The following is a 68247-nucleotide window of genomic DNA, read 5'->3' on the forward strand; positions in this document are numbered from 1 at the left end:
CCTTGAAGCAAAAATAATGTGTTTTTTTTTCTTTTTTTACGGAAGCTTGCACGTTTTAACAGACAAGTATTATTTTTGGGAGAAGAGTCTCACGGCTCACATGCTACGTAGAGCACACGCTCGCGCAGTCGTGAGACCCCACAGCCCGCAGTCATAAAACAGCATACTTAAACCGTATCGGCAATACGTTTTTTTTTTCTACAGATTTGGGGCCCGTTTTGACAACGTAACATGAGTGTGCTTACCACCATCACGTTGAGGGCGTAGAAGTACTTGCGGCACCAGTACGCCGCCTTCGTGACGGTGGGGTCGTTCTTGGACGGGCCGACAATGAAGACCATGGTCCCGTCCACGCAACCGATGACGCCGGGTATCCTGCCGAGCAGCCTGAAGCCCTTCTCCGCGTCGAACCTCTCGCTCGGCGTCTCGGGGAAGTGGATCCAGCCACGCTGGACCCCGAGACGACGCACGATAGCGACGGACACGGCGCGGACCGCAACGCTGACTGTCCTTTGGTCCCGCGCTACGTGTTCGTCGCTCGCCACCATGCCTTGGAAGCTCCCCGTGCCGTAGAAGCGCAGTGCACACAACACTTGAAGCTCCACAGTCATGACCGTCCACGAGGTACGCACTCTACTTACCTCCGGTTCCTCGCGAAGTTCGTCGCACAACCACCGCACCACGATCTTGGGCAGGCGGTATTGCTTCCGAAAGATCTCCTCCGGGAGCTCGAATGCATCGCGGTGTTCCCGATACAGCCTTTCGGGCGAAAAAAAAAAGCTCTATTAAAGAAAAAGTCGAATTGACGAGACGACGACGCCTCGCCGCCGAAAACATGCTGCCAATGACACCCAGTTCCGAGCAAGTACCTTTTGAAACGTACTCGGTACAAAACGAAACGTCATTTTGTTGTCACGTCCGGTAGCCGACTCCGCCCAGTTTTGCCGACTCCGCCCACATTTTTCTAGGGAAATTACGTCACTTTTGTTTCCAACCAATCAGACGTGATGACGTCACTTCCGTGTACTAAAAAAAGGTACATGTACAATGTCGAACCTAGCTATCCAGGTGTACGTACTTCATTTGTCGTTCTTAACACAACGATACATGGTGTCACCAAGGCTGCAAAGACTGTTTTTTCGTTTACTGAAATTTGAATTTGATTTGCAGTTTGTCCCGGGAAAGAAGCTGGTGATCGCGGACACACTTTCTCGCATCTCTTGCGAGTCACAACTCGAAGAAAGCTCCACCGACGTTGAGATACATGCAAATGCGGTCACGGTGCTTTCAACACTGGTGGGCAGCCGGACTTTGGGCAGCCTAAAGACCGCCACATCAAATGATCCGGTTCTGCAGGAAGCGATAAACAGTTTAGAAGCGGGGAAACCAATCCTACGTGAGTTAAAGACCGTCATGACAGGGCTTTCCGTGGTCAACGGAGTCTTGTTGAAAGGAAGCAAAGTAGTAATTCCTACAGCAATGCGCAAAGAAATACTTAAACGAATACATCACGGTCACCTAGGTCTCAACAAGTGCAAAGCAAGGGCAAGAAGCCTTGTTTATTGGCCAGGAATGAATCCGGACATCACTGCGCTAATCAGGCAATGTGAGACTTGCCAAGCCTTCGCACACAGACAGCAAAATGAACCTTTGCATACACGTGAGGTACCGGAAAATCCTTGGGGCCGAGTTGGGGCAGATTTGTTCGAACTGGCTCGAAGACATTACCTAGTTGTTTATGATGCGTACTCCAATTTTCCGGAAGTGGAGGGGCTACAAGACGTAACTGCTTATGGCGTGATAGCCAAACTTTTTGCGATTTTTTCACGTCATGGAATACCGTTAGAGGTCTGCATGCACTGACAGAGGCCCACCGTTTTCTGCGAAAGAATTTAAAGACTTTTCTGCGCGGTATGACTTTATTCATACAGTGTCAAGCCCTCGGTATCCCCGTTCCAACAGCCTAGCGGAGAAGGGCGTCCAGGTGGTCAAGAGGCTGCTCCAAAAGGCGCAGGCTACCAGGGAGGATTTCTGGCTGGGTCTTCTCAGCTACCGTACGGCTCCGCTGGAGGGCGGTCGCTCACCATCAGAGCTTCTTATGGGTCGCGGAATTCGAACACTTGTGCCAGACTTTTCCAGTGAACCAGCACCGCCTGTACCAAAACATGCACAGAACCTTCAAAAAGGACGACACCAAGGACGGTTGCAGCCAGGAGACACTGTGCGGATTCTAAATAACGGAAAATGGGTCACAAAAGCCAGGGTGCAATCATACGTAGCCCCAAGGTCATACAGCGTCATCACAGAAGATGGCAGGACGTTCCGCCGCAACGGTCTACATCTCTTGAACACATGTGAAAAATACGTTCAAGGAACAAATGACGATGACAATGACGACGACTCAGAAGTGGAAGATGAGAGACTATCGGAACCAGCTCGACCAGACAATACAGATAAGTACGAAGCTCGGACGCCGCATGAGTACGTCCAGCAAGCTCAAAGGCTGAATGGGCACACTTCACGTACGTCAGGCAGAACAAGACGACCTCCACGTAGACTAAGCTATGCTGAAACATTCCAGCAGATTGCGTAGTTTCTTTTTTATTTTTTTTATTTTCACTTTTCTTTTGTTTTCTGTTTCCTTCCGTTCTTTCTTCCCTAATGATTTTGTTTGTTTCTTTGTGTCCTCAAAAAAAAAAAAAGAAAGCGGGAGAAAAGAGGATGTATCAATATCAACCTCGTTGATCGATATGAACGATGCACGAGCAACACGAATAAAGACGACGACGACGGCAGTTGATCATCCAGGTGTACGAACTGCTTCATTTGTCGTTCTTAACAGAACCATACACTTTCGTGCACCACTCCCAGTTGAAAATTCCCATTAGATTCCAATTGGAATTTCTCATTGGTACCAGTTAGTTTTTCGGTTAACCAGTTTGTCACTCCTAGGCGAAAATCAGTCCACTTCCAGCTGGATTATGGAACTGGAAATGAGGCGGTCCAGCTGGATTCCAGCTGGGTCCAGCTGTGTCCAGCTGGAATCCAGCTGGACCGCCTCGTTTCCAGTTCAATAATCCAGCTGGAAGTGGACTGATTTTGGGCTGGGATATTTTGCACGTGGGAACCAATGCGAATCAACGGGACCCATTTGAGACCCATTCAGGTTCAAAAATTATTCCAATAGGTGAGATTGATTGGCAAGTGTGCTTACAATTTGAACCCTCTAAAACCAATTGGTTCCAATTAAAAGCAGTTGCAATTTCAATTGTATCTAATGTGAATTTCTAGCTGGGCTCCTTTGGCTGCGGCTGCACACTCGATGCTCACGAGACGTCGAAGCTTTATTGAAAGCCTCACGCTGGGGACAACACAAGGCTCGTCCCTGCCGTGTTCTTCTTGTCTAGAGCCACCTCTGGTACTCGGAAGAGCGTCACACGAGTCCTTAACTGTTACGGCTGGGGTCCTCGCTGACTCAACACGAGCCCCCGTGGAACGCATCACTTGTGTCTGCCACAGGCTGACCCCCTCCGACCGGAAGCTCCGCCTTCGGCGCGAGCTCGCATGCTTACGCAGTGCTCCGGTTGCGCGTGCTTGCGCGTTCACACTTGTGCTAGCAAGGGCAGAGAGCTCGCGCTGAAGGCGGAACTTCTAGTCTCCGCTTAAGGTGGAACAGATTACAATTCCAGCACTACTAACTTGTTGTGCAGGACGTCTTGACCGACTGCAGCGCGAACGCAGCTGTTGGCTTCACTAGATTCATTAACCAGTGTTGAGTAGAGTCCATCTAGAGGGTACTTCAAGTAGAGTACAAAGTAAATTATACGTGATGTACTTCAGGTAAAGTAGTAAGTGGTGGTGGTGGTGGTGGTGGTGTTTGCCTGACGTGAGGTTTTTCTCACTGGCTGTGGAAAAGTTTCACGGGCTTGGGTTATTGCAGTATTGATGAGAATGAATGCAGGGGAAAGGAGGGGGAACAGATGGTGATGAGAAATATAGGGTGATGAAACACAAGTTAACAAATTAAAGTAAAATAAAAAGTCGGCAAAAAATCAGTCAAAAGTGAGAAAATGGGCACATCTAGAACGCGAGCATCACAGAATGCTCACAAAATTCCCGCAGAAAACTTCACGAGAAAAACTATCACTGGCACACAAGCACGAAAAGAGAAGTCGGCGGTCGTATTTTCTCACTCATCACAGCCTTGCCAGAAGCCCACAGGCATCCAAGAAGCTGAACACAGTCTTTCGGAGACGTATGCACGTGGATGATGGACCCTTGGGGAATAGCATATCCACGAGGGTGGGTGAAACACCGAGGCTCTTCAGTGAAGCTAGAAGGACGGTTCTTTCTGTATTGTAGTGTCCACATTCAAAAAATATATGCGTCAGCGTTTCTGGTTGATCGCAGTGCTCGCAGAAGGGGCTGGTTGTTTTTTTGATGCGGTGCAGGTTCACTTGCGTGTACGCGCAGTCTGCTCTTAAGCGGTGGAGAAGAGAAGCGAACTTCCGTGTTAGGCCACGCGTACAAGCTGGAGAAGGAGGTTCATCAGACGCCACACTGGAAACGGGATGCTTGTGTTGTATCCAAGTCTTAATAGCCAATCTTGGGTCAGAGTGGCTGGGGAGATTCAACGTCGCAGTGGGCAGTTTTAGAGCGGTTGAGGCCAGATGGTCAGCCATCTCATTTCCGGGTAAGCCAATGTGCGAAGGTATCCACTGTACTCGCAGGTTAGAACCATGGGAGACAAGTAGATGACCCAGCCTAATTATTTCACAAACCAAATCAGGATTGGCGCCTTTGCTGCTGAGGATATTATGCACCGCACACCGAGAGTCTGTTGACAGAAGCCAGTTATTAGGTGGTTTCGTCGTGATGTGAAGAAGAGCTGCGTGGATTCCACTCAGCTCAGCTGTAGTCGACGACACGGCATGGTCCAACCGTCCTGACCATGAGCAGGGTTCCGATGGGATGTGGTAAGCTGCAGACGCGACATCATGAATGAAGTCGACAGAGCCATCAGTATAAATGGCCGTAAACGAGGAATGCCGAGACGTCATCACCTCCTCTGTCAGGGCTCGACTAACCACACTGGGGTGTCGTGATTTTCCGTGGAAACCCGGGATGTCCTCGTAGATGGTGAACGGGTGCTTGCTCCACGGGGAGTCAACTGGAGGAGAATGGAGGAGAATGGAGGAGAATGGAGGAGAATGGACGTAGTAAGTACACTGGGCTGCAATGTATTTGAAGTAAAGTACGTAAAGTACTATAAATACAATGTACTTTCAAAGTAAAGCACAAGTATTTTAACACAATCGTTCATGATGCCCTTTCATTCCCCTATACAGTGATGTTTTGACTGGTATGCATTGCCCAGGGGTATAATCAGGGCTGCATGACCTATTTTCAAGAACAGCGGCGAATATTTGATAAAGTGGCCACAGAGTACTTATTTACTTATTTTCAGGAATTGAGCCAAATTCCTGAAAATCACTGTATTGTGATTTTCTTGCACTGGATTGTTGCACCCAGGGGGGTTCAATGTACTAGAAGAGAGCATGACGTCAACCCTGTAGCTTCCGCAAGCAATCCTCTCATAGAGGAGTGTCCTCTCCTTAACGAAAAAAAAAAAAAAAAAAACGGTGAGTGTGCAAGCGAGCTTGTGATAATTATTCAAAATGTGACACCTGAGATTGGGTTGCGAAAAAATAAGGGATCTTTCAAGTCGAAGGAAAATAGAAAAGATAATGTCTCATAACATTCTGACGTTCTCCTCTGTTGTCTTTTTCTTCGACTCGAAAGTTTAATTTTTACGTACCACAGTCTCAGGCGCTACATTATGATTCATTTTGCTCGCCTAATATTTTAAACCTCCTCGCTCGCACTGACCGACCGAGAAGTAGCGAGAGTTTAAAAAGCTACGGGAAAGCCGCCCCCACAACAAACGGAGCGATGCGTCGTCTACTTACGTTTCTGGTAAGGAAAAAATAAACCTCCCAGTATTTCTTTCGGGTAAACAAAGCATCATTTTGTGATACTAATTTAACAAAACCACATTTGGGGAATGTGCTTTGAAGTCGGGAATTGTACTTTCCTCGGAAAGTACCAGAAAAAAAAAATACTTTAGAGCGATATGAAGTTGAATAGCCCTCTTCTTGTTTTTGACGCTCCTGTAAGTTTTGGAACAAGCTCTGTTCCAGAAGAGGGCTAGAACGAAAAGTTTCGACCCTAAGCCACGTACCATTTGAGACGTTGAGGGTTAATATATCTTTAGGGAGCCATAAAACAGGCAAGAAACCAGGTAAGGTGTTCACCTTCATATTGCCGCCGGGTGTAAGTACATACTCAGAGAATATACAAACACAAGTTTATTTTAGATTTGTTCGAAAAGTTTACAGCTCAAAGAAATTAATTAAAAATTGAGCGTGCTGGTAAGGTTAAAGTTTACACACGAAAGAATAAACAAACAGGACGGAACACAGAACACGACATCGCTCAACCAGAAACAACAATAATGTTTTTGCGCAGGAATGAGCGCGTAAAAACGCTCCCTGTCGCAATATTTTCAGACGGCTCGTCCGCAAGAAGCGAAATTGTGCAGGTCAGGAAACATAATAATCTCATTATCTAAACCATTGTCTCAGAGTTTAGATTGTGATGTTTCCTAACACGCTCGCCTACACCACTTTCGCTCCTCGCAATCTCTCCGAGTTTAGGTTATGATGAGGTTCGTCCGCGCCCCCGCACGGCGGCGTCGGCTGGTCTCAACCAGGGATCACATGAGCGACAAAAATGGGCGTCGTGCGGTGATTCCCATAGCAACAGCCCAGGACGCTGTGATGTGAACCTATGCCAAGCCGCCACGACACAGCGTCCAGTGCAAGTTGCCATGGAAACTGCCGCGAGGCGTTGACTAAAGACGACTAGAAACAACGCATGATGCTGCGATGCAAAAGTTTACGCCAACCACCCAACTTGCACGTGCCTTCACCGCGGCTTCCTTAATCTTGTTAGAGGTCACGTGATGCCCTCTCTGCTACGCATGCGCGTATTGTTGTAGGCGGGATCCCCGAGATCACCGCTAGACCAGGTGAACCACTGTCATGGCGGTACTAATGAAAATTATTCAATTTCCTTATGCGTGGAAGTGCAAGCCCAATTTCTGGAAAGCGTGAGAAAGGATAAGTTTGAGTCGGATCCTACTGCAATATTTGTAAATTCCCTAGAATAAATGGATCAAAGGTGAGTAGTTCATTTTCCCCCTTCTTTCAGTGTAAAGGCCACAAAGGACGCGGCGCGATTTGATTCAAAACGTGCACTTCGCGCCTTTAGTATTAAGAGAGCATTTTAGTACAGCGTTCCCGCAATGCTGCTTCTGTTGCAGCCTTACCGAAGCCAGGCAGTAAACGTTCCGCCAGGGAAACGTTTCAACCAACAATCATACTAAAAAACAACTTTTTTACTTTTTTTTTACTGGTCGTTGAATGTTACCGTTGACTAAAACGTATTCGCTGTACAGTCTTCGCCAAACTTATCCGGAACACTCTGTGCCTTATTTCATGGAAGCACTATCCAGGTGGCAGCCCGAGACATCCTCAGTGACGTCGCTGTCACTGGAGCAATTCCCGAGCAAGGGAGTCTGCTCGCTCAAGGCCGAAGTCCCAGCGTCTCCTCGCACTGCGATGGACCTTATTCATTGTTAGCGACATTTCTCGGCGGCCACGGGTACTATCAGACGCTCGGCGCCATCTTTGAGGCTTCTCCACCGCCCCGTCGCCCGCCGCCCGCAGCGGTGCGAAGCCCTCTCCCCGCGTAGCGTTGCTTTTAGAGCGCAGTTCTTACGCGCCCGTTTCCGGCTTGAGCGGCGTCGGCGTAACCAAGGTCACGTGACCCCCCAAGGTGGCCCCCAAAGGTCACCCCAAGGTCACGTGACCCGCCCGAGGTCAAGTGAACCCTCCCTAGATCACCTCAAGGTCACTGACTCCCCCAAGGTGACCCCCACTTGACCATCCAGGTCACGTGACCCCCCCCCCCCCAAGGTCACGTGACCACCCTCCCCCCAAAGTCACGTGACACCGCCGAGGTCACGTGACCCCCTTCCCCCGAGGTCAGGTGACCCCCCGGAGCATATTCAAGAATGAGGGGAGGAGAAGGAGGAGGAGGGGTCTACCCTCCCCTCAGTACCCTTCCCTCCTCCTCCTCAAGAGCCGCGCTCCAATTCGGCGTTACAGGGAGTTGTAAACGGCTTTCACTTTTTTATTATTTTTTTTTATTAGTACATCGATTTTGTAAGCCGCTCAAGAATAAGTTACGAATATTAAGCGCAAGTTTATTTTGAGTGGTTTCACTAAAAATCTATTTTTTTTTTATAAAAATGAGCTTCATTCCAGCACCAGAGCAGGCCGACTCACGCACTTGTTTCGTGCGTTAACTTGTCTGACCAGCTGATTATGCCTCTTCACACAAGGAAGATTTGTACGATATATTTAGCAGGGTCGTAAGCCCCCGTGTGAGAGTTTGTTCTTATTTGGCATTCGTGGCCGCGGGTCTAAAGAATGCGAACTGTTCTTCACCCAGTGCGCCTCGACCCGGAGTGTGCAGACCCGAACCGCAGAGTTGTATGATGGGTGCGTTGAACGTTTAATCTTGGTTCCCCGTTGTATGAACCTTAGGTATATTGTAGATATGATTCCACACGCCCACACGTGCACAAAACATGAAATTGAATTTATTAAATATTTTTTTCTGTTTCTTGGGGAGATCACCAAATGGTTGCTCAAAATAACATTATAAGGAGTGCGTGTGATGCAGCACGAATTTTCAACAGCTTTCTTTTAAAATTATAATTGCAAGTAAAAAATTAAAAAAACACGCCGAAGATCTACACTAGCATACTCACACAAACGTATGCGAGGCACACAAGCGCAAAGGAATTGACCGGCGTGTCGCCGCGGTGCAAGTACGCGGAATATAATGTATTAAAAACAAAATCACTATTCTACGGAAAGTAAAACATTTTACTTTTATAATCATAATAATAATAATAACAAATAAATTCACTACTTGTGCGTATAGTCTTGGCCCTCTTAGAGAAAATGCGTACAGTGCGGTTTTAATGTCATGCTTGCTCGCAATAGAATATGACCAGTGTTCATAAAAGTGGTTGTTTGCAGTATTGTCACGGGTGGTGACCAAAAAAATAGGAAATAAATGTGGCGAACTTGTGCCAAAAAAATAAAAGGGGTACAACGATAATAACAGAGCGTCGCGGGCGTCGAAGTCGGCGGAGCAGCACAGTCGAACGCTGGGGCGAAACTGAATTCGCTCGCCTGGCGGAATCCCTTATGTACCCCTCGTGGGTTTCTGGATCGTTCGGCGTAGAAGGTTCGGTGTGTAGAACATTCTAACCTCGAATCAGCAAGACGGTTCTCGAATTCACTAGAACATCAAATTACACTGTCAACAAAAATGTGTAATCGCGCCAGGAATCGAACCCTGGCCTTCTGCGTGGGAGGCAAGCGCGATAACCGTTAGGCCACGCGCATCCTGCCTACTTGTCCAGCTGCGCGCGCGGCATTACTCCCCCCTTTAAAAAGTGCATCGTCCCGATGCAACCCAAAACAAAACAAAGCACATAAAAAGAACGGCAAACTAAAGAGTCACTTGAAACACATAAGATCCACAGTCCTATCGAGCGTAGTACGGCTTCAGGCGCACGACGTGGACGACTTCAGGTCGTGGTGGGCGGCGTGATGATGTTCTTGTTCCGTCGGGCATCACCTCGTAGTTCAGCTCGCCGAGGCGACGAAGTACCTTGTATGGTCCAAAGTACCGTTTCAGTAGTTTCTCACTGAGGCCGCGGCGACGGATGGGCGTCCACACCCACACCCTGTCTCCGGGCTGGAAGTGAACGTCCCTGCGTAGGGGTGTGCGAATACCGAATAGTAGCTTTCGAATCGAATACCGAATCGAATCAAGAAAAAAAAACCGAATATCGAATCGAATATCGAATAGTGATTTTATTCGTAGGAATTTTTCATAGTGCGAATGCGATTATTATATGTGCAGAGTATGCGCCTGGTGCAGGATATACATCTTGTACAAAACAAAAGCCAAAATGTAAAAAAGTTCCGGTGGAAAAAAAAAAAAAAAGCAGTTGCTGTTGAACGTTGGGCACTAAAGATCCAATTTTATGGTGCAAACATAATCTATCTACCCTAAACGTCACCAAAAAAAAAAAAAAGTTACAGCCACGCGTGCCTTTTTTTCCCTTTAAAAACACAACCTAACACCGCAACTTTTTTTTTTTTTTTAATATTTGTATATCTCAGAAAAGGGGTATTTTGCGAGAGTTGGTCTTCATTTTAAGGAAAAAAATGGCACTTGGGATTTGATTTCACATAAATAAATAGACAGGTGTTAAATCTGAGTAAACAGCAACGAGGTAAACTGGCTTAAACAATGTAATCTAAAGTAAGAAAAAAAACGTGGTTAGGTGGCGCAAGTCACCGTCCAACTGCCGCTACGCTTCCATTTTTCCGTTTATCTATCCTGTTTTAGAGAGCCTTGATTTAAAAGAGGGAGCAACCGAAACTGAAACCACAGAGACGGCTCCATCGCAGATTGATCGTGAATGCGCATGTGTTGTGTTGTCGCGTGGAAAGAAGACGAACAAGCAGAAGAGCGACGACGCCTGCCCTGCCTGCCCGAACCCGACCGACGCTTTCGTCTTTTCGGCACCTTCTCGCAGTTCGTAATTCAAACGCGGCTATCGAGCTGTTGGAAACCCTCTCAAATCTAGGCACACTATTTTTCCGTTCCGTTTCTTTCGCGCCAAGCCTAATTCTTTTCACGAGTAAAGCCGATGTAAAACACACTTGACACACTTGCCGCGCTCGCAGAAATCGGCTACTGCACCGCTTCACGATCACACAAAAAAACCAACGTTACCACGTCGGCGAAACCAACCGAGTTGTCGTTCTGATTCGGAATCCGAATCAGAATTTGCGGTTCCAAAAGAACGACGACGATAACTCGGTTGGTTTCGCCGGCGTGGTAACGTTGGTTTTCTTTCTGTGATCGTGCAGTGGTGCAGTAGCCGATTTCTGCAAGTGCGGCAAGTGTGTTTTACATCGGCGCTTCAATTTGAAACGAGGAGTTTTACTCGTGAAAAGAATTAGGCTTGGCGCGGAATTCCGGCTTCCCAACAATTCCTCTCTGGAAGCGGCGCAAGCGGGATGTTTCAGTTGTGATTCAAGGGTAGATTGTGTCATGATCGTGAGTAAATCTTCGTGCTATAAAGTTAGTGGCGTTCGTTACTTTTCTGTTTTCTAACCTGTGCGTTAGATTTTTCTGGAATGGTAGGACCAAGAGGTGTTTCTCGCATGGTCTGTCTAACATCACGGCGCTTACATCGGGAGAAAAAACGGCTTTTTTGTTTGCTCCGCGCCCACCGCGCGTCTTTGGCCGAATATATCGAACATTCGAGTAACCGAATACTAGGAATTCGATTCGCGAATCGAATTATTCGGGAACTTTCCATTCGATTCGAATTCGTATATTCGAGTATTCGCACACCCCTATCCCTGCGACGAAGGTTGTAGCGGCCCGCGTCGACGCGTTGCTGGTCTTGAATCATGAGTCGGGCGAGCTGGCGGACTTCTTCGGCGCGTTGAGCTGGTTGAGCAACCGCCTGGGCGTCGTCGCTCTCATTGTCAGATGGCTCATGGGGCAGCATTGCGTCCAGCATGGTCGTTACCTTCCGACCATGTACCAGCTGGAAAGGGGTGAATCCAGTGGTCTCCTGAACCGCCGTATTGTAGGCGAACGTGACGTAGGGCAACACCTCGTCCCACGTCTTGTGCTCTACGTCGACGTACATAGAGATCATATCGGCGATTGTCTTGTTGAGTCGCTCGGTCAGCCCGTTGGTCTGCGGGTGGTATGCAGTGGTTCGACGATGGCCGGTGCCACTGAGACGAAGGATCTCTTGCGTCAGCTGGGCCATGAACGAAGATCCGCGATCTGTAATCAGAACTTCGGGAGCGCCGTGCCGGAGGACGATGGACTCGATGAAAAAGCTTGGCGACTTCCACAGCAGTCCCTGAAGGAAGAGCTTTCGTTTCGGCGTACCGCGTGAGATAATCTGTGGCGACGATGATCCAGCGGTTCCCCGACGTCGAAGGCGGAAAAGGACCAAGTAGATCCATTCCGATCTGCTGGAAGGGTGTAGTTGGAGGAGAAATGGGCTGCAGAAGTCCGGCCGGCCTCGTCGGCGGTTTCTTGCGTCGCTGGCACTCGTGGCATGATCGTGTGTATAGGTGGACGGTCTTGGGGAGCTTCGGCCAGTAATACTTTTCACGAATACGGGCCAGTGTCCGGCTGTAACCAAGGTGTCCGGATGTCGGGTCGTCGTGGCAGGCTTGGAGGATCTCCTCTCGAAGGTCACTCAGGATTACCAGCAACCACGGTGTGTTGTTGTTGCCGAAGTTCTCTTTGTAGAGTACACCTTGCCGGATGGCGAAGGTCGGCAGTACTCGTGAGAAGACACGTGGCACGGTACTCCTGCCCCCTTCCAGGTGCTCGATTAATGCGCGCAGCTCAGGATCGTCCCGCTAACGTCGTGCCATATGGTCGGTGTTCACTGCTCCTAGGAAACGTCGTCGCTGCAGCCGGAAGGGGTTTCGACGGGGGCTCTGGACAGGCAGTCGGCGTCGCTGTGCTTGCGGCCTGACTTATAGACCACTGTCATGTTGAACTCTTGTAGTCGAAGACTCCATCGAGCGAGGCGTCCTGACGGGTCCTTCAGCTTCGCAAGCCAGCAGAGCGAGTGGTGGTCCGTGACTACACGGAACGGGCTCCCGTACACGTACGGACGAAACTTCGTTATTGCCCAGACGACCGCAAGGCATTCTTTCTCAGTTGTGGAGTAATTTTTCTCCGCCTTGGACAATGTCCGACTTGCGTAGGCGATGACTCGCTCGATGCCTTCTTGGACTTGGACTAGTACTGCGCCCAGTCCCGCGTTACTTGCGTCCGTGTGAATTTCTGTTTCCGCATCCTGGTCGAAATGTCCAAGCACAGGAGGAGTCTGGAGTCGTTGTTTCAGTTCGTCGAATGCCTGCTGTTGCTCCTCGGCCCATTCGAACTTCTCGGCGTCCTTCGTGAGAATCGTAAGTGGTGCGGAAATCTTTGCGAAATCCCAAACGAAGCGTCGATAATAGGCACAAAGTCCAAGGAATCTTCGCACGGCCTTATCTGTCGGCGCTGCATGGAAATGCCGCGACGGCGCGAGTCTTCTCGGGGTCTGGGCGGACGCCTTCGTTACTAACCACGTGGCCAAGGAACTTCAGTTCGTCATAGGCGAACCGGCACTTTGACGGCTTGAGTGTGAGTCCGGCGGTCTGAATGGCTTGAAGAACAGCTCGGAGTCGTCTCAAGTGCTCGTCGAAGTCAGCTGAAAATACTACGACGTCGTCAAGGTAGACGAGACAACTCTGCCACTTCAGCCCTGCCAGTACGGTGTCCATGACACGCTGGAAAGTTGCTGGCGCCGTGCATAGTCCGAAGGGCATCACCTTGAACTCGTACAGTCCATCCGGCGTGACGAAGGCTGTCTTCTCTCGGTCCCGTTCGTCGACCTCGATTTGCCAGTAGCCGCTCTTCAGGTCCATCGATGAAAAGTATCGAGTGTCGTCGATGCGGGGGAGTGGGTAGACGTCTTTCTTCGTAACCGTGTTGAGCTGCCGGTATTCCGTCCTTCTTCTTAACCAGCACGACTGGAGAGGCCCATGGACTGCTTGAAGGCATGGATTATGTCGTCATTCAGCATCTCTTGAACTTGCTGATGGATCACCTCCCTTTCCTTAGCGGAGACTCTGTACGGCGATCGATGCACAGGGCGCGCGTCGTCCTCGGTAACGATGCGGTGCTTGGCAACCGCGGTCTGGCGCACCTTCGACGACGTCGCAAAGCAGTCGCGGTATTCGGCGAGGAGGTTAACCAGCTGACGCCGTTTAGGGTCCGGAAGCTTAGGGTCAATGTCGAGCTGCGCTGGCGACGTACGGTCTTGCTGGGGCGGCGAGGATTCGTCAGTAATCGCGGTGATTTTGGCGGGGTTTCGGAGTTTCTCGACGTGGCCCACGGCTGCACCTTTCGTGAGGTGTTGCATTTCGTTTCGGAAGTTCGTCACGAGGGCCACAGTCCGCCCATCCTGAAGTTCAGCTACTCCCCTTGCGACGCCTATGCCTCTTCCCAGGAGCAATTGGAGGCTTCCCTCGAGAAGAACTTCGCCACAGGAAGCTTCATCGATCCCGACAAGTACGAAAACACTCGACCGCGGTGGTAGGTTTACGTGGTTTGCGAGGACTCGGACCGTGGGTGACGTCGCTTGGGGTTCCTCCGCTGGTGGAGCAGGTTTTCGTAGCGTCAGCCGGTTTGTTCCGAGGTCGATGACGGCGCCATACTCGCCGAGGAAGTCCATTCCGAGGATAACGTCCCTCGAACAGTCTTGCAGAACGACGAACTTGACAGGGCACGTTTCACCGTGGATCTCGACACGAGCAGTGCATCTCCCGACTGGTGTGATGAGATGTCCTCCGGCGGTTCGTATTTGGGGTCCTTCCCACGGCGTCATAACTTTTCGAAGGCGGCGGGAGAGCCTCCCACTCAAGACTGAGTAGTCTGCTCCGGTGTCCACGAGTGCCGATGCGCCGTGGCCGTCGATGACGACGTTTAGGTTGTTGGACACCGTTGCAGGGGCGTCGTAGCGATGCGCGGCGTCGGGAGAGTGGGAGCGCTCCGGCGTTCTTGGAGGCTCTTTACTCGGGTCGTCTTCGGCAACGGCACCTCCAGGCGTTGCCGCACTTAGTTTTCCCGACGAGAGAGGGGGGACAGGCTGTCACGGCGCGACCGACGGAAAGGCGACACGGAACGTCGGGGGGATGGAGAACGGGAACCTCGTGGTGCGGTGGGCGCTGGTGACGGAGGGCGACGGAGGTATTCCTCGATGTCCCTTGGTCGTTCTCCAAAACGAGGTCGACGGTCGTTTGGAGCGAATCCTCGCAGGCCGAGCTGGCGGTAGGGGCACCTCCGGTAAACGTGGTCAGCCTCCCCGCAGTGGAAGCACACCGGGCGTCCGTCATCCGTGCGCCACACGTCGGTCTTTCGAAGTCCACGCTGCTCTTGGCGCGGCGCGTACTGCGGCGAAGAGACTTCTCGTTGGGGTGCAGATGGGTACTGCCGAGCAATAGGAGGCTGCGGACGACGAACAACGGCAGCATAGGTCACAGCTGGTGGTTCCGGTGCGGCGTCGGCGAGAACGTCTGGCTGGAGCGCTTGCTGGACCTCTTCTCGAACAATTTCGGCGATCGAGAGTGAAGCTGGACGTTCGGTGGCAGGTATCAGCTTCTTCAGTTCTTCACGGACGATGTCCCGGACTATTTCTCGGATCCCTGGAATATTGGGGCTGAGGGCGCAGCTTGACGGCGTGGGTGCAGCGACGGCAGGGGCTCGATGAAAGTGAGCGGCTCGTGCTTGCAGGGCCCGTTCAATGTTGGTCGCCTCTGTTACAAACGTCTCGACGGTGGTCGGCGGGTTGCGGACGAGGCCTCCGAAGATGTCATCTCGTACGCCTCGCATCAGGATCCGCAACTTCTTTTCGTCGGTGGCTTCAGGGTCAGCGCGAGTGACCAGGCGCAGAACATCCTCGACGAAACTGGTGATGGTCTCGTTTGCGCCCTGGGTTCTCATTCGAAGAAGGTCCTCGGCCCCCTCCCGTCGATACCGGTTAGTGAAAGTTCGCCTCAACTCATTCTTGCAGGCGGTCCACGAGATCAATGATGTCTCCCGATTCTCGAACCAGTGCCTGGCCGTTCCATCGGCAGGCGCTGGTCCTCCGTCCATCGGTTGTGCTGGGCCACCCGCTCGTATTGTTGAAGCCAGTCCTCGACGTCTTCGTGGGCGTCCCCGTGGAATGGCGTCGGAGTCCGGGGTGCGACTGGTAGGTAGATGAAGGCAGGAGCCCCGGGGTCTGTGACTGCTGGCCGTCCATCGTCGGCTTCGTTGGCTGCTTGGTCCTGGGTGGCAGAAGTCCGTATTCCGGGTGTAGACCTTGGGTGCGGCGACTGGTCCGAGTTTCAGGTTCCGCGTCGGGTGGTCTTCTTACCGGGCTCGGAATGGGGCTTGCACTGCGGGCCCTGGGAGGGGAACGCTGCACGGGCATGCGCTACCCAGCACCTCCACCAAAATGTCACGGGTGGTGACCAAAAAAATAGGAAATAAACAGGAAGAAATAAACGTTTAATGTGGCGAACTTGTGCCAAAAAAATAAAAGGGGTACAACGATAATAACAGAGCGTCGCGGGCGTCGAAGTCGGCGGAGCAGCACATGCAGTCGAACGCTGGGGCGAAACTGAATTCGCTCGCCTGGCGGAATCCCTTATGTACCCTCGTGGGTGTCTGGATCGTTCGGCGTAGAAGGTTCGGTGTGTAGAACATTCTAACCTCGAATCAGCAAGACGGTTCTCGAATTCACTAGAACATCAAATTACACTGTCAACAAAAATGTGTAGTCGCGCCAGGAATCGAACCCTGGCCTTCTGCGTGGGAGGCAGGCGCGATAACCGTTAGGCCACGCGCGTGCTGCCTACTTGTCCAGCTGCGCGCGCGGCAGTATAGAGTGTTTTCACTGACGTAATCTCGTCCACCATTCTGTTGTTGTGAGCTGTCTGACGTGTGCCAAACTCGAGCATTCCAAGGATTTACATGCCTCCTCAAATGCGTAGAGCACCGCTGACATCATCTCAACCGGTTACGATGTAATCCTTCAATGTAGTAAATTTGTTTGAAAAAAGAAACTAACAACAAAATTGCGGATTGACGTCATGTGCAACAACCTATTGTCCTCTAAAAGAGTTGTACGGTTTGATTAGATCTGTTCAAGTCGATATTATTCTCGGGACCGAATCAATGGCTTGATGACTCTGTTTTAGATCATGAGGTGTTTCCTAAATGCTTTAACGTCTACAGAAAGGACAGGTCGTCATACGGTTGAAGTCCTTTTTACTTGTTGGGACACATTTGCAAAGTCATCAACTTGGTATCGCTTGGAAATTCTGTCGAGTCGTTGTGGTGAAGGGTAAGTCTGCCCGATAACACAAATTTTTATCTAGGGGTATTCTATATAGACGGCCAAATTCTTATTCTTCTAGTATAAACATTCTCAACGATCTAATTTCTAGTATTTCCAATGAGTTTGTGGTGCTCGGCGGTGATATTAATCTGCCGTGCGGCGGAGAAAAGCTCACCGGAGAAAAGCTCACCGCAAAAACGGCGGATGCGGAGAAAAGCTCACCGGCCTTTTGAGCGGATGCGGAGAAACGCTAACCGATATTTTTAACTTAGCGGATTCAGCGTCAAACGTTGCAATTTAACATAATTTGTACTTGTCGCTTCATTAAAAATATATTCACTTTTTTGTAATATTCTTGAAGTTCATTGGGCATATTTACTAATTTATTGACAACTGGCAGTGTGCTGTCAGTAGTTCTATCAATAAAGAGGTTTGTTCTTTGCAAGCTAGTATGAATAGCGGTGTGTGAACGGTTTCAGTCCAAATCCTGCGTAGTGCCTAATAGATAAGTAGGTGTTTGTTGATGTAATCAGTGTCGGCTTCGCTGTTTTTCTTCTGTTAATTTCACTAACAAAACTTTGCTTGCGACAACAGCTTCGTCCTTTCGTGTTTGTTGTCTTCACTCCGTCGTCGTCGTTTGAGCGGTTTTCATCATGTATAGGGTTTACCAAGTCGCCCGATTCATTACCTTACAGAAGACTAGTTCCTATATAGGTCACGAGTAGTGTGCAGCTCTGAAGGTCATGGGTGACTCGCCGTGGAAGGGTACTATCACACAAAGGCAACGTGTGGAAACACCAGCACGAACGGCTAAAAACGTGCTTCTCCGTGAAAAAAAAAAAAAAAAAAAAAAAAAAAAAAAAATGCGCTTCGATATCCGGTTGGTTTCATCCTGTTCTCAAAGGTTAACAAATGCTTCAAAGAGAATTTCAGGCACCGCGTTGTTGCGCATGCACTTTCGGATTTTCGGCATTTACAGTTTTGATTTTTAGGTTTTAGGCAGACATTATTCAGTTTTCGAACTTTTTCCTGTTCTTCAAGTTCATAAAGTGTTGAGTTGGGCTTTCGTTGCCTACAGAGTAAGCCACAGAAAACACTCGCCCGTAATTATTAATTTGGGAACGGTATACCAAATAAGCTTAAAAAAAAATACAAAACGTACATTTTCTTTTTTTACAAAGTTGACGAATTTTAATGATAATAAAATGATATATATTACGCATATCCAACAGCCTACATATAAAAAGAAGAAAAAAAATTGGTGAGCTTTTCTCCGCATACGCTCAATGGCCGGTGAGCTTTTCTCCGCATCTGCCGGTTTTGCGGTGAGCTTTTCTCCGGTGAGCTTTTCTCCGGTGAGCTTTTCTTCGTGATTCTAATCTGCCAGACATAACATGGAGTGAGGAAGGTTTTGCCTCTAGAACAATCACTCGACTGAATGAATATAAATATGAAGTCCATGGTTGACACTTTGGGGTTCACCCAACATGTCCGCGTGGATCGAACTAGGGTGCCTTCATGTGCGAACATCCTTAACGTGTTTCTGTGCGAGCATCCTGACATCGCTAAACGTATCGATGTCATACCCAATATATGCGATCGTGATGCTGTAATCGCGACGTTTGGTTTAAAAAAGAGCAATCACAAAGTTCAGTAGAAATCGAAGAATATTTTTGTACAAAAGAGGAAATTATGAGGGTATCAGCTCGGAGCTTTGTAATACCTTCCTTTCATTTGAATATGTCGCTGAAGAGATAGGTGTCCATAATCCGGCTTACAGAAAAGTGCATTCCTAATCTTGACTCAACTAAACTTCAAAAAGAAAAAAAAAAAAAATGAAAAAAACAAAAACGAAAGCCATGGATAAGTGGTACTGTGCTACACTTATCAAAAGTGTAAGTGAAACAAGGCTACTGAAGACAAAAACGTGCATGTATATATTGTGGATTAAATTAACCGACTTTGGAATTAAATTGGGTAGCGGTAGGGTCAAATTGAATGGCGCTTGAATTAAATTGAATGACGCTTGAATTAAATTGACCATCGTTTGGTCAGCTTTACTGAGTGACCAAGACCTATATTGGGCTTCCAATGCCCCTTGTGTGTCTATTGCGACTTACCTTTTGCTCGCAAACTCGTTCAACAACCTATCCTTCTTCGGAATGCGCGCACTGTTTCATTCTCAGAATCCTCAAACCGAGTTTTCCGCCAGGTAGAACCGTGTACCCTTCCCCCCTCCTGCTCTAGAGCTGTGCTCTAATTCGGTGATAGTTAGGGGGGGAAAACTTGCCAGGAGTGAGAGAGAAATCATGTTTCTCTTTTTAGACTTAGGCTAGGTGGCGCAAGCTACCGTCAGTTACAAACAGTATAGCCATTAACATTAATCCATCCATTTATAGCCACAAGTTGCTAAAAACGCTGCCTAGGTTGCGCGAGCCACCACCTAATTGAAAGAATTTATTCGCGGCCATATTTCCATTTATAAAACTGCTATGGTGTCATCATGTAAAAAATTAAGGAATCTAAATGAAAGACGCGGTTAATAATTATATTTGAAAGATTAACTGCTACAAATAATGATGAAAATTATGGTTCTATGTTGGTCAGTTATTTTGTATTTGACCAAAGCTGGCGGCTTAGGGCATATTCAATGCTGCTTGCAAGCAACACTGTGCGTGCCCTGCCGGATTGATTTATCGGTGAAGGATTTACGTTCGATTTCTGTGAAATTTCTTCGTGGCTTGGAAGGTATTTATATTTTTTACAGAGCCCCCTCAAACAACTAACCCAAATATTATCACGGAACACGAAATTCAGGTCAACGTGTCTCTTGATGTCTTAGAACCATGCACTTGGCTCCTATCTCAATAAGACAGTTAACTCGTTTCTACGTTTTAAACATCAGAACCGATCAGCTATAATAAGCTCGATCTCACCGAGAAGGCGTCCCTTACAATTGTGGGTCTAATCTAAAAGAACTACACTATCGCTACGACGTCAAGTACTGTCGACGTTCTCGAATGGCGCCCAAAACGTTCGTTCGTTACTGCTCTTCGTGTTTCTAAAGCCCCTTGAGCTGCTCCGGATGTTTTCGGGAGAAAATTCGTGTACATGTTGAGTGAAAGGGAGTAGCTACACGTAGCAGATAATATGGCAAAAAGCTAGCTGATTCACAGATACTACTGTGGCACGATACCTTCTTTAAAGTAGTACCTGACAAGACTTTCGGTTTTTTTAACGTCACATTTATATAGAGGAGCATACTCTAACGAATTACTAACTTTTAGACTCAACATGAAGAACATTTTAATGTTCTGAAACAAAGACAGCAATGCATGGGACGAAATGTCTTCAAGAGTTAAGCTTCCGTCAGACTCATTTGTAAGAGAAACCTTCTTTATTTTGGATCGCGACGTACAAATTCGCGTAGAGGCGAGACTGAAAGGTTGCCCGATAAACCTTACGAAGAAAGGAATCCTGTCGTGTTGTCAAAAAATAACAAAAAATCACTTCCCATAGTTGTGGAGGATCGAAGTACACTACCAATTACTGCACGCCACAGTGCATGACACTTCAGTGCATTGAGAGAGTGCTGCTAGATTGTACAAAGCTGACAGACGGTGACAAGAAAAAATGCATTGCATATCAACAGTTAAGTGTCAGAGGCGACTTTGAGGTCATCTGTGTGGATTTTGCATGACCCCTGTGAGAGACAGCAAAGAATGCTTTGTGGAATGCAAATCTCATATCCATATATGTTGTTCCCATTGGTATGGCTGTTTGACATCCAATACTGCTTGTGTAGTGGCTTGAAAGTGATTGTAGTGACCTATGTTGCGTTTGGGGGATGGACGAAGAAACTTTTCTGTGGAAGATGGAAATGAGAATTTGGGGAGAAGTGTATTAGGGCAAGCAATTTATTCGTAATGTTTTCTTTTATAAAAAAACATAGATTAGAATGTAGCCATTACCTGTATGTCATTTTGTGATTGGTTGTTTAGGACTTAATTGGGAGCATCAAACTGAACACAAGGCCAGTTGGGATTTAATTATTAAACAGGATCCTTGTTCGTGGTATGTGGAACAAAGGATGGCGTTGCAAACAAAACTAACACAAATGTTTGTTATCTCTCCCGTACAGTGAGAGTCTTTTGTCCTAAGATAACGTTGGCAGTCTATCTTTTGCCAGTTTTCAGGCCAGGTCCCTGCCTGTTCAACAGTTTGATTTCTGGCACAATTTCGTATCGGACTGACTCGGCTCATGGATTGCTCTTTTCAGAGTGCCGCGTTAGCCGACCTCAGCCATGTCGGACAGCGAGGGCAGCAACTACTCGGAGGACAACGAGAGCGAGCGCAGCTTCCAGGGGAGCGAGCGAGCTGAAGAGGAGGAAGAAGACGAGGAAGAAGCTCGCAGTGAAGCTGGCAGCGAGGCCGGCAGTGGCATCGGCGTGGCCGAGGCAGAAGAGGTTCCCGAAGGCGCCGAGGTAGTTTTCCCCTCCTGTTCTTTGAAGGATTGCGTGCTTAGAGTTTAGGAAGGTCGCGTTTGTCTTCAAAGCTTGCGTTTGCTTACGACCAAGTTCTTGCAATCTCTTACGTCGTGAGAACAGACTGGCATGCTGGCACCGTCCATGTGGTTGCTGCGGAACTGCATTTCACTAGAGTGAAGGTTTTTGTGGTATCTTCAAGATCAAATGTATGTATATGAGAAATGCTCGAGTATAACATTTTCAAAAGTTTTTTTTAGCCATTCAAAAAAGAATGATGTACGAAAGAAAGGGGGGTAAACATACAGAAATGCCAAGTGTTCGACCGGTCAAAAGTTGTGGGGGCGTTGTGATAAATCCCAAGATGTATCAAGGCACTCGGTCGTAAGCACTCGAAAGTCTGTGAACTGGCCTTTAGGGCATTGCAAAGCCCTTCATGTTTGCTAACATCATTTATGTTTATGCTCGTCAAGTTCAAACATATGCAAAACCTCCTTACCGCAAGCAGAAAGGTTGTTGTAACTCGGTATCTTTAGTAGTCAAGTCCTTATGCGTGATTTGCTCGGAATACGTACTGTGGCATTCCATGGGACAGGATTTCGCACATATTCCAACAGAGGGATGATATAGGCTGCAAGCACATGACCTTCACTTAGTGGGAGAACAGCTGCCAGTAACTGTGTTGCGACTTAAAGGAAAATCTTTTTGTTAACTTTGTACAGTGTGTACAAATGATACCATTAAACTCTCGCAAACAAGCACTTGTAAGTGCCCCTGTTTTGTGTCTTAGCTTTGACTGACCTGTTTGTGCCCTAAGACGCTTTTATGCATCCTAATCGTACGGAGAAAGTCAAGTCGGAAAGCACAGAGCTCCTCCATCCATTAAGGCGACGGCTTTTGCGGCAACCCGATTGCTTATTTATTGTCTGTAACTGCACTAACCAAAGCTGTGCGGTTGCATAGGGGGTAGGCTATTGCCAAGTGAGAGGCCAGTGATTCCATCGCTGCCGAGGCACCCAATCTTCTGGAAAGACAGCTGGCCATGTTATTAGAGTCTCCGTTAAAACACTTGGTGACACTGTAGGCTTCTATAAAAGAAAGGTAAGCGTCGCGTGCCTCCAGTCTTGTTTTCCTCCTACTTTAAACCGGAGTCAAAGGGGGATGCATTCGTTCTGGATGCATTCGGAAGAGGCACCCTGCAGTTCTCGTTTTGTCAGCGATGGGAACATGCAACACCTCTAGGAGGCGCGCCGCTCCACCTTGGCAGCTGGTCGGAAGCGCCACCAGTGACAGCACTCACATTATGCCGCAGACTGGAACCCTGTCCGCTCCGTCCTATTCTAATGCGCCCGCAGCGTTTTCTGCGCCTTCCCAAGGCTGTGCTTCTTGGTCTAACTCCGGAGTAAAGGTTTGGCACCTTGACATTCGAAACATACCCGTGTCCAGCGTTGCTCTGTGTGTTTTCCGTCATTCGACCCGCGGAAGTTACTCGGAGCTTCTGTTCACTCGCGTGTCCCGCAGTTGTGAGCAGCAACGGCGGCAACATTCCGCCGTGTTTTTCGCTCATCTGCTCTGGAAGAGGCACCTACAAATCGTCTATGTGCTTGAAAGGTTCCGAAATGGGACGAAATTCGCCGGTGCCAGTAAATAAAGAGATCTACATGATGAGTACTTTTTATTCCCCTTATCAACAGATTACTCTTCGCTCGTTGGGGGATCAAGTAGGCAAACTGGGATTGAGATGATTGTGGCACATTTGTCCAGCACTTGAAGGGGATCTTTGCTCTTGATTTCCAGGTTTTGCATAAATGAAGTTAGTGCCGACTATGCCCCCAAACGTTTTGTATAGTGTGTGCTCAGGTAAGCTGACATTCATTAGAAGCAAAGGTTGGCTGCTACGCAAGATGTCTGTGTCAGTCCGGTTGCATTCAGTTCGAAATGCTTTTTCTAGGAGCCGCACTGTGGCGCTCCCGTCTTATCACACACTTTCAGTAGTGTAGGAAACTGATGAATGTCACCGGTTTCTCAGGAGGACCCAGAACCGGAGGAGGAGCCAGAGGGAGAGAACCTGGACGAGGATGAGTATGACGAGGAAGAAGAGGAAGAAGACGAGGATGAGGAGGCACGGCGCAAGCGGCGCAAGAAGGCCCGCTTCGGCGGATTCATCCTGGACGAGGCGGAGGTGGACGACGAGGTGGAAGATGACGAGGACTGGGAGGAGGGGGCAGAGGACATGATAGACCCCCATCGCCAGACCGAGGAGGCCTCCTCCAAGGAGCTGCACTCCCACCGCAGGCTCCAGATGATGCTCACGTTAGTCTTCGTCTCGTTTATTTGTTCATTTATTTCTGAGTATTGGCAGCCTATGTATGGGCTGTTATGTGCCATTCATACCTAAGCTGACAGTTTAGCGGAAGCTACGGGCCAACTGGACCAATTGTGCGTTATCTTTCCCTGCTTGATCACGTTCTCTCCTGCCCATGCCCACGCTCGGGTGATGAAGGAGAGGTGGTCGTTGGGTTCAGTGAGTGCGTAGCTGCCATCTCACTGTACGCTTAGGGGTGATTAAAGTACAGAAGGAGGGTTTTGTTCTTAGAAAATAAATATACCTTCGGCATCTCCATAGATGCATTTTCATAAAATAAATAAATTTCAAATAGAAAACACACTGTATGCAGAAAGCACACATTCAAAAGTATGCAACAAATAAAGAACAATAAACAAAGCAAACAAAGAAGTTCCCTAAGGTGCGCCCTGGCATGCAGCGTGCAGCTTCGAAGAGGTGTATAGAAACAACAATACGATAAAAGCAAACTTTAGCTGTTTGGCCAAACACACACACATATCCATACATACATACATTTGTTGTCCCTCTTACGCCGTCTTGTTTCGCGGAGCAGGTCCCAGAAAGAAGACGAGATCGAGGACTACTACCGGCGCAAGTACGCGGACACGACTGCGACCGAAGGTGGCTACCGTGAGGCCGACGTGGAGCTCTCGGACGAGATCGCCCAGCAGACTCTCCTGCCAGGAGTCAAGTGAGATAGCCTCTCTTGGGTTTCTAGGTAGTTTCTTGGGGGCAAGTCTGGAGCATGAAGGCGGCAACTACCCTTTTGACACTCCTCCAGGGACCCCAACTTGTGGATGGTCAAGTGCAAGATTGGGGAGGAGAAGTCCACGGTGCTCCAGATGATGCGCAAGTTCATTGCCTACCAGTATTCGGAAGAGGTTCGTGATCCGTCCTTTGGTACCTTTGCCAGATGCTGGTTTTGTCTGCCGGTTTCCGTTGTTAGGCTTTTCCGACGTAAGCTTTCAAGAGCCCCAATGCAAGTGAAGCTTGCAGCTTACAAAGCTTAGTCTGATATTGTCTTGAGCAGAATTATGCAAGCTTTTCAAACCCGCAACCCCTAAAATATTCTAAGGCCTTCCGGCGATCACCTCCCCCCCCCCCCCTCCCCTTAGAGCAGTATCAAAGCTATCAGTGGCTTGACTTAGGCCCCTGCGACCCCCCCCACTTAGGCCCCCGCGACCCCCCCCAAAATAGAGATTGTATATGACATGTAATGGTATAACTGTTGCATTGCAGTTCTTGATGTTTTCTCGGTGCCTTGTTATGTTTATGCATTCTTCACTCCTGGTTGGATTCAGATGAGTTTATACTATTGAATAGTAAACATGAATAAGAATACTGATTTCCTTTCTTCCTCGGAGTGATGACATCTTTGCGTGCTCTCTGAGCTTGTGTTCTGGGACCTTTTGGCGTGGCCGTCGCCGTGCCCAAGCGTCTCCCCAACGCCCCAACTCTTGTCCCTCTTCCCGCAGCCGCTCCAAATCCGGAGCGTGGTCGCCCCAGAGGGGCTGAAGGGCTACATCTACATCGAGGCCTACAAGCACACGCACGTCAAGCAAGTCATCCAGGGCGTTGGCAACCTCCGCATCGGTCTTTACCAGCAAACGGTACGCTCATCTAGCTAGGGATTTTTTATTCACTTATCACGAGAAACCACTTTGTTGCTAGTCCTGCAACCAGCAGCAGTGTTCGGAGAAGTATTTACGAGATGGCCTAATATGTTGAGGGATTGAATGTCGAGTTCTGCTGGAGATTGTACCTGTTTTTACCTATAAGGAAAGCTCCCAAGTCAGATATTGGTGTAGTTCTGCAGTGTGGTGGTGAGATTTTGGCCTTCTCTAAATAAGCTCGAAAGGTTACCAGACACGTGTAATAACCTGTTACCCCTGTCCATTACCCATTTACAAGGTTAGATTCTCGAGTATGGAAATGTTATTGTCCATTCACTTTCGAGGTACGGTAAGGAACATAGCTAATAAAAATTAAGAGCTAAGCAGAAAAAAATTTAACATGCCGGTTTCTTCGCAGCACATGTTTTACGAGGTAGTTATTTTCTTGACCCCAGTTGCTGGAATTGCGGTGCATGAATGTCGCGTTGTTGCGGAGTGCTCCGTGGGTGTGGAGGTTGAAATAAGCTGTAGCGCTTCCTACACAGGTCTAAAAAGTTTGATTGTATTGAATATTTGTTTAAATAGGAGAATATATTCACTTTTATTATTTTATATGATTTGTGCGGCACTAGCATACATGCAAGGTGAAACCCATATCTTTTATTTTTGTATCGAGGAATGGATTCGAAACTAGCCACAATGGCTAAGGATTCAGATGCAGTATGCAGTGCTTTTGATGTTTGCTGAAGATGAATAGAGATTGATTGCTTGATTGATTGATCCCGCGGCGTTTTTCAGATGGTTCCTATCAAGGAAATGACGGACGTCTTACGCGTCACCAAAGAGCAGGCCCAGTTACGTCCCAAGCAGTGGGTCCGCCTCAAGCGGGGCATCTACCGCGACGACCTGGCCCAAGTCGACTACGTAGACACTGCGCAGAGCCAAGTCAACCTCAAGCTGCTTCCCCGCGTCGACTACACCCGGCTCCGCGGTGCGCTGCGGCCCGCGGCCGGCGAGTCCGAGAAGCGCAAGAAGTCCAAGCGCCCCGCCGCCAAGCTCTTCGACGTGGACGCCATCCGCGCCGTCGGCGGAGAAGTCACCACGGACGGCGACTTCCTCATCTTTGAGGGCAACCGCTACAGCCGCAAGGGCTTCCTCTACAAGGCATTCGCCATGTCCGCCATCATAGCCCAGGGCGTGAAGCCCACGCTCTCTGAGCTTGAGAAGTTCGAGGAGCAGCCGGAAGGGTTGGAGCTGGAGCTGGGGGAGAGTCGGAAAGAGGAGCAGGGCCACTCGTTTGCTCCGGGCGACACCGTGGAGGTGGCCGAAGGAGAGCTGGTGCACCTGCAAGGCAAAATCATCTCCATCGACGGCAACAAGATCACCATGCTGCCGCGCCACGAGGACTTGACGGAGCCGCTGGACTTCCAGGCCCACGAGCTCAAGAAGTCCTTCAAGATGGGGGACCACGTCAAGGTGATCGCCGGGCGTTTTGAGGGAGACACCGGGCTCATCGTGCGGGTCGAGGACAACATGGTGGTGCTCTTCTCGGACCTCACCATGCACGAGGTGGGTCTCTCTCTTTCATTCTGTGATCTAGAACAAATCTCTAACGATATACAGTCGCCGACCGATTTCTAGGACACTGATAATTCTGACTTGTTTGATATTTCAGATTTAAAGGAGGGACTGTGACCTACCTGATAGAAAAAGTGCATATTCACAAATAGATTGAAGTCCGGAAGTTTGATTTTTCAGACAAAATCATTGCGAGTTACCAGCGGGAAACACTACCGAGAAGTGTTCATTTTGAATTTCATTTTTGGTGCAGATGGATTGAATTGGATTGGTTTGGCAGCGCTACTTGAGTACTGCGAAGTCCTACCGCTAGGAGAAGCTGTACGGCTTTTCTTTCTCTTGCTGCGAATCATTATCATCATCATTGTCGTTACCATTTTGCTTTGTTCATTTGCCATTGCAGTCGTGGATTTGCGCCCCTCATATCGATTTCATCTCGGTGAATCCCGTTTTTGGACTACGCTAGCTTGGACGTCATTGCCCCATCTGTTTTTCCGCCACTGCGATGTGTCGTTAAGAAGTGCAGGAAGTACTCGACCTTAACGCTAGAAAAGAGGGGAGCGATTCTCAAGCTAATAGAAAGTTGCTGAACGCAAACAGAGGCGTAATTTGAAAAAAGACAAGCAGGCGTAACCTGAACCACGGCACTATTTGCGGCTTTTTTTTAGCCTACGCAGACGTAATAAAGGCAAGTTTTTTAATCCGCTGATTTTTTATGCTGCTCTATTATTTGGACATTTTCTCGATCCCTGCAAAGTCTGAAAAATCGGTCAGCGACTGTAAGCCATTGGTGCCTTTGTACAGAGCGCGACACTGTTAGCGCGAACAAGCGATCGCCGATTTTTTCAGTTTTTCTCTTTGAAACCAAGGGATGTCATCCAAGTTATTATTTCTACGGAAAGAGCTAGCTTAGTTTTATACTGTAGGCGATAAATCAATCAATCAATCAGCGTTTATTTCAGCTTGAAATACAAACTGAGGGTGGCAAGAAAAAAGCAGTGTCATCCACTGCTTGACGGGCCTCGCCACCCTTACAAGTCAGCAGTGTAAACGCGGTAAAAAATAATATATATATACAAAATAAACAATACAGACAAAATGAGAAGTACAGACAAATTATAGAAAAGCGTTCCTAAGGACAGAAGAAGACATACCATTCAAGTGATCACATAGAGGAGTATTCAAAAACTTAGGCAAGATATATCGCAACATTGTAAAGCCATAGTTCGTTCTACATCTAGGTAAAACAAAGCTGTCTTTTTTTCTGGTTGCATAAGGCGTATTGTGGGGCACAGTAGAAACAATACGTGAAAGAAAATTATCGTTTTTAGCTATACTATTTTTGTAAAAACACGCGAATCTATATTCAAATAAATTATATACAGGCACAATTTTAAACTGCGAGTAAGCCTGCCCGGTTGGGGAATTATATGGAGCTTTTGTAATAGCACGTAGCATTTTCTTTTGCAAGATCAGAAGCTTCTGAATATTGGATGTTGTGGTATTACCCCAGACAAGAAAACAATAGCTTAAATATGAATAAAAGAAAGCGTAATACAAAGTAAGTTTAGTTTTTTCAGGTAGAACGTACTTATTACGCGAGGTTATTCCTACAACCTTAGAAAGGGCAAGACAAACCTCGTTTATGTGGGCGTCCCATGTCATCGTTGCGGTAAAACTTACACCGAGGGATCTAAACGTTTCTACATACTCGATAATGGTGTCACTCAAAACTAAAGGCGGTGGGTGCATTACAAGCTTTCCTTTAGGACGAAATATTACAGCTTTAGTTTTTTCTTTGTTGATTTTCAATGAGTTGACTAATGACCACCGTGATAATAATGCCAATACTCGGTTAGCAGTGCCAGTTAGTTGTTCAACGTCAGAGGAGGAAAAGAAAAGGCTCGTATCATCAGCGTAAATAACGTACTTTACAAGGGTACTAATATTGGAAATGTCATTTATATATATATTAAACAAGAGTGGTCCAAGGATGCTACCCTGAGGGACACCATTAAAAATTTGAAGGGAATCGGAGCGAGAGTGGTTTATTACAACATATTGTAATCGTGAGCTTAAATATGATTTTATAAGGTTGAGGGCGTGTCCTCGTACGCCGTAGTGCTCGAGCTTAGCGATAAGTATTTTATGATTTACAGTATCGAATGCCTTACTAAAGTCAATAAAAATGCCAAGAGTAAGACGTTGTGATTCAAAATTGTTCAAAATATATTCTTTTTGGGCAAGCAAGGCGTGTTCCGTTGATCTATTTTTAGTAAACCCATATTGGCAATCGGATATTACAGAATGCTTTAAGAAGAAATGATTGAGGCGGCGATGAATTATTCGTTCTAACCCTTTAGAAAAAAACGGAAAAAATGTCGTGCTCGCTAATACTATTTAGAAGTAAAATGCGAAAATGCGCCGATGTCGTGTTCGCGCTAACAGTGTCGCGATGTGTACATGCGCTGACCTTAGATTGGTTAAGTGCGCACATATTCAGAGTTTGCAACGTCGCCACAGGATAGCACCACAGCTCCACTGGTTGTAGAAATCGGCTGGGGAACACCTTCTGCAAGTGCTGACAGATGGCGGCGGGGTGCATATTTGAAGAGGCGATGCGATAGGGCATAACTGGATTGGCTGGTTATAGGAAGCGTCGCTGTGACGTAACACCTAACAACCGAAGATCGCCAGTGACGTCCCCCGTGTCACCGGGTTGCAAGCGCACAGTGTCGTCGCCCTTGTATGCACAACCTGCATGCACAACAATGAAATGGCTCCGTTGTTCTCCACACATCGCGTGCACGTCCTTCATGGACGCGCTAAGTGACCTGATCTGCTTGCACCAGGGAGAATAGGGATCTCGGAAATGTTTATTCTGCGGAAAAGTGCTGAAAGGCTGCATTCACCGTGCTTTGTTGTATATAACTGCCGCGCAAAATGCTAACATATTTTTTGGAGAATCGGCGTAGCAGAAACAGCGATTTCAGACCATTTTCTTTTTTTGTGTATTGTGTGTTGCTTGAGCTGCGCAAAGTGATTTGTACCACTGCCGACGGGGCTCGTCAAGCATCTTGAAGCCTTTTCCCTGCCGCTTCATTATTTCCTAAAAATAGGAGTAAACATTATTATAATTAATATTATTATTCCTAATAAGTCAGAAGGGGAAAGCTGGTTAGCGGCATTTCGGCCTGTGGTTGTGATACGTGTCCTTTTTATAGTATTTGAGGCCGCTGGACCGTGAGCCGCTTGTTGTCGACTGGTGTAGAGGTACAAGGAAATAATGAATGAACAGGACAAGGGGCGACTCATGCACATTTCTTCAAATAGGCGCACATGTGGTTCCTTTTACCTTTTGTTTGTGCATTCTTTATACACTTCCAGCCACCAAATGTTCTGACTGCCTCCAACCAGTTCTTCATTTCGTTTGTTCCCCAGTTTTAGGACGCATAAAAAAGTCTTGCCGTGTCGTTACTTGCTCGGAACTCCCCTATATTTTCCTCAAGGATTGACGAGAACCTTAACGGTTGTCATCTGTGCTACCAGACTGGCATATTGTTTGGGGGTTAGTTCCCTCCACACGGGAAGTGACGGCAGCTTGCGTGCCCCGCCTTCCCTTTGTGCAGCTCAAGGTGCTGCCACGTGACCTCCAGCTGTGTGCGGACATGGCCACGGGGGTGGACTCTCTGGGGCAGTTCCAGTGGGGGGACCTGGTGCAACTTGAGTGGGTGACCCTTTGCCTTCCCGCAGCTTTTGCCTTTCTCGACGGCCGCAGTGGTGTAGCCAGGAACTTTTTTTTTTTTTTGGGGGGGGGTGGGTTGGTCTTTGTCTCGTCTTTGTGTGTAGTAGCCAATGCACTGTTGATTTTATGGACGGACATGGCCATTCCCAGCTCCTCTGTTGGCTAGAACAATTCGGTAGTTATTCAATATTTGTCTTCCTTTTCTAAAAAGAAAGAAAGAAAAACGTGATTGTTTTGGTGGGGTTTTGACTCCAAATCCCGCAGATCGAGAAGTGCGTCAGAATTGATCAAATGCAAAAGCTACGGTCACACCGCTAATAAATACATCATACAAAATTACAGGAGTATGTTTAAACTTGGCCTTTAAGAGTGGAATGCGATAGCTAAACATATGAACCCCCGCTCGTTCCCAAGACGTGCAAGCGTGTCCGCGTGGCCTGGTTGGTAGCGTGTCTGGCTTGCAGCTGAAGGGCCGGGGGTTTGAATCCCGCCTCCGCCTATAATTTTTCACATTTTTTTTTTTTAATGCGAAAGCGTTAACTGTCTTATGGAGGGAAGCTGGCGTTGTTTGTAGCACCGAAAACGGCACCTGAATTTTTATTGACCAAAAGCACAGCAATGCAGATGCTTCGTCACGGCAGCCGTGAAGCTGGCGGTGCACCGTGCCTGCACAGTGCATCATGTCGCCGCCGGAGCGCTGTGTGAAAAAGGAAGATGTGGTACGCTGCTTGTAGGAATGCACTGTGTGTAGAAATTCTTTTGCATTCCTACATGTAAGCAGTTTTTAAGTGTCTTTATTTTCTTTCTTTATGGCAAATTAATTACTTTATAAAGTTAAATAATTTTAGACATGCGGCGTTTTCATTCGTATTACGTCATTAGTTCGCATAACGTCATGTTTTCATCGCTTTCATTTCATGCGTGACGTCACGTTTCACGCGAGTGTTGTGGGTAGTTTCAACTTCCCGCGCAAGGTGACGTGCCTGTGACGTCGCGATCCTATCGACCAATCCTGGATTTCTCCGTCCGACCGACGCCAGCTTTTCTGCGACACGAGCTCCTCAAAGCTATCGCTTTAAAATGCAGTCTCCATACACTGTCCGAGTCTTGTGTGATAGTCCTGTCAGACTGGTCATGCAAAAACTGTCTGCCGACGTGTCAATGTTGCGTGTATGTTTATACACACTAGAACTTAGTCTGACTCAACAGGCAACTTGTCTCCCAGCTGTAGATGAGCGATTTCCCCAGTGCAGAACAACCGCTAGCCCAGGGTTTTTAACATGCTCCACGCAGTCGTGATACACGACTGCACGCCGGTACGATGCTCATCCAGATCGAAATGGGATCCCCAGGTTCTGCAGCACGAGCTTTCGCTCCATGTGCTCGGAGCTGGTGTGCGCTAGCCGGCTCAATCACCGATCCACCCCGCAGACATGTTTAGAGCGTACATACGTACGAAGCAAACATGCTCCGAACGTGCTTGGGACATGTCCGCTGGTAATGTCTGCAACGAGCAAGTGTCTTTTGTATGATGCATTTGTATCAGCAGTATGACTGCGACTTTAATAGGATGACGGCTGTAATCAAACACTTTGCAATTTGATTTGCTTTTTATTTGTGTGGAATTGATTAGTCAACACACTTTTTTCTGGTTCTTTTTGTTTAGTGTTGTGGTTGTTTGGATTACTATATATCACCGCATATAAGTTCACCTTCTCAGAAATGGGTATCTAAAATGAAAATGTCTTAAAAAAAATATAATTTTTTAAACTCTCTTTTTGTATTAAAAAAAAAAACTTTTTTATTGTTCAGAATTTGGGGGGGGCTTTGGCCTATATATAGGATCTGCCTGTAGTTGATTTCAAGGTAGATTTGCTACAGACGTCAGAAATTGGTAACGTGAATAAATGTAAGATAGACCGTGCTATGCACTTAAGATCAATGTGAAATGACAATTTAATAGACCCCTGTAGTGAATGTTTCAAGGTTACACAGTAATGACCTCTTGCACAGCTTGAAATGCTTTTGAAGAGCTGTTCTAAGAGACATCAATTAGTTTGATTGTATCCGATTGATTGAATGACTCATTCAAGTAATGTTCCCCATCTCAGTTTGCATTGACACTCTGCCCTCGCTTTTTCTTGCCAGCCCCCAGACTGTGGGGGTGATTGTGCGCCTGGAGAAGGAAAACTTCCAGGTGCTCAGCATGAATGGAAAGGTAAGCAGAAAGCCACCATTTGCCCTCTCTGGCGTCCGCTTACACCTGGACTCTGCAGGTGGTTCAAGTGAAACACCAGTCTGTGAACAAAAAGTGTGATGCGCGCAAGGCCGTGGCACTAGACTCGGACCAGAACCAAATCCAGATCAGGGACATCGTCAAAGTCATTGACGGCCCTCATTCGGTAAGTTCCGGCTTACAAGACGTGCCTCGTCCGCTCTAACGCGAGGGTTCTCAAATTGGGTTCGTAGCAGGGTGTAAGATGGTGTGACGACACACAGCACGGCAAATGCTGCAATGCAATCAACCAGATAAAGTTACCTTGGCGTGCGCCCTAGTAGCTTCAGTCAAAAACGTCTCCACCATCCAGACAGTGCATCTAGTAAAGAAAGAAAGAAAAAAAAAAGTGTCTTGTTTTTATGGGAGTCAGGCATGCAATCTTTCCGCTCGGAGCATTTGCTCTGACCTTGACGAATGCTTGCTTGAACACCGTGCCAGAGCTTTCTCCGTTTTAATTTGTTCATAAAACTGTTATTGCTGTCGATTAGGTACGAAAGTAGAGTCACTGACAAAACAGTATCTAAGCAACACGTGTAGCGCGGGTGCCAAGTTCTATGTGATGTGGTGCACCACGAAAACAACTTTAAATTGAGCGTGTCTCCCATAGAAAATCGTGGGAAACCAAGTCCCACAGGCCGCCTTTAGCCATATATTGAGAAGCCGTCTGGTGGCTCCGCTTGCAATCGAGGCGAGGTGAGGACTTCATCTTGCAGTGGCAAAGTGCGCGGTGTCCACACTTACATCTTATGCCACGGTTTTTAGGGACTCGAAGGTTCCTCAGATCACCCGCCGGGTCCCCAAACTTCCAAATTTCCTCGACCGTGCCTGCCTCTCAGTAAAGTGTTTCTCAAGTTTAAAGGCCATTTTAGCATCTCTGTGCCACCCATTGAGGCAAAATGTTTTCATCAAACACACTCCAGCATACGCACGCTATTGTTTGCAAGGTCCGTAGGCTTCCACACTGCTTTACCGCACCAATGCCGAGATCAGGATCCTCGGCCATCAATCAAGAAAGATCAAGGGGTCCTCGAGATCGAAAAGTTTGCCAACTTCTAGTCTAATGGGCCATTGCTCGAGCAAAAACATAAAAATAAATTCAAAACTAAAACCCAACATTCTGTTCTTGAACAGCCATAATGGGCCTTCAGGACTCGCGTAAATGGCTCCAGTAATAAAACTCGGTTATGAAGAGTGGCCGGTTTGTAGACGTAGAAATGGTGTAGTAACTCAGACGTAAGCTCGCTTTGGCTAACGATCGAATAATGGGGTGGACGGAAATTGACCCGACTCTTTCCTGCGCCCATTCGGAATGCAGGGATCTCAAGGGGTAGTCAAGCACATCTTCCGGAGCTTTGCCTTTCTGCACTCTCGTATGATGCTCGAGAATGGAGGAATTTTCGTCTGCAAGACGAGGCACCTTCTGTTGGCCGGCAGTACCAGGGTAAGGTCTCCTTGTAACTTTTGGAGGCAGGCAACTGCCTCCTCGCCTAGCTGCATCCCGTACCCTTTTGACTCGCGCTACAGGACCGTCTGCTAATCGTTTCTGAGATAAACGTCGTGGCCGCGAGGGGTAGAGTGTCTCTTTCACCTGTCTCTGATGTATCGGTACTTTTTACAAATATTAGAAGCCTCATTAAAAAACGAGACGACTTGTGTTCTATTGTGGATTCAGCAGCTGCTGATGTTGTTGTTTTAACGGAAACTTGGCTCACTGGGAGGGTGCGTGATTGCGAATTTTTTTATGGACCTAAAAGGTACAATATTTACAGGAACGATCGGCAAGATAGGTGCGGTGGGGGCGTTTTAGTTGCCATTGCAAGTCATATTGATTCTTTTTGTTTAAACATAGCTAGTGATTTAGAAATAGTTTGGGTATGTCTTGGTACTAATCACATGAAGTGGATCATGGGAGTTTGCTATAGGCCGCCCTCGTGCTCATCATCTTTCATTAAAGCTTTGCAGGACTCCATAAATCTGGTCGTCATTCGCTTTCCCAGTTCGCCAATTTTTCTGTTGGGAGATTTTAATTATCCTGATATTGTGTGGACAGGTAATAACCCACCAACAGGCACACCCTCATCTGCCTCATCTGAATGCAATGATTTTGTTAGCCTCTGTTTAGATTTTTGTTTCACGCAACTAGTTACCCAACCAACCAGAGTGACCCCATTGACGGCGAACGTATTAGACCTTGTTCTTGCTACTCATCCTGAACTCGTTTCACCCATCTCCTATCTTCCAGGGCTTAGTGATCATTCCATATTGCATTTTAATGTAAAAGCAGCAGTACCGAAACCATCAACTAATGTAAAGCAAATTCGAGATTACGCCAAAGCTAACTTTGATAAAATTAATCTTGACCTTGCAACTTTCCTCGATGAATATTTATCACTCTTCTCAAGTCGCTCAGTAGAAGAAAACTGGAACTTTTTCAAAACCGAAGTTAATAAACTAACAAATCAGTACATTCCCTTAAGGAGAGTTATCGAAAACTCTCAGTCACCCTGGTTCACCAGAGCCTTAAAACGCTTATCAAACAAAAAAAAGCGTCTATTTCGCGCCGCAAAATTATCCACGTGCGAGCACCGTTGGTTGCGTTATCGTACTGCTGCTGAAGTGTACAAAAAAAGCAATTGAAAACGCCAAACTAGAATTCATGACTCATAGCCTACCCGCAATGTTGATCAACAATTTTACTCAATTCTGGAACACAATAAACAAAAAGACGCAGTCATCTATCACACTAAAAACCGCAAATGGTGATTGTATAGCCAGCGATGAGTGTTTAAATTTATTAAATAGTACTTTTGCAAATTCATTCTCTACTGATAACATGCACGATTTCCCTTCGCTAGAGAGTGCCGATTACTTGCACATGGATCCTCTTTTTCTTGATTACGTTGGCGTCGGTCGTATCATACATAAACTCAAACTGTCATCTTCAGCAGGAGTGGACGGCATTAATTCCAAGTTTTTACAAAACACTAAACAATACTCCTCAATTATTTTAACAAAATTATTTGAACAATCTATACAAGACGCTGTTCTCCCATCAGACTGGAAGGTAGGGAAGGTGGTACCCATTCACAAGGCTGGAGATAAACATTCCCCTCTTAATTATCGTCCGATCTCAATAACCAGCATTCCTTGCAAACTTCTTGAACATATAATTTTTTCTCACCTCGTCAACTTCTTAGAATCTAACAACTTCTTCAACAACGCCCAACACAGTTTTCGAAAAACATTTTCATGTGAGACCCAACTGCTATCTTTCACGAATGACCTACATCACATTCTGGACCGAGGATCCCAGGCGGACTGCATTTTCCTGGATTTCGCCAAAGCATTTGACAAAGTTTCTCACAATCTTCTGCTTCTAAAACTTTCCAAACTTAACATAGACAATAACATTCTCGCATGGATACAGTCTTTTTTAACTCAACGGTCTCAATTTGTCACTGTGAATAACAATAACTCCTCTTTTGTCAAAGTTGCGTCAGGGGTTCCGCAAGGGACAGTCTTAGGGCCGTTGCTATTCTTAATTTATATTAACGACCTACCCACTAGTGTCTCTTCGTCCGTGTCTCTGTTCGCTGACGACTGTGTACTTTACCGTGAGATTCTCAATCATAATGACACCTGTATACTCCAATCAGACATTAATGCTATTTACCGTTGGTCTGACTCGTGGTCTATGAAGCTTAACACTAACAAATGCAAGGTCATGCGTGTGTCTCGCCAGTCTCAGGACTCTCCTAACTATTTTCTTGATAATGCTCATCTAGAACCGGTATCTTCGTACAAATATTTAGGCGTACATATAGCTTCTAACCTTTCATGGAAAACACATATTCAGTATATTTCAGCTAACGCTAACCGCATGTTAGGTTACATCAAGCGAAATTTTTCATTAGCCCCTGTCTCACTGAAATTAACTCTTTACAAAGTCTTAATTCGTCCCAAGTTAGAATATGCAGCTTCTGTCTGGGATCCCGGACTAGTCACTCTCGTATCTACATTGGAAGCCGTTCAGAACAGGTCCGCTCGTTTCATCCTCACAAACTATCACTGCACCGCTAGCGTCACCTCTATGAAAACAACTCTCTCATTACCACCTTTATCCCTACGTCGTAAAATTTCTCGTCTTTCCCTATTCCATAAAATTTATCACCATAATTCTTTCCTGCGCGACAAATTAATTGCTCGGCCTGTCTATGTTTCCTCCCGTCTTGATCATCAACATAAGGTGGGCATTCCTAACTCTATCACAACCACGTTTTATTCATCTTTCGTTCCCCGCACATCCCAGAAGTGGAACCACCTTCCCCGGTCGATCGCCATTATCACGGACTCTGAGCTCTTTAAAAGTACAATAACTAATTACTTTATTACTGAGTGTGTCTAAATATGTATTATGTTATTTGCATTAACCTTCTTGTTGCTCTCCCCTCTGTAATGCCTTCGGGCCCTGAGGGTATAATAAATGAAATGAAATGAAATGAAAGTCTGTATTCTAGGTAGGCTTGCCTGCATCGAGGATGGAAGGAATAAATCTGTGCAGGGGCTCTCTGTGTGCTGGTTGCAACGTTTTGTTCTCATTATGCAACTTTTCAATGTTTTAAATTTTATGTGAACTTAAGTTTAGTTCACTGTGAAAAAACTTGGAGGAACCTTAAGCTTCGCCCTTAAGAGAGGAATGCGATAGCGTTATCGAGCCCATTCGCATTGCCTTCTCATTCGCTTCTCATTCTCTTGAGTCGCACAACGTCCTAGTTCTCATGACACAACACTCCTTTATTTATCCACAGTATGACTTTCTTCTCATTGTTTTTTTCTGACACGTGATCTTCTTCACATTCTACAACACTACTTCTCTGTTCTGTACACACTACAAAGTTTCTTGTTTCCTTCTTCCTTCGACGTTCACGCACATTGAGTAGGTATCTCACTCACTCACTCACTACACACACGCTCACACACACCACACTGGCATTTTCACTCATTGTAGTTGAGATTGTTGCGAATTCCTTCATATATTTCTTGTTCCATGGCATATTTGAACGACAGTTGTCCCCCCTCTTCTGGAGCACTTTCATCAAACTCAATCACTGCGAAGGTGACGTGACGTCACACATCACGTTTCCGACATCACGCCACATCATCTCACGTGTGAGGTCACACGTGGCTGTGACGTCATGACCCTATTGACCAATGAGGATTTTCTGGTCCCACCGACTCCGGATTTTCTGAAACACAGGCTCCTTAACGTTGTCGCGTTTGAACTCATTTGCTTGATCATGCTGACAAAGACCAGGGAGGAAAAATATGTCCTGCACGCCGCACATGGGACACTAGCACAAACCACACTCTCTGCAGCATGGTTTGTACTAGTTTTTTTCACTGTGCACCACATATGTTAGCCAGCGCGAGACCAAGTGAACAAGCACGCCGCACAAGTGTCACTTTTTATGGTTCTTGCGCGATGCAGGAAGTCCATGAGGCAACATGGTACGACGTCGCACCGCTCTTGTCGGCACATTTTTCCGAGAGTCCGATCATTCCAGGGCAGCTGTGCTACGCAGCTCAGTGGCTGTAGTGTCTGACTGCCACCGCACCAATTCAGGTTCAAGCCCCACCGGGGCTCAAACTTGATATATAAACTTTATAGTGTATAACCTTAATGTTGTGTAATGCTCGCAGTATGTCAGTCATTCACGATGCTTGTCCATGTTGATCGGTCATGACACTCGTTTGTGATGCTTGTTCACGACAATTTTTCAATAGAAGACAACTCATAAAACACATTCTGCATTCAAAAAACTTTTTGTGATCGTACCTGCATGTGTGGTAGTGCGTGACCACTTTAACTGACCTGCAGTTCTTCCGTCTCCACGTATTCCCCCGGAGCAGCAGGTGACGGGTCCCGTGATGGGCGGCTACACTCCCCAGTCCCCCCGCATCTCCAGCCCCATGCACCCCTCGGGAGGGGGAGGGGGCAGGGGGGGGAGGGGGAGGAGGCGGCGGCAGGGGTCGAGGGGGACGCAGGGACAGCGAGCTCATCGGCGAGACCATCAAGATCACCCAGGGGCCCTACAAGGGTGCGTGCGCCCTGCTCTCTGCCCCTTTTTCTCTCTCGCCCATGCGGCCACAGTTTGTGAATCCAGCCAATCATGCGTGACAGCTTATTGCTTACAACGTGCCCTCATAGGGTGGTTCATGTAGCCACCTGAGATTCTAAATATAAGTCGTCTTTCTGCAACGACGCGCTCCAAGTAAGTCGTTTTGACCACGCGGGGCAATGTATGGGGTAAATTATTTGAATCTCGTGTTGGTTTATTGTTGCGCTCAAGTAAGATCCTGCGCTCCACAAACTTCTACGAAGGTGGCAGCTGAGTGCCAGAAACATGTTTGCAAATTTTAGCGTTTATTGTTGTCTCGTTTGACCAATGCATAGAGGGCAGGAAACAGGTAGCACGCTTTGACACTGTACTAAAACAAGTCTAGCCCCTGTTTGCAATTGAGTGAAGAGCATTGCATTTCCAACCCGACTTCAGAACCATTCTTTAACACGAGGAATTCTGTGGTTAAAGTGACACTGAGCTGCTGCTTACGTGGAAGAACACAAAAATGTGTCATGTTTTTACGTGAGGTGGCCCTAAGGAAGAACCGACTTCCTCTGTGCTATGTGCAGGCCACATTGGAATTGTGAAGGATGCCACAGAGTCTACTGCCAGGGTGGAGCTTCACACCAAGTGCCAGACCATCTCGGTGGACAGGTCGCGCATTGCTGTCGTCGGGTGAGTTGCCCCAAATTCTTAGGATTCGCTGCCAATGTCTGTTTCCTGGGCTTACGTAACACTAGGCAACATTGTTGTGTGGTGTGTTGCGGGACAGTAGATGGTATGAGCAAAGACATTGCTGTTTTTGCCTGTTCTAGCAAGACGGTCTATGGCTAAGGGATTGAGACTGTTGGACGACGTGGAAGCTTACGCAGTCAACTAAAATATATAAAGTTTAATACCCACATCCACCGATAGTGATTTGGAAGGGCGCTTTGCCGACTTGCACATTATAATCGCTGCTGCGTGACGCATATTGAAGACCCCTAACTGGCAATAGTATAGCTCCCATCCCTGATTTACTCTCTGCTGTGACAAATCTAGGCTCTGTACACTGAGGCAGGCTATCGTCCTGCTGCGTAACCAAATGAGAATCCAACATTTTTTAACTGTGATTTCTCCTTGGCATATGCCCGTTAAACAACCATGTCTCCCGCAGAATGGTCACAAGCCTTATTTACTTGAACTTGAAGGGAAAACCTGGGTCAGTCAGATCCCATGAACTGGCCCCTTTTATTTCAGATTCAAATAAAATATTCCTTCATTTGGTGATATTTGTAAACACTCAAAATAATTTGTCATGATATATTTTGTGGTTGTGGGTGAAGCTTTTCGTTTGCTGCAGACAAGATAATGCGCTTGACAGTTGTGTGTGACGATGCTGGAAGAGGCTGTGCCTAACCCTGCTGCTATTTCTGCACCAACAGGAGTGCCAGCAAAGGGGGTGGCGGCGGAGTGTCGACTTACAACCGTACGCCAATGTACGGGAGCGGCAGCCAGACGCCCATGTACAGCAGCGGGTCCCGGACACCCATGTACGGTTCCCAGACGCCCCTCTACGAAGGTGAGTGGCGCGAGGCTGCATAAAAGACAGGACGATGAAGCTGTTTTGATTTACAAGAATGGTCGAAGTGAGAAGAGCTACAATGAGTAAAGGCCCATTCACACTCTTGTAACCGAGTACGACCGACAGAGACAAGACTTTTTGAAACCTCTTAAACATTTTAGGACAAGGGAACTCGCTGCCATTTTGCCGCCGTCTATGCGGTGACCCTGGAACTGCATTTCACAAGAGCGAAGGTTTTGCAGGATTTCCGAGGTCCAATGTGCGTAATACCTATAAGAAAGGCTCGCCTATAACGTTGACAAAAGTTTTTCGAGCCAAGAAAGAAAGGATAATGCACGAGAGAAATAGAAAATATGCTGGTCCACCAAGTTTACACTGCTACCCTATAGATGGCGCCAGTGTGTCCTCTCGTTGTGAGAGGTTTTAAGGAACCCAGTTCTAAGAGGTCGCAAGAGTGTGAACGAGCCTTATGGTTTTCCGAGATGGTGGACGCATGCCGTCTGAAATCTTTTTCCGATGCATTAGTTTACGAGCCCATCTTTTCTACACCCCAGCGGGCAGCCGGACACCCCATTTCGGGGGCGGGCAGACGCCCGTGCACGACGGGAGCCGCACCCCTGTGCACGGGGCCTGGGACCCCACGACGGCCAACACCCCGGCCCGGCCCGAGCTGGACGACTACCAGCTGGAGGAGGCATCCCCCTCGTACCAGCCGGCCACCCCGGGCTACCAGGCCCCCGAGACCCCCCAGGGGCCCTACACCCCGCAGACACCTGGCATGTACGGCTCGGACCACGGCTTCTCCCCGTACCAGGCCAGTCCCTCCCCCACCGCCTATCAGCGTGAGTCTCTGACCCCTACTCGTCCGTCTGCTTGTTGTTGAATGAGGGTTTCTCTAACGTAGGAGGCGCAGCCACGAGTCTAAACATTACGACAAAAGTAACCCTTTTGTCCGCTTGCCTTCTTCGTCATCACTTTTATGACCACTGCCAGGACTGTTACATAATTTGTTGCCACTTCGGAACCGGACTAGTCAAAGCACGTTCGCACCCCTCTGCATTGGCACCCCTCTTTCGTGTACGAAACAGTCGTCGCCTTATCGCGTGTCACAAGTTGTGTGTTAAGACTTTAGTCATTGTGCATTCGGTTTGTTGTAAAAGTTACGACCACAGCATTGTTGTCGCCCCAATTACTTTTGGGCAAGTCTGCTGCTTACCGTAAAATACTGTGGAAGTGCCCATTATAAACATTTCCCAAACTTGGGACTTCTGCAGATTATACATTAGGTGTCTTATTTGACCTGACAAGCCCCCGTGTCTAGATTAACTCAGTTTTCAGTGAAAGTGGGGTGGGCGCTCCCCCGGTATTTCACTGTAGGTTTAAAACCTAAATATACGATTGAGCTGTAGGCATTGCGTAATGAAACAAATGCATTATTTCTCGGATTGAGATGAACTTGGAGTCTGTTCAACAATGTGAGTTTAACAGTGCAGTCGTGCCCGTTTATAACGAAGTTAGGTATAATGAAATAGCAGTTGTAGCGAAGCGATTGCTATTTTCCATTCTCGTTTTCACTTTTTCAATGTATTTATGGCTGTTTTTTGCGGCTCCCAAGGGTATAGCAAAGAAAAGTTTTATGATAATTTAAAAAATAATCACATTCAGAAAGTTTGCCAAGTTGCAGACCGCCGCGGTATGCAGCCGCGGCCGAGGAGCCACCCAGAACGGGCCGCAGACGTGCTGTGAAGGTCGCCAGTGGCAGCCTCTGCAATGTCTGCTCCCCGCTCCTTATCTGGGAAGTGGCTATTCTGCATCGCACGCAGAGAAACCGTCGTAGCACGCCGATAGCGGCGTTCGGAGCGCTAGCAACAACATACTGACGGAGCGACGGAGACGACGGAGAAATCTTAGATTTAAGGGAGGGAGCAGCCCCAACCATTGAGGGTCTTTGTAATTTAATGGCAGATGCTTCCTGAGAAAATTGGCACAGGTGCGCCTGCATTTGGTTGTCGCGCGGCCAGCGTGGCGAGGAAACCGGGCGGAGTGTCAAACACGTTCGCAGATGGTGAATGCTTTTGACCCCTTGGAAATGTCAGCTCGTTTTGCAAACGCAACCCAAAAACCACGTGACTCCAATAGAGCAGTTGCCCCCTCTTTTAAATGTAGGCTCTCATACCGACGAAACACAAACTTGAACCTGAACTCGGTGCCGTGCGCACTTTTTGTTAGTTTCGTGTTCCGTGTTGGCGTCATTAGTCGGTGTGGTCGGTCTCTGCACGAAAGTCTAGCTTCGCTCAAGCACCAATTCAGCAAATCAGCGCCACTTAAACGGACACTGACACCCCCCAAAATTTGCTTTTTATTTTTTGCCAGGCGAAAGACTACCCAATCAATATCTTGCTGCAATGTCACATATATTTTTAATAAAGTAAAAAAACGCAAGTGCTCGAAACCGAAACCGAAACTGAACTGGAGAGGAAGAAGAAATATAGAGGAGGAGAGAGGTGGCGGAAGTCACGTGGCTGTGATACTTTTTTTTTCCACAATCAACGTATTTGCAGCTTTTTAGAGGCCTCAAAATATGAGAATCATATTTCTTTTCTATTTTTAATATTGTCTGTGTGCCTTCGATGACCCCCACGACTTTGATTATATTTGGTGATTGTGTCTAAACCATTGAAAACGGCACATGACCACGCGAAGAGAGAGATCTCGACTCAGACGGGCCTGTTCTCGATCGGCGATTTTTGGGAGGCAAGAGAACAAATTCTGAGTTGCGAATAGTTTTCTAGGTAGTTGGGCTCTCATATGTCATTTCAAATAAAAACGTTGATGAGCATAAATACCCTGTCAGTGTCCCTTTAACGATGGCGAGTCCCCGCTCCGCCGGGACCTTGACGGTGACGACGAAAGCAATCTCTTTGAAACAAAAACGTGCAGCCATTCTCGACGAAGTGTGCATAAACGTAGAGAATGCCGTCCACCGCTGGCGTCCTCCGCAGTGACCGTCGCAGCTGTCGACACGGTTTGTACGCAGCTTACAGGATCTTTTCTCGATCAAAGCTTCTCGCAGTTGGCGAGAAGTGGCGCTGATCTAGCTGTGAGCACGTGCAGGGAAGCCTCGACCGTTTTCTTCAGGCACAATAAACGTGTGCCCGTGACGGTCCATGTTATCTTTTATTTGCGTGTTACTTTTGTGAGTTCCAGATATAACGAAGAAGTGGATAGCAAAGTTATTTCCGATTCCCGCTGACTTTGTTCAACTGGGCTGGACCGTAGTACACGTACGGTGCACAAACGGCCGACTTTGTCTTGACAGTCTAACGGATGCTAGAAACGTCGTTCTCTTTTTAGCGTCTCCGAGCCCGAAGGGATACGTGGCGACGCCGAGCCCTGTGGCATTCCAAGCGGGCACGCCGTCCCCGTCCACGTATGGCGGCTACAGCCCCATGACTCCCGGGGCACCGTCCCCCTTCAACCCCCAAACCCCGGGGGCAGGTGAGTCGTGGACACCGTCCTTTGGATCGCCAAATATTCGCAGCAATGAAACTCCGAAGCTTTTGCCCATCAACACCTGGTGCCATCCTAGAGCCAGCTTCTGGGTGATGTGACTGTGTGCAGCTTTTGAACTGTATCTTGTACGTAACCACGGGGGCGAAACTGGAACAGCTCACGTAAAATGCAGATTTGTGGAGGAAATTTTCAATGAGAAACTGGCGGTCGACGGTGCTTTTAAATGCATAAAGCTGAACAGTGTCAGTTACCAAGAATGGGCTCAATCTCCCATTACATTTTCAGAAAATCCCTCTTAACCCCTTGCCTACTCATTTTTTTTCTTTAAAGATCGTACAGAAAGCTTTATTTAAATCAAGCAATTTGCGTCAAAATAAAGAAAAATGTTTCCTTGGCTTTCAGGCGTAGTCTCTTGCTCTATACCAGGACTTCTGGTCGTCTCCTCTTCTTCAGTAGTTCTTCACAGTATGATAGCGCTGAAAACATTCAGGAACATGAAGAGCCACCTTGCATTGTCCACATTCCCATGTTGTTTCACTCAGTTTCTTGTTGGCTGTGCACACTTTGCACGCCCGCGTCGGGTTCTTCTTCTTCTCAGTGGGTGCGATGTGTAATGATGCACAAGGCAAAGTATGCCTTTATCTCATCCGGAGTGGTGTCAAACCATTGCTCCTCATAGCATTTCTTGGGACGATCCTCATTGCCCATCTCTTGTTCGGCGTAGCGATTTGTCTCAGCAGAGACAGACGCCCAAAAATCATGACTTGCAAACACGGAAAAGGCCGATAAGGCGCTTGTCTTCACACCAAGACTGCGTTGAACCCTTGCTGACACACCTGGGGTTTCTACAAAGGTGAACTGAGCAGGCTGGTTGTCCCTCTTCTCCCACTTCCACTGACGTGCAGACGCCGAAGTCGATGAAATGCTTCCAGGATTCGCATCGTTTTCAACACTTTTCTCACTGTCCGTTGAACTCTCATCGGATTCCGAGTAATCGGAAAGGCAGCAGGATTCGTCGTCAGAAATACTGGCGCAATCATCACTTTCAAAAAGAAGTCTTTGTATATCTTCGTCCGCCAAAGCAGACCTCCGCGCCGAAGACATGTTTTTGGCGCGCTTGCTTACAATAGCGCGCTTATTTTTTGTCAATGGAGCGCTCTCTCTCTATCAAAAGGCAAAGCAAACAAGAAAAGAACCCAAGGTAAACAGGAGCAACAGGGGTAGTGCTGCCATCTGCCGCAGAGCTCGCAAAACAAGCTCTGAAACCGAAACACGAGTCACACTCGTGGTCGGGTTTTATGGTCCGTAAATGGCGGCACGAGTGACACTCGTTATTAGTAGGCAAGGGGTTAACTTTTTAATAAGATAGCGGTTAGCTCTGAAACCTTGGCGTCTGATTAGGACCTGTAGCGCTACATTTGGGCGGAGAATGAGCTTTTGGCGATGCATTGTTTATTTTTACGGTTTAAAGATCCCTGTGAATTTTTGGGGAGGGAACCACTGTATGGCGCTGGCTGGACGTGATGGACGGGCAACGGGAGCGTTTCTCTCCTGCCCAGGGATGGAGGCCCTGTCAGTGGAGTGGCAGACGATGGACCTGGAGGTGCGCATCAAGGACACGCACGAGGACGACGGCATGATCGGACAGACGGGTGTCATACGGGGCATCTCGGTATGCTACCGCCCCATCTCCCTTTTGCTATCTCTCCCCCTCCTTTGCCCTCTCTTCCTCAGTTTTGAAGGGACCGTGAAATGATTTTTAGACTGGCTGAGAGCTGGCGAAGGCCAGGCACTTGAGGTTGCTTAGGTCCGAATTCTTATGGTCTCTTACTCCGAAACTGGATGTCACTAGAGCTGAAGTTTTTGAAGTATTTATTAGATCAAATGTACACAATATCTATTAGAAATGGTCATTTATTACCATGTAAAAAGTTTGTTGAACGAAAGAGAAAGAAGATGTGCAGAAAAAGTGAAAGCCGCTTACAACTCCCTGTAATGCCAAATTAGAGCGCAGCTCTTGAGGAGGAGGAGGGAAGGGCGCTGGGGGGGGGGGGGGGGGGTTAGACTAACCAGGGGGGGGTCACGTGACCCCCAATGCCGATGATGTCATCACTGACGTCACTGATGATGTCATCAGTGACGATGACGATGCGGTAACCGACGACGTCATTAGTGACGTCACTGATGACTTCACCAGTGATGATGATGATGATGATGCGAATGTCGGTGACGTCATCACTGACGTCGCTGACGACGTCATCAGTGATGATGACGATGCGGATGCCGGTGACGACATCAGTGACGTCACTGATGACGTCATCAGTGATGATGACGATGCGGATGTCGGTAACGTCACCGGCATCCACATCGTCATCGTCATCATCACTGATGACGTCACCGGTATCCACATCGTCATCGTCATCATCACTGATGATGTCACCGGCATCCGCATCGTCATCGTCATCATCAATGATGACGTCATCATCAATGATGACGTCATCATCACTGATGACGTTGCCGGCATCCACATCGTCATCGTCACTGATGACGTCATCATCATTGATGACGTCATCATCACTGATGACGTCACCGGCATCCACATCGTCATCGTCATCATCACTGATGACGTCACCGGCATCCACATCGTCATCGTCATCATCACTGATGACGTCACCGGCATCCACATCGTCATCGTCATCATCACTGATGACGTCACCGGCATCCACATCGTCATCGTCATCATCAGTGATGATGACGATGACGATGTGGATGCCGGTGACGTCATCAGTGTCGATGACGTCATCGGGGGGCCACGCGACATTGGCGGGGGTCACGTGACCTCGGGGGGTCACGTGACCTCAGGGGAGTCACGTGACCCCGGTGGGGGGCTCGCGCGGTGCATTATGGGACATTTCCCATGATGCACCGCGCGGTTACGCCGACGCCGACGCCGCTCAAGCCGGAAACGGGCCCCTAAGAGCTGCGCTCTAAAAGAAGAAGGCAATATACGGAAATGCCAAGTGTGCTAAGGCTAGTTGGTAGATGGCTCAAGTGTGTTCTATCGGAAGAGAATCTGGGAGGTTTTAAAGCGCACTGTCGTAAGCAGTCAGGATTGCCAGCCTTAAGTACAACCCGTGCAGTGAAGAGGGAATGCTTGCTAGATGGAAAATCACGCTGAATTGCCTCGGTACGATGAGATTGTTCCCATTGGACCCAAAAGGGAATGAGGGAGCAAGGTGGAAGGGTTGTCATGTGACTTGTGCACATGACGACAAGCTGTTGTTGCCACAAAGCACGGAAATAGCCGATCGCCACGACAGCCTGTCAACAGGTAACCTTTCTTTTGTTTGGTCATCTGTTGGATGGATGTTTCATCTTTATTTTTTCCACCTGCATTTTATGCCTGTGCACAATTTTTCTCATACAAACTTAGCTTGTTTAACCTGGCGCCTTTATTCCACTGTTAAGAGAAGCCTATTTCTGCATTGTAATTGAGGAAGACTGTGTGTTCTTGTGGCAGGGTGGAATGTGCTCAGTGTTCCTCCTCAAAGAAGACCGCGTCGTCAGCATTCTCAGCGAGCACTTGGAACCCGTGGTGCCGGTTGCTAAAGACAAGGTGAGGAACTCTTTGCTAATTTGGATCACGTTGAGTCATATGACCAGTTGAATTTGTTTGTGTTATTATGAAACAAATGGTGTTGCAACAATACCGTATTTACACGAATGTAGGTCGACTGATTTTTTAATTTTTGGAAATCCAAAGTGGGGGGGTTGATGAAAGCATTCCACCACTGACAAAAACGAGACAGCCGCGATATCAAGAACAACATCTAAACTTGTTACAAGTTCAGCCAGCTGTACCTGTAGCATTGCGCCATTCTGTGCTCTCATTTTACAAGTTTTCTTTTTTTGTTCTTTGTTTTAATTTGCAGGAACGAATATTATTGATAGCGATTCGGGCAAATTAGCCTGAATGTATCGTGGTGAACAGCGCACGGTGTGCCCGGCTCCCGGGGGGTAGCAGCACTTGATGTAAGAGCCACTCCAGAATGGCCTCTGGAACAGGCTCACTTCCCACTACTGCTTTTTGCAGTTTTTTGCACGATTCACGGTCGAACGTCGTTTGATCTAGCGTCGAGATTATGCTGGAGCGCTAAATATGTTTCTCTGTATCAACGTGCGTGATCCGGGCAGTTTAGCTTATTAGCGCTCGTTTATGGCCATTCTTCATCCAGAAGCATCCAACAATTGCGCCGCTTGATGCATCTTCCACCCGTCGAAGCAGGTGGTGCTCCAGTGGCGTCTGCAACGGCGCTAGATCTCAACTGTGACGGCAAACTAAGAGGCTTCCGCGGGCCAAAACCCGGATAGGTCCGTATTCTTTTTGGAGTGATACGAGCAAGAGGTCAGGCTTGCAAGGTGCGCTGCAGAAGTGCGCTATTGGTCCCTACTGGTGACGTGCGACGCGATCACCAAGGGAGCGTGGAAGACGCGATTGATGCCGTCATTTGCGAAGTGCGACATTTCGTTGGATGCCGCCACCGACGTGCTTTCAGAATGTAGCAGTGATGACGACGGCAAGGACAGCACCAGTGCGGACATCTCGTACTCTCTAGTCGCAGAAAGAGTGAGAACGACAGGGAGCAGCTTCAGTTGTCCCGCCTTCAGCGTGAGCTTCCTAGTTTCGATAACGCCTGGGCATCCCGTGTTCTTCGTCCGTGCGTGCGCAGCCAAAGCATGCCGGAAGGCATCGAGCGCCTGCTGGAGGCTAGGCTTTCGAAAAAGACGCCCTGTTGTTTTCACGTGTTCGCCGTAGAATGTGCCCCTAAAGATTTTTTTTTTTTTTTTTTTTTTTGCTTATGTGCAATGTGGGGGGTCAACTTACAATCATGTAAATACTGTATTTGACAGGCATTTATGGTTCAGAGGCAGAAAGCCCTTAGCATTGTTTTAGGTCTCACTTCTGAACAAACTAATTTCATTACTTTTTACTCTTGGGTCAGTGCACCAGGTGTGCGGGGTTCACTTACAGTTCTTTGGAGCTCAGGAGTCCGAAGAACTTGGCGTACAAATATTCGTTCATCAAGTTAAATTAGAACTATTTCTGTTTTCTTTTTTTTCTAAATTTCGAGCATGTTGGCGAAAATTGAGCTTGTCACCATCAGTGTAATGGGCGATAGAAAGACAAGGACAAGATTGAATTCTGTTTTGCTTTGGAAAGGATCACGGTGGATGCCACGAGCCATCCCTTGCGATCCATTGCTGTGAACGTATCACGTGACTCTGTCTAGCGCATTGCTGTGCCCCTCCCAAAGTTCATGTGACACTCGCACATGGTTAGATTGGCTTAGACGCTCATAGCATCCTCCCATTTGCTGCAAGGTGAAACAGAATATAGCTGCCAATGTCGAGTCTCTGTTTTTTTGCTAACACTGCTTTTAGAGGTGTTTTTTTTTTTTTTTTTTCTTTAAGAGTGATCCAATTGGGAAGAAATTTCTCTAACACATTTGTCTTTACATTCTGCTTACAAATATGTGTACAGTGGCCCAAGTTTTTAATAATATCAAGCGAGCGTCGATTGCTGGGACGGCCAGCACTGTGCCACGGAGGCATGCAGCAACACAGGAGAGATTACTAGGTGCGTGCGCGCAAAGCTCTTTTCGGTGCGAGCGTCGTCTGCTAGGCTATTCCATTGACCACACACAGCCCCTGTTTATTATCTGCTGGCATAACCAACCGCCTTTAAGCAAAGATCTGAACGCTTGCTTGCATGATACTGCTCAGGCGTGGCATAAACAGCGCATCATCACAAGTTTAATTTAGTTTTTTTTTGTTTTGTTTTTTGCGTTTATTTTGTGAGCACCAACAAAATGAAAGATATGGTGACGCGACAGACTGAATGCAACGATGCATTAAACTATATACCGCAGCCAATGCTACGGGCAACTTAGACCAATCCAGTGCTTTCACCCTGCCATCTGACATTGTGCTTCCACGTGCAGTTGTACCCAATGGGAAGGCCACGTGACACACTTTTAGCAATGGACTGGGCAACACAAAGTGAAACGGAGTATAGACAGGGTTTCCGCTTGGGGTTTTGTATTATCAACTGCGTTGTTGCTGTCGTCATCTAGCCTATGTAGCTGGGTAGTCACACTTTTCTTTGACCAGCGGGCGTGCGTGCATTTTTATGCCTCTTTGACTGCTTATAGAAACACGGGAACGTGTTGTGAGAATGTTGGTGGGCGGCATGACGCAAAGGGATATAGCAACAGCAGTCGGGGTTACACAGGCTAACGTTAGTAGGATTGTGAACGCATTCCAAGAGGAGGTGCTTATCGGCGATACACTTCGACATTGCAAGCGTCCTGCCCTCCTTTGCTACGGAGCAGGGGCTGTGTGCATTGAACGGAATAGCCTAGCAGACGACGCTCCCACCAGAAAGGGCTTTGTGTATGTGCGCTTAATCTCTCCTTTATCGCTGCAAGCCTCCGCGGCACGGCACTGGCCGTCCCGGCGGTTGATACTCGCTTGATGTTATTAAAACATTGGGCCACAGTACTCAGTTTCGAAATAGCTTAGTTAGTTTGGATGCTTTTAAACATTTCGTCTGCAAAGATTATGTGTGGGGTTAAGACAAATTCAGCTATTTGAATCAGAAAATAAACATGCATACCGTATTTACACGATTGTAAGTTGACTCGATTGTAAATCGACCCCCCCACATTGCACATCAGCAAAAAAAAAAATGTGTAGATGCGCATTTTACTGCGATACGTGAGAACAGCAAAGTATCTGTTTCGAAAGCCAAGCCTCCAACACGCGATGGATGCCTTCTGGCGTGCTTTGGCTGCGCATGCACGTGCGAGGTGCATGAGATGCCCAGGCGTTAATGAAACTGGGAAGTTCACGCAGGAGGCGGGACAGCTGAGGCTGCTCACAGTCGTTCTCACTCCGTCCGCGACTAGACTACGACTCGTCCGCACTGGGGATGTCAGTCCTGTCATCATCACTGCCACTTACTCGAAGCACGTCGGCGGCGTCCAACTAAATGTCGCACTTTGCAAGTGACAGGATCAACCGCATCCTTCGCTCATGCTCGGTGATCGCGTTGGACGTCAGGAGTAGGGACCAATTGCACACTTTTGCGGCATACGTTGCAAGCCTGATTTTCAACTCCGGAACCAGATTTTGGCCTACGGAAGCCTCTTTGTTTGCCATTACAGTTTAAGATCCCGTGCCACTGCTGACTCCACTGGAGCATCACTCGCTCCGACGGGTCGAACTCGCGTCGAACAGCACAGTTGTTGGTTGCTTCTGAGTGAAGAATGGCCAAAAACGAGCACCAAAAACCTAAACTGCCCGGATCATGCGTGTCAATACAAAAAAAACGTAGTTAGCGCTTCAGCACGATCTCGTCACTCGATCAAACGATGTGCTGCCGTGAGTCGCGCGAAAGGACCTTTTTTTAGTAAGCTTCTGCGCATGCTTGCACTCCCGCTGTTGCCATTTTCGCAGGACACCGGGACGCGGTGCCCTCTGAAAATGGCGACAGCAACATTGTCAGCATCTATCTTCGCGCGTATTTAGTCTATTACGACGCTTTGTTTTTTAGTACTGGTAGTATGGAGTATAAAAAGCACTGAAAACCGGTACAACGGCACGATGCTAATGTGTTTTGACCGGCGGAGACATGTTAAGCTGCTCTTCGATTGTAGTTTGCAGACAACTCCCCAGACGGCACTAGTTGCTCGAAAAAGAATGAGTGAGCCAGTGAGCCGTGAGGCTGTTCCAGCGGCCTCCGGAGTGGCTCTTACAAGAAGTGCCGCCACCCCCCGGGAGTCGGGCGTGTTTGCGAATCGCTATCAGTAATACTCGTTCATGCAAATAAAAAAATAATTAACTTGTAAAATGAGCACACAGAATAGTGCAATGCTAGTGGTACAGCCGGGTAACAGGCCGAGGTGTTCATGATATCGCGATTGTTTTGTTTTTGCCAGTGGTGGAATGCTTTGGTTCGATTATAAGTCGACCCCCCCACTTCAGATTTTCAAAAATTGAAAAAAAGGGTCGACCTACATTCGTGTAAATACGGTACCTCGGTAAGCTTGAAGGTCTTTAAGAGGTATTCATTGGACGCCATATTTGAGGGCGATGTTTGGAGCGCATGCTCAGAACGAGCTCACAGCCTGCTAAGACCAGCAACCTTGATGGTGCTAAATGCACGTTCCAAAAGGACTGCGGAAGCTTGCCGTCAGCACGCGCTCAGCAGCAGTGCACACGGATATGGCCGCCAGTGAATACTCCCTATAGAATCCATCAAGGTATAATTAAAAAGTTTACGATAACATATATTTTTTTAATGACACTGAAAATTTTATCTTAAAAATCAATTGTCACACAAACTGTCTGAGGCATATTAAAAAAAATACTTAAACTGTATTTAGCATATTTATACCCCTTTTTGGATATCTCAGTTAAACTTCAACCAGAAAATGAAATGACAAAAATTAATTGCTCACATGTGGAGGTGTCGCTTCTATAAAACCGCAAAATGTGTAAAAGTTTCTTGTAAAATTACAAGAAAAAAACATTTACAGACCCACTTTACTCTACTTTCATAGCAATATTTGAAAATAAATAAGAGTTATTTCGGCAAAATACTGAAGGGCAAAACTAAAAATGCCTGCAAATTTAAAAAAAACAACTAGATTTAAAGAAAAAATCTGACATGTTTTTCTTTTTTTTCGCAAAAGAGCAGTGTATATTCTTATGTCACATAGCATCTGTGTAAGCGTTTTCCAAGGCTTGAACGCTTCCAAACGCTTCCAAACGCAGGTGAAAGTGATACTGGGCGAGGATCGGGAGGAGACTGGGGAACTGCTGAGCATCGACCATCCCGAGGGGGTGGTCAAGATGGGCAACGGCAAGATCACCATGCAGCCCATGCGCTACCTCTGCAAGATGCACGACAGCTGAACCCACACCCCATTAAACGGAAAACTCATCATCCCCCCTTGGGGCCCCTTCACACTTCAGCCCGTTTTGTTCTGCGTCTCTATGCACAGTGCAGCTGCTCAAACGGGCAAGTCGGTGGCTGTTTGTTCAGTCGTAATGCCGACAAACATTCGTCAGCAGTGAAGGTAGGAAACATGTATATAGTCTGAAGTTTCGAGCCAGTTTTTATATTGATGAGAATAAGTGGCTTTGTGGTTATTTCTTCCACTGTCATGGGCACACTTGCAACTTTTAGAAATCAACATGTCTGGAAACTGATTCTTGGCAGTGGAATACACTAAGGAATAGAAGACCGACAGACATGGATCAACCAGCAAAGAGGTCTTCCATTCCTTTGTGTGCAAGTTTATTTTCTTTACTGATACTATCGAAAGCTATTTTTTTTATGAGATACAGATACCCAAACAGATCCATTTATTTTTTATGCAGAACTGTAATTGCCTGCAGATTTGATTTTTCTTGCAGAACAAGTTACGAGCTTCAATTGCGAGTATTCTTTTCTGAATTGTTGGGCTCTTATGGGTTGTGCTTCCATAAAAATCTAGGTACTCCCAAATGCCTTGTCAGTGTCTCTTGAAAACAAACATAGCCCCAGGGATCAGCAGCAAACTGAGTTGTTTGCTTTTTCGAGCTAACATAGAGTACCAGGAGAGATTCTTTCTACACGCTAGGTTTTACCAGTTCATAATGAAGCAATTTCTGGATCTCTGATGTCACACAGTGCTTACCACTAGATATGTTAATCCACAAAAACTCCTTGGATTGACACATTTAGTGTCAAGCTCTCAAGCCTTTAGAGGCTGTTTCAAAGATCGGTAACACAGCTGCCTTTTGCCTTGATGTAGCTTAAAAGATTGCTTGCCTCGATTCTTAAAGGGATGGTGAACCGAAATTTGGATTTCAAAAAACCAATACTGGAGATGTAGGCGGGACGCTACAATCCCTACAACACTACTAGTAAGGCGATATCTCAAATGGACGGACGTATTTTTGGAAAAAGAAGTCGAGATTGAACTAGGCCGACAAGCCGTGTGACGTCATGATACCTAGTTTCCTCCTCTCTTCGCTTCACTCCCTTAAGGCTGCGAGGCGGAGAAGGCGCGAGGCCGTTCCCTCTCCTTCTCGGAGAAACATGACGTCAACATTCCTGCCAAATGCGCCTCTTTTTTTAAAAAATACGCTCATCCGTTCGAGATATCGCTGTGTGACTGATGTTTTGGTGTTTGTAGCATCCTGTTGCACGCTTTTGCCGCGTGTTTTGGGAAATCCAGATTTCGGTTCAGCATCCCTTTAAATTATTAATAGAGGAAGAAATTCCGAAAGTTGCGGGACAAAGGGTTGGATGGGCTGGTGTCAGAGTTTATGAGTTCAGGCTCTAAGGTTGGGTAAGTCTCTGGAACAGCTTCATATTCCTAAAATTTAGTTGTAACATACAGATGCCATAGGCCATATTCTAGGATTACAGAGTATTTGGGAAAGCAACATAAACCTGTGTCTTTAGTATGCATTTCTTCATTGGGGTTATCCAGCTAAAGTTGACTGTGCATTGTGTTCCTACTTCGTTTTCTTGAATTTGCTGAACAATATTCCAGCTGCTATGTTTTTTCTGTCAGATCATGCAAAAGAGTTTCAAGAAACAGCTAACTCGCCACTGAAAAATTAGTGCTAGGTCCTCTGCTGAATGTTCATGAGAAATGTTTGGCAAACTACCTGGCATTTGTCTTGCATACATGAAATGCCCTTGCTTAATCGGTCAGTGGTTACACTTTATAGCCAAGCACGTTGGTGTTAGTTTGTGTAGTGTAGGGTTAGTCTCTGGTGCTCAAACTCTGGTGTCTAACTGAGATTTCATTCAGTTCCACTCAGCTCACCACTGAGATTCCACTCAGCTAAATGCCTACGTTCAAGGCGCTCTTCGTGAGTTAATTTAACACATACCATACCCACTTACCTGGAATGATGCGATACCACTAATCGCTCTTCCTTCAGTGCACCCTCGCTCAATCACGTCAACACTTCCTCCTCACCCGCCTCTAGCCACATGGCCTGCCCCGTTAGCCATTCAGTGTCGGGCTTCGTGGTCACTTCACGTTTTGGGCTGACTAACTTGGGATTTCGTGAGAGTCACCTGGCACAGTTGCGTGGTAATGCATTTCTGCATATGGGGGTTTAATCCATAGATCGAAATACAGCTACAATCTTTAAGGTATATGTAGCTATTTATGTTCCTATAAAATGACTCATGGCAGCCTACCAAGAAGATTCATTAACCATAGTCTCTCTTCGCGGGCCAAATGTAAACTACGAAAGATTTGTTGCAAATCGGTTAGTCGTCCGACCGAACTTTCAGTAGCCGCCCAAGCCTCAACGTTAAGGAACACTGCACCCCCGTTTTTTTATTTCTTTTTTTTTTTTTTTTAGGTTATTTAGCATGGTGTCGGAAGACTACCCAATCAAACGCAACTGTTCGAAACCGAAACATGTGCGCGGAGGCTCGGAGGAGAGAATTGCTGGAAGTCGCATGGCTGTCGCTCTCTACCCAGTTTTAATGCGAAAGCATTAACTGGTTTCATGGAGCGGAGCCGTCTGTAAGAGGGAGAGGGTGACGTTGGCGCGGCCGCCTTGGAGACCCGCAGAGAGGGGGGGGGGTGACACTATCACATGTTCTACGCTCTGCTTTCAGTCTTGTCGCGCCCCACACTCTCACCGGCACTATGGCTCCTCTCGTCGCCAAGGAGTGCTCATCGGTGTTCAATTACACATTTCACAACTCGTAAACAGTGCTTAGGTGCCCGGATTCTTTTTTTTTTTTCGTTATTTTGTTTTTTGGGCGTGTAAAGCAGACGACGACAACGATGACGTTGCTTGAACCGTTTGTCGTGCGATAGTTTCGGACTTATATCCCTTCCCCTCGCTGTTCTGTGCTGAAGATCGATTGGCCGGTAGCACGAACCGCAGTTCCGAAGTCATGGTTCCACGTCCGTCGCAACGTTGGTTGGTCCGTCGTGCTCTGCCATCGCGTCGTCCAGCCCGCGGGCCGCGGTACGTCGCCATATTGAGTGTGACGTGTACACCTACTTCCTGTGATCTGTGCAACTTTTTTTTTTTCTTTGAGGGCGCAGTTTTTAGGCGTTTTTTTCGGTGTTTTGAGGCGTCGGCGTAGCCGCGCCTCAAAACACCGTTGCAACTCAAGAAGGTAAAGCGAGAGAAAGGAAGCAGACGGAACGCTGGAGAGAGGAGGAAGTTTTTCCCTCTCCTCTAGCGTTCCGTCTGCTTTCTCCTCCCCGGCCTTCCTTTCCCTCGCCCTACCTTCTTGAGCTGTAACGGTCTATAGACTTAGCGGAGAAACTCAGCTTTTCCGCTAGATTTGGCGGTAAAATTTCTTGCTAAATTCGAGAAATCGAATTGGGGTTGTAGTCACGTGACATCAATTTTCCAGCTAGATCTAGCGGGGAAATAAATTGGTGTTGAGGTCACGTGACGCCAATTTTCCCGCCAAATCTAGCGGGAAAACTGAATTTGCTTGCAGGTGAAGTGACGCCGAGTCATGGGACGTCATTTTTCCCGCTAAATATAGTGGGGAAACTGAATTGGTGTTGAGGTCACGTGGTGTCATTTTTTCAGCTAAATTTAGCGGGGAAACAGGAAGGAGGGGAGTGTATGGTATGGAGGAAGAGGATGGGAGTGTACGCAGGAGGAGGAGGGACATATCCTCCTCTTGTCCTCCTCAAGAGCTGCGCTCTAATTTCGCGGTTTAAAAATTTGAAAGCTTCTTTCGTTTTTTTTGTTTGCTTTTTTTTTTTTTTTTTTTGATTAACGTATTTGCAGTTTCTTGGAAGCCACAAAAAATTGAGCTCATATTATTTTCTATTTTTAATATTGAATGTGTGCCTTAGACGACCCGCGACTTTGAAGATATTTGGTACGCATCAGTTTGAACCCTACGTGCCCGTGGAAAAGGGTGAGCGCGCCTGAAACCTGCCAATTCTCGACCGACAGTTTTCATGCGGAAGAGAGAGAAACAACTTATATTGAAACACCACTCAATGAACGTCAGGAGAGAAGTCCATCTCCCTCGTCTCCCCTAACCGTCGGCCGGAATCCCTTGGGACCACTGCTCGGCAAACCTCACTCATGAGGGCCCTCACTCACCCTCACTCACCCTCATCTTCACAGGTGAGGTGAGGGTGAGTGAGTTTTTGAACCAGGAAAATTCATGAGTGTGAGGGTGAGTGAGGGCCGTGAGGGCGGTGAGGGTGGTGAGGGCCGTGAGGGCGGTGAGGGTCATGAGGGCGGTGAGTGGCGTGAGGGCCATGAGTGCGTGAGTGGTGTGAGGGCGGTGAGTGCGTGAGGGGTGTGAGGGCCATGAGAGGCGTGAGGGTGGTGAGTGCGTGAGGCCCCCTTCAGATCGAGCATCTTTCTCAGCAATTTTGGTGTTAATGGCGGGTTGTTCTCTAGCTTTCCCTAGGTCAACACGAATTGCTGAAATCGGGTCCGGCTCGAAATAAGCAAGCAACTCGGAGCAATTCGAATACGTTTGAAGCGGCTGCATCCGATCAGGGACGCAAAATTTCACGTGATACCTCGTGCCGGTGATGATGACACCGAATGACCTGGTTCTGGTTTGAAATCGATAGTTTTTTTGGAAATAAACTGTTTCAGAAAGGTGCATTAGTATTCTTAACGAGGTTTAAATGCATAAAAACACGTTTATAACGCATAATTCTGTCTAAATAGCACAAGAAAAATAAAATTTTATGTCGCGGGCGGACCGTGTTGCTGGTGTTGCGACGCAAAGTTTCTGGGCAAAATATCCCCATCTCAAGATAGCCTGAGTGGCGTGAGGGCCATCAGTGCGTGAGGGGTGTGAGGGCCGCATGGGCGGTGAGGCGTGAGGGCTATGAGTGCGTGAGGGCCGTGAGGGCGGTGATTGGCGTGAGGGCGGTGAGTGTCGTGAGGGCCATGAGTGAGTGAGGGGCATGGCCGTGAGGGCGGTGAGGGGCGTGAGGGCGGTGAGTGGCGTGAGGGCCATGGGTGAGTGAGGGCCGTGAGGGCGGTGAGTGCGTGAGGGCCGTGAGGTTCAGTGAGGATGAGTGAAGGGCTGAAGGTGAGTGTGACTGTGAGGGTGAGGGTGAGTGAGGGGCTGAAGGTGAGTGTAGCTGTGAGGGTGAGGGTGAGTGAGGGTGAGTGAGGGGCTTAGGTGAGTGTGGCTGTGAGGGTGAGGGTGAGTGAGGGCGACCTAAAATGCCGACCTCTGCTTGGGACACAGCAGCAGCGAGGGCTTGACCGATGATGTCCTGCTGGACGTCGGGGTCTGGGTTGCGGAGCGGAGCCTCCCAGGATTCTAATCGCAACTCCAACGCCCTATTCGCGAATCCAACTAACTATAGGTGGCGCCACTCATTTTCCAAGATGGCGGGTTTAGTGAGGGTCAGAGATGCGTGCCGCTGTTGAGTCTGTCTAGTGTGCTGGCTTCACTGAGCGACATAAATTATTTCTGGCAATACGAGGAAGCTAATGTTTTATGAGCGTAGGTCACCTCTTTAACCTGAAAACAAGAGCGGTGTTTAGCGTATTAATTACGGAAGGATGCGCGTTTTAATTTTGGAGCCAAACCGAAACTTACCTCTTTTTTGGATTTAATTTCTCGATATAGGTCGTAATTTCGGATTCTTTCATGACTCAAGATGTGTCTCACATCGTAATTATTTACTTAGAAAAGTTATTCGCGGAAACTTTATTTTGTGACATACTGTTCGATCCAGGCTGATATTCGTAGTTGTTGAACAAATCAGTGCTGATATCTGTACGTTCTCGCTGCCTTTTTCTCGCTCAAATAATTGTCATGGGAAATAATGACAATTATCCCAGCACAAGAATAAGAGAATAATTCCAATTTTTACAATATGTCCACGAAACGCATAAACTAACAAACGCTGCTCTCGCTGCAACAACCCAAGACGGAATCCGAGTCAGACAGCTGAAGCGTGTGCGTGTGTTTTTATAGCACCGCGTGACGCGTATACGACTTCATATTACATCCAGCGTTTAATTGTTTGTCTATCTCGATAACTATGTCAGAGTTTTTCATATGCTAAAAACAAAACAGAATTATACCTTTCTGGAAAGACTATTATGGTTAAATCGAGTATTCTTGTGATCTTGGCGTTAATGAGAGGCATACATTGCCGCGATTTGTATTAATAATAATAATATAAAAATTGACATATTTGAATAAGTAATTCTTCAAGCTCTAATATAGTTTGTTGCTTATGATCTAATTTTAAACGCGCGATGAAATATGACAATGAAAACTGTGTTAATTATCATCACTGGTTCCAGTTGCTGCATTTTAGTTACAAATAAAATAAAAATAGTCTAAAATTAATAAAAACATTCTAGCTAATGTGAGAAATGCATGTAAAATTACATTAATTGTGGGTAAAGTATATTGTGCTATCAGAGTCGCGGCTTTTGACAATCGGCGAAACGTCCAAAGTCGCCGCCAATATACTTCCAGACCAAATGCCCAAAAGTTAAAAAAAGCTTTTTTTTTAATTACTAGTTTTTTCATAACATTTATTTACTTTTGTATTTGCTCGCCGTCGTTTTTCCCATCTCAGCCTTTCCAGTTCGAAGGAACGCCTACCTGCTTGCGCGTCTGCCCACTGCAGCACGTTTAGTTGGCGTTGGAAGCCGGTGAAAAAGTAGTGAGTCTTAATATTGCGTATACGAGCGAACGCAAGCCCTGTGTGTTTGCGTTAGATTTTGCGCGTTCCACACTGCGCGTGCGCAGAGCCCGAAATTGCGGTCTTGGATGGCGCATGGCGATGAGGCGCACGCACAACGTGGGGCACGCAACTCTAACGCATACGCACACCGCTTGCGTTTGCTTCTATGTACATTACTAAACTCTCCAGTAAGGTACAGCCGCAACGGAAAGAGAGTAGCACAAGTGACCGACGACCGGAGCGGCCAAATAGCGACACGCGGCGCTATTGTTCCCGAGGGAGGGGGCCAGTCACGTTCCATGTCTTGACGCGGGGGTAGCTGGCAGAAAGCAGCCCATCCAAAAACACGTATTTAGAAAGCCATCTTATCGCTCACTTCTCTGCCGGCTACTCCCGCCGTGAGATATGGAACGTGATTGGCACTCTCGCTATCGGCGCGCTAGGGAAGAGTAGCGCCGCGTGTCGCGATTTTGCCGCTCCGGACATCGGTCACTTGTGCTACTCTTTTCCCGTTGCAGCTGTACAATCCCATACCGGCTGCAGCACACTTTGGGACAGTGAAGAGCGTTGCTTGCATTCGGAAACGACATTTCGCGAGCCATGATCGCGAGCAGTTCCGCCATGCCCGCTGAGCAGGAGAATCGGGGGACCCTCACTAGAGCGCTTCCCGTTTACGCCGCGGGAGGGCGAGCGTCGAGCTGGAGACGCGAATAGGTGGCGGGGCGGTAGTTCCAAGATGGCGGAAGAGACGGGGATAGATTCTCCAGGATATCCCTGCGCCTGCTCGCTGACGCTGTTCAGCGCGCTAAAAAGGATTTATTTGTCTACAAATGCAAAGCGGTTAGGGAGGGATCATGTACCAGGTGACGGAGATGCTGATGCACGTTAGGAAAACGAGCATGCTGTTATTTAAAAGTTGCAGAAATCTCAAACTGCGAAGCTTTGTGGCGAGCGAGCGCGTTTTAGGCACCGGCCACGTTCCTGCTTGTAACAAAATATTTTTGAAGGTGATGAAGATGTGTTTGCGCTTTGCCTGGCCATTAGTTCTCTAAAAAGAGAGTCGCGAACGGTGACCGTCAAGCTTCGGAAGAGCAGCATTACACAGTATTGATGTCTTCGCGTCACAGCCTCTCAAATCGCTGCTGACCGTCTCGATTTTAGTGTATTGCAACACATAAACTGCTCTATCGTTATTGATAGAAAGTCTGTTACCGCAGGCTACCGTGCGGTGTAGCATTACAACCGCAAGCTCGCGCTGCGCCTTTGAAGTACAATTTTCAGTGCGCGCCAGGAGCGTTGCCGTACTCATCAGTCTAAAAAAAAATGTTGTAGTCCTTACACTTCTTGTCACATATACGACACGACACTCCAAAACTTCAGTTCGCCGTGCAACCCACTGACGTCAAACTGACGGCCCCAACTTTTACGAGAGGCTTGATGACGGCGCAATATAAGATATTAAACAGCTAAAGTACGCATCAAAAAGTGCCGAAAAAAAAAACAAAAAAATAACCGATGTTTTGCAGTAAAATTAAAAAAAAACAATTTTTTTTTTTTTGTCATTTACACTTACTTAAGCTATTTTAATAAGTTGCACAACTCGGCTATCAAGCCGCTCGTGAAAGTTGGTAGAGCCGGTTGAACGTCAGTGCGCTGTACGTCCAACTGAAGTTTAGGGGTGTCGTTCGCTATGCAAAAACTGCCTATTAACATAATCGGCGTGTTTAGAGGTTTTATTCATTGCTATCAAAAAGAAATATTTTAATATACCGTACATTTTTTTACCGTGTTATTTGCAACATTGCGGTCCCTCTGTCCAAAACTGCGCGTTCTAAGCTCTCGTCACGAACGGCTGGCTAAGACAGACGCGCTTAAAATGCTTCGAGCATTTTTTTATTTGCTTTGTAATTGCCTGAAAGCAAGTACGGGTATTCTGTCATTTTAAAGTGCTTGTAATAAACGGTCATGTTCCTTGTAATGGCCTTAAAACGCGAACCCATTCCCGATTTGTATTGGTCGACATACCGTTGCGCGACGAGTTTTCTCCTACTTATGGCAATGAATAGACTTTCTGTGTTATTAGCGGGAGCGTTTTCCGTCACGTTGAACACATATTGAGCTGGCGGCCATGCACAAGACCAGAAATCCGCAGCGTATGCGGTACACGAAAAGTCCCTAGTGAAATTAGACATCCCGGTCCTTTATGCAAGGCTGTTGCAAGGCGGGGCACGAGAATTCCTTTTTTTAACGCGCTCACTTTTTTCGTTAAAACGGCTCCAGGCATCAAGGCCGACAGTCCCTGCCACCATTTCCGCGCCGCCGCCGCCGCTGCCGTCCCCGCTCCTCTGGTTCTCCGTTCGTCCGCGGGAGGGCGAGCGGCGCGCTGGAGTTGCGAGATTAGTCGGACATGTCAACACCGTGTGGAACAAATTTGCTGCCTCATCGCAAAATTTTCACTTTGACCCGAATAATACTAATAATTTCGAGCCGCAAATTGTGTTCTCGGTAGTTGAGCTCTTGTCGGTTATGCTAAAAAAAAAAAAAAGAAAAACCTTGGAGAGCATAAATACATTAGAAAACATGATTGCGCTTTAGCAAATGGACAGTGGAAGAGCAAACCAAGCACAGAGCGCTAACTTTCAACTGTTTAATCAAGGAACATCGCCATAGGCATGATGCGCAACCGCAAAACTCTCAACCAATTCCACGTCCCGTCACCGATCGCAAATACGCTCTTTTTCTACCGGGTCAATTGAGGCCACCCTGATGTACCTCGTGCCGGAGCTTTTGATGATGTCAGGCTCAAATTATCTAACTCTGTCTATATGTCTTGCCTTGTCTTTATGTTTGGCGAGAACACTGTACGGTGGCAAATAAAGGTTTGTACCCGCAGTCATGACAGTGGCACTAAAGATGACCATCCCGAAATCTGTGATACTTTCTGATTGTCCTCTCCTAACTTCTAAAATAAAGCGAAATTCGAGAAAGAGAAAAGTTTAATTAAGTTACAACGTTCAGTGCGCTCAGGGAGCGCGCCTATGGCCTAGCGATTATCGTGCTTGTCTCCCACGCGAAAAGCCAAGGTTTGATGCCTGGCCATTTGGTAAGTTCGAGAACCCCGTTGCTTATTCGAAATTAGAATGTTCTACGCGCCGAACCCTCTACGCCGATTGTTCCAAAAGCCCACGCGTGAACATAAGGGGCTCCGCGTGGCGAGCCGGTGTCAGTTTGGCCCCAGCGCTCAATCCTGCTGTTTCGCCGACATAGACGCCTGCGACGCTAGCCTTTCTCTCTTTTGTTTTTGGGCACACGTTCACCCCAAAAAACGTTTAGTTTTTTCAGTTATTCGCCGCCTCATTATTTGTGGTTCGTGACAATATTTTTTTCCACGTGACAATGGAATCTAGGGTGACCACCAGTCCCGCGACTCGCGGGACTGTCCCGCATTGAAGGCTTGTGTCCCGCGTCCCGCAAGAAATACCAAAATTTTCAAAAATGTCCCGCATTTCACATTGTCGTCACATTCGCCACGCAAATTATGGCGCTTCCGATACGAGGCAGAGGGAAGCGCGGAGGTCGCTGGTAAGCGTGTGATTCTCGATGGTATAGCATTTTGTATCCATGCACTGCGGGAAACGACCGTTATTCTTTTTTCAGGAGACGGACGCACTTGCGCCATTGTGCCTTTCCCCTTAAAGGCAAGATATTGCAAACGAAAATTGCTCGTAAGAAGTTAAAAAAAATGGAATTTTTAGCAAATCATATTGTGTCATGCAAAAAAGTTGTAAAAAGCTTTTTTTTTGGTAAAGACGGCTACATAAGGCGAAAAGCCTGCAACTCCCAACGGTAAAAAAACAACAACAACACAAGGTTCTAATTTTATGTAGAAGCATGTTAGTATAAGAGTAAGTATCGACAGAAAAAAATAAGCCGAAAATATTTACTGTTTCTTAGTACCTCTTGATGCATTGGGGTCTGCTGCAGTCGATTTTTATGTTTATAACTTGCCGCAACACAATTTTCAGGTGTATAATATCCTTTCGGACAGCACAGGATTTCGGGGTGCGCGTGTTGATGAATTTTCTTTTATACTCTTTTTTTCAGTCGTGAAAATGGTGTCCTCTTCTCTCTCTCTCTCTCTCTCTCTCTCTCTCTCCCCCCCCCCCCCCCCCCTTCCGTCTTCCCGGTCAGGGTGTCCCGCATTTCGACGGCAGGAAGGTGGTCACCCTAATGGAATCTGGTACACTACCCCTTCCGCGCACGCGACAAAGGCAGCCCGTCGTTGCTCTGCGGAACGGGTCTCAATTTGCACATCTTTGCGAGCTTTGCAGGTGCAGAGAAAACAACTTACGTTTACACGTTTCGCTATTAAACGTGTAAACGTAAGTTAAACGTTTACACGTTTCGTACATGACGACATATTCAGGTACATGACGGGACTGTAAAGATAATAATCGTATTACCTCAAGGATAACAGAAATATGCAGAACACACGGCTCCAGAATACAAACAAAATTTTAATGCAGAAAAAAAAATCTAATTGTACTGAGATCAAGTCTCTCCATATTTGTAAAATTATGCTTATGCCATGCAAGTGAAAGCAAGTCAAATTATGCTATGCAAGTGGAAGATGATACCTTAGCAATTTGAACCCGTAATTTGTACGATTTATTGGTATTTTCCAATGCTCCTTCTCACGAACCTCGTATACCCTGATATTTGGTGTTAGGTTTGAAATATGTCAAAGGTAAGTCTCGTTGGAACGAAGGGCAGATCTATATTGTTTCAGTAAAGTATACTCATAAAGGTCTGAGACAGTTATTAGACGTGGTTCTTTAAATAATGGAGGTGTATGTGTATCGAAAGGAACATTGAGTATTGTGCCAACAGCCTTTTTTTCAAGAAGGTATAATTGGTTAATATTTGACAAAAATGTGGTACACCACACTAAGTTACAGTAGTTCAGATGTACAGAAATCGCCGTGTATATAAGCACATTTTATGTGACAAGGCAATACATTTCTGAATGGACAAGTTTCCCAAGCACTCTTAATATCGTTTTTAACAACATCATTAACATGAGAATCCCGAGACATCTGTTCATTAAAATAGACTGCAAGCGTTTTGACGTTCAGGACAATTTCTATGACTGAGGGGCCCAGGATAATATTAAAAGGAAAAGAAACAGTCTACCCTTAGGTTTAAAAAGGACAGCCCTTCTTTGGCTCGTGTTGATTAGTAGTGAGTTAACTTCACTCCAATCATACAGCTTCTCCTAGTGAAGCATTCGTTTTATGAACAAGGTCTCCTACTTTTGCACCCGAAATTTTTAGACTGGTATCATCGGCATAAATGATGAAGGAGGGGGCTTTGCTGGTGTTAACAATGTCGTGTATGTACATATTAAATAACAAAGTACCTAAAATGCTACCTTGCGGTACTCCAGCACTAATAGGTAGGACAGAAGAACTGTATCCATTTATTACGACACATTACTGGAGAAATTTTAAGCACGATCGTAAAAGAACTGAAGGTGCACCACGAATTCCATAGCACTCGAGCTTTTTTTATTAGGGTAGTATGGTCAATACGGTCGAACGCCTTCGACCGTGTCTAGACGACTATGAATAGAACCCCTAAGTAAGCCACGCTTAGAGTATCGGCACTCCATGCATTTTCCGATATTCGTGTGGACGCCGCCATTTTGGTGTTCAGTGCAGAGCTGGCTCAGTGGAAAATCGTTAAGATTAAAACACCCGACTTCCTGAGCTTTTGATCATCTGCCGGGAAGCCCAGGCTACATCGTTTCGCCCTGTCGCGGGCTGTTTCGGCATTTATGGAGGGCAAAAAAGCGTTTTCTGCGATTTCAGATAAAGCGTCAAATGACTGGCAACAGTGATGTACAGCCACGATCAGAGGTAATTGGAACACGGGAGTGGTGGCCCAACTGCATTGCAGCGCTATCTAGCCGCGCTCGTGGGAACTGATAGGAGACTACGCGCATGCGTGCATGCCGGCGCCGATGGCCTCTCCGCTCCTCTCGACCTATCCCATTTACCGGAGGTTCGAATCGTTCTTTACCGCTTCTGGGACGCAGCGCTACGTTCCCGATGGCGCTGATAGCAGACAGCGGGCACGCTTCCGGCGCTCTTTAATGTCTAGAATATATCTTTAATATGCTCTTTAATATCTTGACAAAAATAAAATAAAAACAAGGTTCGTTGCTTAAAACTTACGGTCTTTGTCAACTTTGCGAGTCATTTTCTGCAGCTGCCGTTGCTATCCTATTTGAGAACAACTTAAAAACATTTTTTTTTTTACGTAGCGATGCGTCACGCCATTAGTGTTTGCCGCGTCATTAGGGAGTTTTCGTAGATCGTTTTCGCTGTCCCGCAAGGCCCTCCGCAACCCGCTACGATAGCGGGAACTCCAAAATCAAGGATATCAGCGCGCAGGCGCAGTAGCAACTTCTTCGTTGCGGAACGTTTAGCGGAGGGGGCAGCGCGGTCTACGAAAACTCCCTATTGAACCAGCACAGTACCGCTTCAGATGACCCTGATAGTGCACCCGTTTCCTCAGTTCGCGCTCGCGGTAAGCGTGCTCGCAACGCTGTCGAACGCTATCAGCGCCATCACGGTTGTAGTGCTGTATCTGAGAAGCATCGGAGGATTATCTGCACCGCCGGTAAAAGATATAGATAGAGTGGTGCAGAGGGACTGTCGGCGCCGGCATGTAGGCATGTACGTAGTCTCCTATCAGTTCCTACGAGCGCGGCTAGATCGCGCTGCAATACAGTTGGGCCACCGCTCCTGTTTTCTAATTACTTCTGAACGTGACTGTACAACAAGGCTAAACCACGGAGAAGCAGTTCAGCCAGGCATCGCGCTCGTCGCGAGAACGAAAACCGGATGCGTTAGAACTCTCCACGACGCGATTTCGCTCCTCGGGGTGAAATAATCAAGTAGAGCAGGATTCACGTAGGACAATTAAAACAATAAATGGCCCAACTTTTTCCCCTTCCTCAATGACGTTGTAATTAATTTTCCCTTCCCCGTGCGCTCTTCGAAACGTGACGTGCGAAAGGTTGGCTTTGCCACAATGAAGGAGGAGTGAATTGGCTTCCCCGCATAAAGGTAATCCGTGCGGCGAAGCTAGATTGTCAGGGGGAGATTTCAACGGCCAGTTTCAACTCGGCAAACATCTAGGATACAAGAAATAAAGAAAGAATAAAAACTTAGGGACATGGACAGACAGCACAGTTCTTGCAACTAGCAACGAACATTTACTGATGTATCCTTCCATACGTACAATCTCTGTCCCTTATCTATTTTATCTCTCTCCCGTATCCTATTTTATCTTTAGTCCGTTGCGACTCAAGAAGGTAGGGCGAAGGAAAGGAAGGTCGGGAAGGAAGAAGCAGTCGGAACGCTGGAGAGGAGCAGGGAAACCTCTTCCTCTCTCCCGCGTTCCGCCTGCTTCTTCCTTCCCGGCATTCCTTTCCCTCACCCCACCTTCTTGAGTTGCGACGGTTTATAGAATAGAAATAGCGCTACAGACAAGGGCAACTAGTACTGCAACTTTCGTTATCGTGCTAGCTGTTGTTGCAACATTTGAACTCCCGTCATATCTGGACCTAGCCGATTTTTGGAGGCACTTGGTGCTGGTAAGTCATAATATAATAAATATAATGTCCTAAGGATTACTGTGCGCGCGACTGTATTGCGTTCATCTGTCGGAAGTGGTTCAACTATCTTGAGGTTACTTGTTACCTTGAGGTCAAACTACCTTCTTCTGGGGGCGACTGCATCGTCCATCTTCATGCCCCCGTTCGCCACTGATCTCAGAACTCTGCGTAATCGTCTGTCATTTACGAATATTCCACGTTTCCGATAACATCGAATAACTCTTGCTGGTTGTGGAAGCAAGTCCAGTTATGACGTGATAATTTTATGGCTGCTTTGTGGGTGGTATCAATGAGGCGCGATTGTTTTATGTCGAAGAATTTTGGCGTGTTGGTACGTAACAGGGATAAAAAGAAAGTGACATAAAGGACGAAGGCAGGACAAAACGTCTTTCTACGATTTCTTCTATCTTGGTTCTTTATGTCGCTTTCCTTTCATTCC

The 68247-nt window shown here is 47.2% G+C and overlaps 1 protein-coding gene across 1 annotated transcript; it reads left to right on the forward strand.

Annotated features, from left to right (window-relative positions):
• The first annotated feature begins 19793 nt into the window (after positions 1-19793).
• On the forward strand, positions 19794-53413 carry LOC121835331 (transcription elongation factor SPT5-like). Its single transcript, XM_042289422.1, is given in 20 exon segments — positions 19794-19879; positions 21411-21615; positions 23645-23928; positions 24516-24653; positions 24744-24843; positions 25438-25572; positions 26374-27144; positions 30783-30880; positions 33047-33116; positions 33175-33300; positions 34492-34617; positions 39087-39172; positions 39174-39274; positions 39868-39973; positions 40723-40859; positions 41417-41704; positions 44217-44360; positions 45935-46047; positions 47896-47991; positions 53214-53413. Coding segments are annotated over 19 exon segments (3240 nt in total). The 5' UTR covers positions 19794-19879; positions 21411-21435; the 3' UTR covers positions 53355-53413.
• The last annotated feature ends 14834 nt before the right edge of the window (positions 53414-68247 follow it).

This window comes from Ixodes scapularis, unplaced genomic scaffold (genome assembly GCF_016920785.2).
Source record: "Ixodes scapularis isolate PalLabHiFi unplaced genomic scaffold, ASM1692078v2 PGA_scaffold12__126_contigs__length_90152505, whole genome shotgun sequence".
Lineage (NCBI taxonomy): Eukaryota > Metazoa > Arthropoda > Arachnida > Ixodida > Ixodidae > Ixodes > Ixodes scapularis.